The sequence below is a fragment of the Podarcis erhardii genome, assembly GCF_964252035.2.
Source record: "Podarcis erhardii genome assembly, chromosome: 6".
Taxonomy (NCBI): Eukaryota; Metazoa; Chordata; class Lepidosauria; order Squamata; family Lacertidae; genus Podarcis; species Podarcis erhardii.
Window position 1 is genome coordinate 14,732,827 of NC_138510.1, and position 72,089 is coordinate 14,804,915.

Below are 72,089 nucleotides of genomic sequence, written 5' to 3' on the forward strand. Positions count from 1 at the left end.
CTGCCACCTACAAATGGGGTGGTGAGATGTGGGAACCTGTGCCATGCCAGGGTGTGCAAGAGGTGTGTATGTACTGCGTGCTGCACCGAGGGGCCCCCATCTCAAAACCATGTAATCAAGGTGCTGGGCTTTGGTAAGGAGACATGAAGCTCTGATCAGGTCCTAGAGTCCTCCCAATACCTTTTAGAAGTGTAGGTGGGTTCCCACAAGGCAAGACACAGTGACAATAGCAAGAACTTTATTGAACTAACAGAACTGGGTAGCAGGGGCAAAGCAACTGCTTTTCTGAAGGCCTGGGCCACTCCCACTCCCAACATGATTGGCTGTCTAAACTTCCAAGCTGTGAATCATGACTCGGAGTTTAAGGGCCAATGGTAGAGGCCCAAATCCTGATATGTTCTGTGACTGGATATCATGTATTGAATCAGAACACAGGGGCTCAGAATCCTTGGTCCACACTCAAGCTCAGGCAAACACAGACCACTGAATACACAATACTTTCCCCAAGCCTGGCTAGTGCAGGGTTGCTATATTTCAAAAAATGAAAACCCGGACACAGAAGTTGTTGAGATTCTTTTTTAAAAAATAACAAGAGTTTTTGAGCTATTTTTCATTAAATACGGCAAAAACTACACTTCCAACATGGGCTGCTGTATGTCTGGATTTCCTTGTGCATTTCAGCGATTTCTGCCTGGATGCTGTTTATGAGGGCTGAATGCCGGACATATGGCAACCCTAGGCTAGTGCTTTCAAGCTTTGGGAAGGAGGTAGGAGGGCTCTAGGACCCTGCCAGAGCCCTTGCACCTCCTTCCTAAAACCAAGTGCCTCCTTACCCACCTTTGGGAAGGCAGCGCAAGGATTGGGGGGGGGGCACCAAATGTTGGCCTCGCACAGGGAACTATAGTACCCAAGTCCACCACTGGCTGGACTACAATTCTAATAAGATTTGCATTTCTCGTTTAGAAACTAGACTCTCATAAACATTTTGTTGAAAAATAAAATGAAATAATGACATTTGGATTTGAGGATTGAGGATAATGTTTGTTTATAGAAAGTGACTTTGTTGGATGTTATATTGGAGTGGATGAAGTGAATATTGTTTATAGATAGCGGAAGTCCCTTACCTTCTGAATTTTATCCCTCCCCCCTTTTAACCTCTTTTTAATTTCTATTTCTTTATTTCTCTCTGTCTCTTTCTTTATTCCTTTCTCCCCCCCCTCCCCTTTATGTTTTTATTGCATTTAGAACAAAGTCTTAGTTTGGACAAAAAAGGAGGGAAAGATATTTCATATTGAGTTTTGTATTTTTCTCTATAAACTCTAATAAAATTAATTCCCAAAAAAGAGAGAGATTTGCCTTTCTACAGTGGGCTTTGGGGAGGCGTTTTTCATGACCTTTACAGGCACGTTTGGTGAGGAAACAAGACAGCACCTTTTGGTGGCTGCTCTTGCCCTTTCTCTGTTTTCCTTTCGCTGGCAAGCAAAGGCTTGAGGGGCCACTAACTGGCTTTGCGGTATGGATGTTCTGTTGTGCTTGGTTTATACCTTGGTTGTGCTTGTCATACCTTGGTTTATAGACTCTTCAGGTTGCGTTTTTTTTTTGGGGTTACGGACGTGCCAAAACCCGGAAGTACCGGAATGGGTTACTTCCGAGTTTTGGCAGTTGTGCATGCGCAGAAGCACCAAATCACAACCCGTGTGTGTGCATGCGCGGCGCTGCGGGTTGCGAACACTGCGGGTTGCGAACGTGCTTCCTGCACGGATCACGTTCGCAACCCGAGCGTCCACTGTATAACATGCAAATGTCCCTTCTGTTGTTCAGCATTAAGTGACAGAAGGACGGCAGCACAGTGGCAGAGCATCTGCCTTGCAGGTAAAAGACCCCAGCTTCAATTCCTGGCATGTCCAGGTAAAAATGGGAGGGACCCCCTTCCTGAAGCCTTGGAGAGCAGCTAGCCAGTCAGTGAGATGGCACTGAGATGCATGGTATGGCTTGTGTTCCTCAGCACCTCACCTGGTGTAGTTTCTCAGTGGGAATTCATAATACATCTGTGCAAGGGATCTGGCAATTAGCCTGGCACAGGGTGTCGTGCCTTGTCCTTCCGAGGAGCTCTGCTATCGGTAGGTATGTGTCATATGGCTGTCGACATGGCTTAGGCGCGAGGGATGGAAGATGCCTGACTCTCTCAGACAAGCGTATGAAAAACATTTGACATTTCCCAACTCTCTTAAGGGGTAATAAACTGTGGCAGGCCATAATGTTAATGGCCACAGAGCGAGAGAGAGAGAGATGCAGTGGGGGTGTAGGAAAATTGCCTGGCACTTTGTTTTAGACTTTATAGTGTCTCTCATATTTCAAGCCATTTTTCTCCCACCGATAAATAAATAAATGAAAAATCTTTTTTGCTTTAATGTTAGAAAGGCAAGCCTATCGCTCCGAGCTGACTCTCCCGCCCTCCCCCTCAATGTTTCTCGGGGGGTTGTTTGGTACAAATGTCTTTTTTCTTACATCGGTTATGTCTGGGGGGTGGATAATGCAGAGGAGACCACGGCAAATTCTTCATTCGACGAGACACTGGCGAATAGAGGATGCTGTGAAGCAGCCTTTTGGAAAACATTCGATGCTGCTGTCTAGACAGGGGGAAGAAGATGCACTCTCTCCTTAATACCTCCCCTTCCCCATTAAGCCCCCTGGAGCGACTTCATAGAGCTGTGTCTGTCTGCTCATTAAACTGGAGGGCTTTTCTCTTTTTTTGGTACCTCACCCCCTAGGAGGGTCCCCCACCCCTCGGTCTCCTTTCAGCAGAAATGTAGGTCATTTGATTGACATGCATATTTCTCATCCTCTCTACCTAAAGTGAGAGAATGCAGGAAGGAAGCAGAACATACAAAAGAAGCAGCAGCTATATTTAAATGCAACGGGGTGGGGTGGAGTGGGGACCTTTGCAGCAGAATACAAATGGAATGGTTTCTTGCATAAAGGTTTTGGAAAGCCACTTTAAAAAGTGTGTGTGTAAAAATCCTGCAAGCATAAGCAGTTACAGTACAATGACACTGGGACAGGATGCACTGAGGCATAGCCAGGCAGCAGCGGCTAGGAGCAAAGACTGCATTTTGAACATTTGCTCTTGAAATGCATGTTGGGATTAAGCGTTTGTGACATAATGTTCAATATTCATATATGTGTGACTATGCTAATGGGAACGTTAATTCGGGCCTTGACATCCTTTGCTGCAGTGCTACGAAGACGCTTAAGAAATCTGCTGCTTTTCCTGGCAGTCAAAACGGAAACTTCCTTTCGGGCAAATGTATTTAGACCGGACTTCTTAATCTCTTAAGTGTGGAGTCCTCTGCACGTCTACTCAGAAGCAAATTCAATGGGACTTAGCTCCTGGTAAGTGTGGAGATGATAGACTAGATATAGCCAGCATGGAACCATCCAAATATTGTTGAACTGCAATTTCCTACCTCCCTAACCATTGGTCCTGCTGGCTATGCTCTGGAGGCATCAATGCTTCTGAATACTAGTTGCTGGAAACCACAGGTGGGGAGAATGCTCTGGTATTTGGCTCAAGACCCTCCAAGTGTCCCTATTTTCCAGGGACGTTCCAGATTTTGAGAAGCTGTCCCGGTTTCTGATTTGATCCTGGAATGTTCCACTTTTCATTAGGTAAAGTTAAAGGGACCCCTGACCATTAGGTCCAGTCGTGACCAACTCTGGGGTTGCAGCGCTCATCTTGCTTTATTGGCCGAGGGAGCTGGCATACAGCTTCCGGGTCATGTGGCCAGCATGACTAAGCCGCTTCTGGCGAACCAGAGCAGTGCACGGAAATGCTGTTTACCCTCCCGCCGGAGCAGTACCTATTTATCTACTTGAACTTTGACGTGCTTTTGAACTGCTAGGTTGGCAGGAGCTGGGACCGAGCAACGGGAGCTCACCCTGTCGCGGGGATTCAAACTGCCAACCAGCAAGCCCTAGGCTCAGTGGTTTAACCCACAGTGCCACCCGTGTCCCCAATTTCATTGGAGAAATATTTCATTAGGATGTCCCTATTTACATTGGAGAAATGTTGGAGGGTATAGAGCTGTCTGACCCCTGAGCCATCTGAAGGCAGTTTTTAAAAAAATGTTTAATGTTTTGTTATGGTTTTATATATGTTGGAAGCTGCCCAGAGCAGCTCTGGGCAATCCAGTCAGATGGGTTGGGTTTAAATACGATGATGATGATGATGATGATGATGATGATGATGATGATGATGAATAGAACAGCCCTATTTTCATTGGAGAAATGTTGGAGGGTATGAAGTTTCCCACAGACATCTGTTTGGCCACCGTGAGAACAGGATGTTTGCCTCGATGGACCATTAGCCTGATCTAGCAAGCTTTTCTTTTATAGTGGCTGGGGCTAAAGTGCACCATGTTGGCTACTCTAACTATAAAGACGCCAGGAAAAGTCTCATTAAACTTGCTTGGGCATATATAAGATAGCACTGCTAAAAGATTTAAGGAGACAAATCCAGATACATTGTTTGGGATCACAGCCTAGGGGAGGTATTCCATACTAGTTCTACTCAAAGTAGACCCAACGAAGTTAATAAATATAGCTAACAGGTATGTTGAGCTCAGCGGGCCTACTCTGAGTAGGACTTGGTTGACTATAACCCAAAGGGCCAGATTTAGCTAACCTGTTGTGCTAACAGAAACCAGCACAAGGAGTCCTGCAAGAGGACTTTCACTTCTCCCTTCCCCACATGACCGCTTTAAACAGTCATGGCTTCCCCAAGGAATTCTGGGGACTGTAGTTTGTTAAGTGTGCCCTCACACAGCTAAAACTCCTGGAGTTAGGGGTGCCAACTTGAATAAAATACTGCAGTTTCCCCCACTTTTGAGAACTATGGCATATATACAGCACATGTAGATTTCAATCCCCTGATGAGGTCTGAAAAGAAAGAATGCATGTACAGAATATCTCCAGAGAAAGTGTAGAATCCAATATGCCAGACGGATTCTCCATGGAAACACATGGATCTTGGCAAATGTGGTTTTATTTTGCGTGACCAGGCGGCGTCAGCCCCAGCCCCAGCCCCCAGGGATCGTAAGGAAGGAATAAAGACTCTGACAACATTATGTGGAATTAAAATTAGGCCACAACTTTATTAAACTTCCGAATGTAGGAAGACCTTGGCTTAGGCCTTGGGAGTGTACCCCCCCAGCCCACCAGCCGGGGGGAACTGGGGCTCATCAGGGTAAATGGGATATGGGGGTGCTCTGAGAGACGTAAGTGTAGCAGGCAGCCCAGGCCATATCCCCACACGCAGGGTAGTTCACTGACGACCTTCCAGTGCATGGCCAGTGACACCCAAAATATAACCCCTTTAAGAGGGGGACCCTGGAATCGCCGCTGCAGGGGGATGAGTCACCACTTCATGCCCCCCCCCCCATATAGGGAAGAAAAGACTAAAGGATTCCACCCAAGGCCAAAACCATCAAAGTTGTGACGAATTGATACGGGGAAGACAAAACCTTCCTATGCAGGAAAATTTCTTCCCCGTCCTTCAACAGCAACCAGTCAAAGACCGTTGCAGCACCCGCTAAACAGGAAGAAAAAGTTAACCTGTAAACAAGAAACATTAAACAAAGGGAGAGTAGGGAGGGTGAATCTCCAGAGCTGACTGCCTGGCTATTATCAGCTCCACCCCTTATTTATAAATGGGGCTGGCCCCACCTCCCAGCAAGAAACTTGATTACTGAAATATACTCGGAGTCGAGAGTGGATTTCATGCTCTTTATTCAGCTCATAGTAGTGAGGAGGAATGGAAGTTCCCCCAGAATGTCTGCTTTATATATGTTATTTATACAATGGACCCCATGTGATTGGCTAATTCCGAGATTCTCCTGTAGGCCAATCAGGTTGCAGATTCACTTCCACCTGGAGTTGGATTGGGTGGCTCCTGTGGACCAATCAGACTGCTGCATTCTGGATCCTGTTGTTCTAGGAACAATCAGACTGCTGCATTTTGGATCCTTTTAAACTCAATACAATTGCTGAGTCTGGGCATGAACCTCCAAAAATTAACACTGAGAGGCAAGCCAGCTCCTGTTTGCCAGTAAGCTCCCTGGGAACTGTAGTACTATGCCCGATCCCACAAAGGGCACTCACAATATGAAGTGTGAGTGCTCATTATTGTGAAGTTCTAGATGCAAATTCAAATGCACATATGCACTCCTATCAAAAATGAATCTGCATGAAAAATTTTCAGTTTTTCATAACCTGTAAGATGTGCCCCCCCATCCCTAAGATCTGACTGGGTTATTTTCATTTAAAACTACTACTACTACTACCACTTTCACTTGAGTGATTGAAGCAAAATGATAGTTAAGACATTAAGGAGAAATTCTGTAATTTATAAATCAGCAAAATCGTGCAATTCCAAATGTTCTGGAATGCTTTTGATTTTCTCCTTTAATACTAAATTCCCATAAGCCCGAGTTTCACAATAAAGGAGACACACCCTCCCCATTCACCGAAATTCGTGGGGTCTGTCACATTAACTCAAGCAGAAAAATGACAGAGAACTTTAAAAACTAAGCCAAGACATATGGGTGTTTGAAGCGCAGCAACAACTGAAGGCAAGCTGTGTGCCTCCAAAGAATTACCGTTAATCGTGGGCTGTGAAATACGATGACATGATGAAAGGCAGGATGAACAATTAAGGCTGATACATAACATATGACAATCATAAACTGCCCCACAATGTGGCTAATCTAATAGAGTAATGAAAGGGGATGTCACACAAGACGGACGGGGAAAGAGAGTAACACATGAAAACTATTAATGGGAGCTGGGCTGGCTTGATTTAGATCTCCATTTGGTTTGGTTCTAAGCCCACATTTGCGTGCAAGTGTGGTTCAGAAATTCTCCTCAGAATGGAGAAAGTAGGGCCAGAATAAGCAGAGGCCTGTGGATCGGCTGCCTGTCTGCTTGTTTGTTTTGTAAGACAGTGGTAGACAAGGGGAGAAGAGGGAGTTGGTTGTCCTCTCCAGTGGGTGACCTGGAACATGTTTACACTTTGGCTCTGTATGCATGTAATAATAATAATAATAATAATAATAATAATAATAATAATAATAATAATTTATTATTTATACCCCGTTCATCTGGCTGGGTTTCCCCAGCCACTCTGGGCAGCTTCCAACAAAGTATTAAAAATACATTAAAACACCAGTCATTAAAAGCTTCCCTAAACAGGGCTGCCTTCAGGTGTCTTCTAAAAGTCAGATAGTTGTTTATTTCCTTGACATCTGATGGAAGGGCATTCCAGAGGGTGGGCGCCACCACCGAGAAGGCCCTCTGCCTGGTTCCCTGTAACTTCGTAGTGAGGAAACCGCCAGAAGGCCCTCGGAGCTGGACCTCAGTGTCCGGGCTGAACAATGGAGGTGGAGACGCTCCTTCAGGTATACTGGGCCGAGGCCGTTTAGGGCTTTAAAGGTCAGCACCAACACCTTGAATTGTGCTTGGAAATGTACTGGGAGCCAATGTTGGTCTTTCAGGACCAGTGTTATATGGTCTTGGTGGCCACTCCCAGTCACCAGTCTAGCTGCCGCATTCCTGATTAATTGTAGTTTCTGGGTCACCTTCAAAGGTAGCCCCACATAGAACGCATTGCATTGTTCTACGTGTGGCAAGATGTTCACATGGCCAGGTGTCATACTTCACTAAGGTTAGTCCTCTGAAGGACTGTCTAGTCAAGGTTCTGTTTATAATAATGATAATAATTTTATTATTTGTACCCCACCCATCTGACAGGGTTGCCCCAGCCACTCTGGGTGGATTCCAACAAATATAAAAGCCTAATAAAGCATCAAACATTAAAAAATTTCCCTCTGTAGGGCTGCCTTCAGATGTTACTTATCTTCTTGACATCTGATGGGAGGGCGTTCCACGGGGGGGCACCACTACCAAGAAGGCCCTCTACCTGGTTCCTTCACTTCTTGCAGTGAGGGAACCTCCATTAGGCCCTTAGAAATGGACCTCAGTGTCTGGGCTGAACGATGAGGGTGGAGATGCTCATTCAGGTATGCATAAGAAGCATAAGAAGGGAGTGCATTAATAGATCATAATAATAATAATACCGTGGTGCCCCGCAAGACGAACGCCTCGCAAGACGAAAAACCCGCTAGACGAAAGGGTTTTCCGTTTTTCGAGGCGCTTCGCAAGACGAATTTCCCTATGGGCTTGCTTCGCAAGACGAAAACGTCTTCCGAGTCTTGCAAGTTTTTCCCCTTTCCCCCCCTTTTTCTAAGCCGCTAAGCCGCTAATAGCCGCTAATCCGCTAAGCCGCTAATAGGGATGCTTCGCAAGACGAAAAAAACCGCTAGACGAAGAGACTCGCGGAACGGATTATTTTTGTCTTGCGAGGCACCACTGTAATAATAATAATAATAATAATAATAATAATAATAATAATAATAATAGCGTAATCTACCCTACACCAGCAGGTCCCAGCGCAGGTCACAACAATTTAAAACACAACATTAAAACCAGTTCCAAGGAAGCTGCAGTCACAAAAGTAGGCTGGGTCCTACAAAGGAACATCTCATGGTCAAAGTCTAGGGTAAAGAGGAGAGTCTTTTGGCATCCACCAAAAGCTGTCTGGTGAAAGTGCACGAAGCATCTCTGTGGGGAGGGAGCTCCATAACTGCCACAGAGAACATGCTCTCCCAGGCCACCCTATTTTAATTTCTGAGAGCAACAGACAGAGGAGGTGTGTCCCATTTTACCACTTGAAGTGAAACGGGAAGTGCCACCCTGCCCTGCTGCTGCCACGTGCCCCACCTGCCTCACTGTTTCCACCACCAATGGAGAAGTGGAGCAGCATCAACACCTATTTCAGGCAAGATCTTGTGTGCTCCACAAGACCTTGTGCAATTTTGGCGAGATCTTGCCCCCAGTCAGCGTTGGTACTGATGCTGCTTCCCCAACAAAGGCGGATGTGGCAGGGCAAGCAAAGCCCCTTTCACTGTTGGAGGCGGCAGCCTCACCCCTTCTAATTTCTGCATTGGCCCTGGCAGCAGAACGACCACAAACGCCATCTTGGCTGAGAGATAGAGCTGATGGAGCATCCATTCAAAACAGTGGCTTCATATAGATGTTAAATAGCATGTGGGACAAGATGGGACCCTGCAGAACACCACAGGAAAGCTCCCATGCAGGGCTGTCTTACCCATAGGTGCTAGGGGTGCGGGGCACCTGGGCACCAGGCTCTCAGGGGCGCCAGGCCGAGAGTCCGGGGCCTGGGAGTTGAGTCCGGGGAAGAGTCCGTCCGTCGGTTGGAGCGCCACGACGGGCTCTTCTGCTTTGGGGGGCTCTGCGCCATGAGTTCTGGGGCCACCGAGCCAGCGAGATGCTGAGGCAGCTGGCTGGCTCTGCCCTCCTGCACACTTGGGACTGGGCAACCTGCAGGGGGGTGCTGGGTGGATCTTTGCACCCCAGCACAGCATATGCTTAAGACAGCCCGGGCCCCATGGCATCAAAAAGTGGGCTTTGGTAACTTGCTTTCTGGAAGTAAGAACAGAACCACTAAAGTGCAGTGCCCCCCAACCCCATGTGCCATTCCAGAACCAGTCTATGGCATCAAAAGCTGCCAAGAATTCAAGAAGAACGAGCTGGATCACACTCCCCTTTTCTCTCTGTCAACAAATGTCATCAATCCCTTGTGGCCAAGGCTGTTCCTGTGCCCGAAACCAGACTAAAACTGATCCTCTAAGTATTTGGCATGTGGCGGGGTGGGAGGAAGAAGCAGGAAGCAAAGGGGCTGGGGGAGTTTTAATATCCAACACATTTCAGACCTCTCAGGCAGCTGAACAAATAAAAATATTTTGTATAATATCAAAACTATGTATAGAATTTTTTCCTATACATTAGACGAAGCCGACAGGTGGCACTACACTTTACAGAAAACTGTGCTTTGCGGGAGATGAGAAAAGTGCATGCTGTAATATAAAAAATATTTTCAGTATCTCATAGGCAGCTCCCTCTCCCTCCCTCCCTCCGTCCCTCTCAAATATCATTAATCGAGCAGCATCAATCCATTTTTTTTAAACTACACAGACATTACTCAACTAGACACTAAATAAACAATAATGTATTAGATCAAGGGCCCTAAAGACTCATTAAGCTATCTAATTAGTTTCACCCTAAAGGCCATTTAAAAAGAATCTTTGGCATGATGTTTAGAGGCTGAGATATTCAGATTCCATCATCACCAGTGAGGTTAGCTGACACAGTGCAGCACATATTGTAGGCTGGGTGCGGTGATCAAAAGCAGGTGTGGTTTTTTTGGGTTGAATTCCAGCTGAGTCCCACTGATTGATGGTGGACTATCTTAGGGGCAAGAGTGGCCCGTGGGGAGGGGCAGGAGGGCCCTGCTATTGCTGTGGCTTACTGAGAAGGAGAGAGGGATGAGCAAGATGGTGTGGAGGTCAGCGCAGTGCAAACACCTGTGGGAGCATTGGATTGACTCTGCTGGTGCATCTGCACAGCACTGACCTCCTCACCCTCTCTTCCTCCTGTTGACTACTGCTGAGGGCTAGGTGTGCACTGCCCTCCTCCCTGCTGGTTGCTGTGGCTTAGGGGTCTTACTTTCAGCTAACAGCGGTTACAGATAAGCAAAGTTGCTATCACCTATTATTAAAAGGCTGGTTCACATCAAGGAGCTCAAGAGCCTATGTCCTCATGCAACTGAGGAGATAAGATTTCCGGTGGGCTTTTCTCATGCCTAATATGACATTAGGCATGAGAAAAGCCCACTGGAATTATGGTGCTGGAGGAGACTCTTGAGAGTCCCATGGACTGCAAGAAGATCAAACCTATCCATTCTTAAGGAGCCCTGAGTGCTCACTGGAAGGACAGATCCTGAAGCTGAGACTCCAAAACTTTGGCTACCTCATGAGAAGAGAAGACTCCCTGGAAAAGACCCTGATGTTGGGGAAAATGGAGGGCACAAGGAGAAGGGGACGACAGAGGACGAGATGGTTGGATAGTGTTCTCGAAGCTACCAGCATGAGTTTGACCAAACTGTGGGAGGCAGTGGAGGACAGGAGTGCCTGGTGTGCTCTGGTCCAGGGGGTCACGAAGAGTCAGACACGACTAAACGACTAAACAACAACAATATGACATTGACTTTACTCTAAATCCATAGTTTCCAACATGGGGCACACACCCCACTGGGGGGCAATTTGATTTTTAAGGGGGACAATTCGAGAATGAGCTATTAACAGTTAATGGTCTTTAAGCAATTTACTTATTGAATAAGAATTATATGTAATGGGGGGCACCGGGATTTTAGAGATGCTTAGGTGGGGTATGCCCCCCAAAAGGCTGGGAACCACTGCTCTAAATAAAGTGCATTGACCATTGTCCTTTGGATAAAGAGTGCATCCCACATGGCTATGGTCTTGCTGGTGAGTTTCCCATAGCATCTGGTTTGCTATTTTGAGAACTGGATGCTGAGTAAGATAGGTCTTTGGCTCAATCCAGCAAGGCTTACCTGGACAGGGATGGGCCAGGGTGGCGGTGAGATGAGGGTTGTATGGCTCCAGCAATGGAAGCATAAAATTGGCAGTGCTGGTCTCTCACTGCCATCTCATACCCTCCAACATTTCTCTGATGAAAATAGGGAGGTCCCATTCAGTGATGATGATGATGATGATAATACTCCACACATCTGACTGGCTTCCCCAAGCTACTCTGGGCTTCCAACATACAGTGGTACCTCTGGTTGCGAATGGGATCCGTTCCTGAAGCGAACACAACCCGCATCTGCGCGTCTGCGCATGGGCGGGTCGTGATTTGCCACCTCTGCACATGCACATGACGTCATTTTGCACGTCTGTGCATGCGTGAGTGGTGAAACACAGAAGTAAACCTTTCCGGTACTTCCGGGTCGCCGCGGGACACAACCTGAAAACGCGCAACCTGAAGCAAACGTAACATGAGGTATGACTGTATATTAAAATATAATAAAACATTAAACATTTTAAAATTTCCCTATACAGGGCTGCCTTCAGATGTCTTCTAAAGGTTGTATAGTTACTTATCTCCTTGGCTTGGGGGTACATAACTGCATACCCTCCAACATTTCTCCGATGAAAATAGGGATGTCCTAAGGGGAAGCGGGACATTCCTGGATCAAATAAGAAACCAGGATGGCTGCTGTAAATTCTGAACTGTCCCTTACCTGTATGACATCAAGTGTAGGTGTGTGTGACTTGCCCCATATGGCCTCGCAGTCAAAGTGGGGAAGTTTGGCAGGCCAAGATCAACTCACAGATTAGAAGTTCCTCACCCCTGACTTAGCTATTCCAACTGATAGATAGGAAGGATGTGAACCTTTGAAGATGAGTTGGGGTTGACAGGGGTAACATAGACTGGGTGGAGGTGGGGGACATTGTGACGGCTTTGCAGCAAGTCCCACCCACTTTTAGTGCCCCACATTTGGGTGGTACCAGCTATTGCTGAAAGCAGACAGTGGCAAAGGGTATCAAAATGATGCTGGAAAAAGCAATACGCTGACAGTTTTGAGCTCCCTTAATTTGCTGTTGAAATCTGGAATGCAGCTGCCCGTTCCTTATATTCTTATGCCACTTTGCGGTTGATTACTCCCTGTTTCTAATTAATCAGAGGAATGTAGACTACCAGTTCATGAGGGCACATGGCAGACCAGTCCTGTGGTAATCATGGATGGATAGCAGGGAGGCTAGTGGAGATATGCAATCTCCATCTTTCTTTCTTCTACATGGTTTCTGCGGTGCAAAAAGTCCCAGAGTAAATACTGATGGGAAACAAGATTAAGGAGAGAAATCAGGAAGACTCTGAGGAAGGGAAATGCACTAACTTTCTCACAGGCCAGAGCACATTATGAAAATTGTATGTAAGGTAAGAGAAGGTCTGGTGATGGAAAAGGGGACTAATGAACTCAGTAATGCAGCTATCTGTTTTTCTAGTCAGGGACAGGTCAATGTTTGGCTTTCATGGTGCCTTTTCCTTTCCTGCCCAAAGACAGTTGCAGGAGCCTTTGGTTCAGGAAGGAGTGCTGGGGGAGAGGGTTTTAACCAGGGGTAGGCAACCTAAGGCCTGTGGGCCAGATGCGGCCCAATCGCCTTCTCAATCCGGCCCATGGACGGTCCAGAAATCAGTGTGTTTTTACATGAGTAGAATGTGTGCTTTTACAGTGGTACCTCGTACTTAATTCGTTCCGGAGGTCTGTTCTTAACCTGAAACTGTTCTTAACCTGAAGCACCACTTTAGCTAATGGGGCCTCCTGCTGCTGCCGCGCAGCCGGAGCCCGATTTCTGTTCTTATCCTGAAGCAAAGTTCTTAACCTGAAGCACTATTTCTGGGTTAGCGGAGTCTGTAACCTGAAGCGTATGTAACCTGAAGCGTATGTAACCCGAGGTACCACTGTATTTAAAATGCATCTCTGGGTTATTTGTGGGGCATAGGAATTCGTTCATCCCCCCCCCCAAAAAAATATATAGTCCGGCCCACCACATGGTCTGAGGGACGGTGGACTGGCCCACGGCTGAAAAAGGTTGCTGGCCCCTGGTTTTAACCCATCCTCTGCACACTGTAGTTCCCTCAGTTACACTGCCCCCTAGAGGCTGCTATTGGCAGCTATTCATGCCTGCCCATGAATCTCCTTCATTGTGTACACTTAAGCATTAGCTATAGGAACTGCATCCAATGTCTTAGTACAGGTCATGCTCAAAGGCTATTTAACATAGGGGGCGTTGCCCCCAACACTGGAAAAAAAAAGTGATGGGGATGACATAAAATGTTGGTTTTAAAGCTGTATTGAATAACACCTCACTCATTACACCGTTAATGATTTCAACACTCATCCCCCAAGCTTTTCTGTTCCTGTACATGAATTTCAAACTTTTCAGTGAGTTCATAATCTTGGATTGCATGCGCAACCTTCTCCCCGCCATGTTCCAGATGTTGAGAGGAGATCTAAAGCTTGAAGAATTCCTAGGATATATTTTGCTGTTGCCCCATAAAGCACAACATCTCTCAAATCATCTTAACTGGTTCTCCCCCCTCCACATTTTTTTTTTTTTTTTGGCATAGCTTAAAAGCTCAGGATGTTTCTAATAGATGAAATGTGTTGTGTCTCTTATTTGTGTCAGCATTCCTCTGGGGGAACCGGATTGTTCTGAAATGTTTTTTGTTAGTTGCACTTATAGATGCAAATCCTTCAGACCTCAGTTGGAGGCAAGAGCGCTATCCAGGGAATAAGGCTAACAGGCTTTCATCAAGTAAGAAACTGAGGACTGCATTTCATAAAGTGTGATCTTCAATGATAGGCCGCATTAACAATTGTGTTCTGTTTGGCATTCCTGTGCATCTGATTAACTTCATCTCTAAATAGGCCAGGCTTAAAGCAGCAGCAAAAAAGTCCAAAATCTTTGGCTGCCCGACACTACAGGCTGAACAAAAGGGAAATCTGAATGGTAGTATATAGCTACAATTCTTTTCTTTTTCTTTTTCTTTTTTTCCTTTTTCTCTGTTTTTGTTTTTATTTAGATTAGTTTCTTTTATCTTAGTGTATTATGAAAAAAGCTTTAATAAAATCTTATTATTTTTTAAAAAATGAAATGAAATGAAATGGAGGACAGGCGATTGTCACTGATCCATCATGCCATCTGCTACTCTGAGAAAACTGTAAGTCATGCCAGATGCGGTTGGACTAAAACTCCCATCATCCCTCAGCACTGGTCCTGCTCGCTGGGGCTGATGGGAGTTGGGGTGCAGAGGTGTGCACCCAACAATGCCTGAATCATAGGGAGGAAATAGACTCCTAATGAAATTATCAAGCTCTTTGACCCCCTGCCCGTTTCAACCAAATTATGACCCCTCCTGTAGCCTGATAATAATAGTAGGTAAGGGGGCTGTCAGAACAGATAAGGGGGGCAGTACACCTCTGGCTCCCCATAATTTGAACACTGCCACCCTCCTCCAGTTTTGTCTAGACGTGCTCATTATGCTACCTGTTGTGATGAACAGTGCCGGAGTTATTTTTCCCAGGCGTTTGTGATTCAGAGACTATTCTTTCAGTTACTAAGCATGCCTCACTTATTGTAAGTTCATTCATAGTGATTCATGTAGCTTAACTGCTATTTTTAACTTATCTCTTGGCATGTACTAGAGGTGAGAAAGAGCTTCGTCTCTTACAATAAGGACCCCAATGTCTTTCTGTTGTTGTCATTTTAAAAGAGAGGGGCAACTACCGCAAGCATATAAAATACAATGAACTTAGAATTATCTTCGGTTTAAGAGAAGAGTTAAGGCACTTACGAATCCATTTGCAGGCCAAAATAAACTAAACTGGCAGGGTGTTTTTAAAAGCTGCTTCAGCTTCTTAGAAGCAAGACATGTTTCCTACAACAGCCTCCCTCAACCAATGCCATTCAGATGCTTTGGACTACAGTACCCATCATCCTCAGCCAGCTGCTTGGGAAAGGTGGTTTTGAAGTGTTTCGAGAAATAATTCTGAAATTATCTAACATGCTAAAAGAAGTGGTGGTGCTTAGTTGACCTCTGGCGGATCACATTCCTGCTTCAAACCAGGCGGTAGACTGGAAGGGCTGAAGTAGAGAAGTCATCACTGTGCAAACCTGCTGGCGGAAACACTGGATTGGCTCTGCTGGTGTGTTTGCACCGCATTGACCTTGCCGCCCATCCGTCCTCATCTATCTCCCAGTGAGCAGCAGTGATGCAACCAACTAGAGGTCTTGTGAGCTCTGACACCCCACCAGGCAATCTGCGATTGTGCCTAAATACAAAAGGATGGAGACTGACCTATAATTTTTTGATTCCAAAGGCTCCAGGAAGAAAGTTCCACCCAATGGTTGCTTGGCTGGATTTTTCTCCAGTCTCTCTCCAGCAGTCCTTGGATAAAAGTATCAGGAAGCCCCCTGGGCTCTATTCAGAAAGAGAGGAAGTACCGTATCTGTCAGAGCTGCCTCTAGGTCCCAGCTCACAGAGGACCAATGCTAGCCAGTAATAACGTATAAAAGTCTTTATTGAAGGTTAGTTTCCATTTCCAAACCGCAGCGTGCAACTCTACGTCTTAGAAGCTAGACCGGCGAAGCTCCATCTGAGTCTCCGCCTCCTAGACACCAGTTTAAGACTCTAGCTTTACTCCACCTCTTCCATTGTTCTTTCCTCCTCTGGGTCCTTCTGCCCCCTGGGGTTTCCTCCTTTCTGGACTCTTCTGACGCTGACCCCCCTGAGTCTTGCCCCTCCTTCCGGCGGGCTTTAGGACCTGGCTCCCTATCCGGGCTACCTGCTGTGCCGCTCGCCTGTACCTTTGAACTTGGCACGCGCGCCCAGCTGGTAACTTTCCTCTTGACCGTTTCCCCGCTCTCCGATGGAGGTGTGGTCAATCCTGACTCATCTCCTCTCGCTGGTGGTGAGAACACTGGTCCTGATGCCTGGGACTCCTCCCCCCCACTGCGCTCTGGTGGGGAAGCTGGTCCTGATTTCCAACTGCTGCTCTGGGAGTCCCCGCTGGCCCCTTCCTTCTGGGGTTTCCCCCTTGGCACCCCCCTTGCCCTGGCCATCGGCGCTCCCTTCTGTGAATCTTCCGATTCGCTGGAGAGGCTCATGGAATCCCTCGGACCACTTTCATCTCCTGTGCTTCCCTCGGATTCCTCCCCCTCGCTCTCCATTTCCTCCCTCTCCTGTGCCTCTGCTCCTGAGCCCCTGACAGTATCCTATGCAAGGCTCCCCCAGACATTCCGAAAACACGAGGGGTTTGGTATGGGAGGATATAGTCCTCCAGAACTCTTTGGAGAAGGCCATGTCATCCACTTTCAGTGTATGGTGTGTATGTAGCCACTTGATTTCCAGTGGCTTGCCAGAGGTTTCTGAATATCAGTTGTTTAACAACGGCAAGAACAAATATGCACATTTCTCCCTTAAATTAAGCTTCTTAAATGAAGAAAGCTGGGAGTAATCAGAAGTGAAATGTTGTGTGAAAGAACTGTGGCTGCTGTTCAGCCCTGGCCTGCCCCCTATGGCTTTATCACCAGTCAGATCTGCATACATCAGCCGGCAAAGCTTTTCACCACCCGGAAGTCAGCCTTTTAACCCACTAATTTCTGCAGTTCACTGTTAAAGGCATGGCTTAAGGAATTGGTTCAAAAGGTGGCAGCCTTCTCCGTGATGTTTAAAATTACAGCTCCCCTATTCAGCCAGCCCTTTTAGCTGTCTCTTCAGCTGCAGGAATTGCTAAGTGAAGCTTTTCACAGCACACAGATACACATGGTCACATGTCAAGTTCCACAGATCAAGCTGCTGTCTAATTCCTACAGATCAGGCTGCCACCAGCACTGGTTAAAATGTTGGAGAGAGAGGCCATACTTGTAAAATGCTAAGATTTTTTTGGGGGGGGGGCAGATTGTTACAAAAGTTGAGTGCCACCCCCACTCTCTGCCGAGCGATAGCAAGAGCCCAGGATGTTCCAGACACTCACCTAGGGTCTGTGTTCCTCTGGATAATTGAGACATAGCAGAGACTGTTGTAGCTTTAAGAAATATGGTTTATTCACCTTAAGTCTGCATGGAGGGAGTCCCGATCTTACAGCATGGTCATTTCAAGGGGGGCTTGTCCCCCACAGCCCTGAAATTCAAGGCATCCATCCCAGCCAGCCTTTAGCCAGCCTGCCCAAGATGGATCCAAGTCTTTTCTCTCTCCTCTTCTTCTTCCCAGAACACCTTGCTCAAAAACTCTCTTTCCCTGTCACCTCGGCAACATCTGTCTCCCCAAGACAAAGGATTCCTCTCAGATGGTCCATCAACATCTTTTGTCATGTTAACAGATTTGCTCTTCGCTAGGTCAGCCGGGTTGGTTTGCATAAGCCCAGGGATCCCTTGTCTGGCACAGCTCCACAGCTTGTACTTTAATTCATACCCTGATCAATCCAAATCCTACCATTTATTAATTTCTAGGGTATGGGGGGGGGTCCCCCCTAATCTATAACATCATTAAAGGAGTAACTAATCCATAGTAATTGATCTTGAGTGTGACCTCCATTATCTCCTAATGTTATATTTCTATCATAAACATATATAGATGTTGTCCCTGTCATGGCTTTCCTCCAAGAATCCTGCAGTTTATAGTTTGGTAGCTTTAGTTTAAGAGCTACATGCCCTCCCTACAGAGGAATTAAATTCTCAACATTTTCTGAGGGGGACGGAATGGCTATTAATCCAGTATAAATCTGAGGATATTCTCTTAGCAGTGTTGTATGTTACTCTAACTCTTGTGAACTTTCCCCACACCCAGGAAGATTTGTTTTCATCTTCCTTAATGGGTTCCTCATGTCTCCTCTCCTCATCTTCCCCTGCCCGATTTCCAGGATTCCTGCTTATTTTCCCAGCAGTTTTCCTTCGCTCCACCAGCATTTGCTGACATCTCCTTTTCTGACCTGCTTTGGAGCTGCCACGCAAGGTTCTGCTTTCCCTGCTTCTTCCTCGGTCTGCAGCAATCAAGGGCGTTGCTTGGTATTTATAGGACTCCAGGGAGGAATGGGCACAAGGCACAACTTTGCATAACATTTGCATACACTAACTTACATGTATAGTGGTTGGCACCCATCTGTCTTGAGTTGCCGATCTGATACCAGCAGATGAGAGGCAGAAAATAACATTTTGACTCAAGAGTAGGGATGGACTGATCTGTTGGTTTCTCCCTCATTGTCCAATATCTGCAGCCTGAGGGAACTGCCTCACTGGTAGGGCTGCCCTGATATGGAAGCCTAGTCTGTTAATTCCTACATAGACAGAATTAGGATTTGCCTGGAGTCTGCTGCTTTTGCGACCAACCCAAAGACAAAACACAATTATTCTGGACACTGAAGTCTGGGCAGCTTGTGATTAGACTTAGATCGGAAGAACAATGGTTATATTATCTGATGAAAAATGCCAATTTGAATGGTTTTTCTTCTTCTTAAAGTTACCAATTGCTAACATTAAAAATATTACCGAGTACTTAGTTAATAAGAGATGCTTCGTGTTTTTGAAATACTATCAGCACAAATATGTGTACTAGCCACAATTATGAATTTTGGGAAGAGCTGCCAGGCAATGAGAAAACTCTGTTTGCAAGAACTTGGCTTCCAATTTCAATTTGGCAAACTCCCTTAAAAAAAAAAAAGAAAGAAAGAAAGAAAGAAAGAAAGAAAGAAAGAAAGAAAGAAAGAACAGTTTGACAGTAGTTGGTCCTTTGATTCTGTAATTTCAAGGAACTGAAGTATATATAAGCTCTCAGAGGGAAGAACTTGCTCAGTTTCAAATGTACCGTAACATAGTTAAATGAGTTGCATAATCATGATTTCTATGTTTGTTTAGCAAGATATCATGGACTTTTGGAATGTCTTAAATAGCAGCTTTGGATTTGTTTCCCATTGTCTTTTTTAAAATGGAAAAGTTGCCTCCATCTTGGTGTTTGGTATTCTGGAATTGGATAGTTAAATAGTGGCTGCATCCCAACATCCACTCACCCCCCTCACTTAAGAAAGAATACTTGTAGACAACAGGATGAGAAGGGAATGTGCAACCCACATGGGATTCACAGTTTTAACACGCATAGTCTTCTGGTTAGGTAAAATAGCATTGGAAAGAGTTTCCAATCATTGAGAGTGCTTCCATACCAGGGTCTTCCACAAAGGCAGTGATGGCCACCAACTTGGATGGCTTTCAAGGGGGATTAGAAAAATCCCTGGAGGATACAGGTATCAATGGTTATGTTCTACCTCCACTATCAGAGACTGCATGCTGGGAACCACAGGAGGGAGAGTGCTGTTGGGCTCAGGTCCTGGTTTTGGGCTTCCCATAGGAATCTGGTAGGGATGTATGGAGTGTTAGGGGAGGGGTAGTCCCTCTGGTGGGAGACACACTACTTCTCGGGTTGTGTGCCCTCCTTTGGACACTGAGGTCCAGCGCCGAGGACCTTCTGGGGGTTCCCTCGCTGCGAGAAGCCAAGTTACAGGGAACCAGGCAGAGGGCCTTCTCGGTAGTGGCGCCCGCCCTGTGGAACACCCTCCCACCAGATGTCAAAGAGTAAAATAACTACAGTGGTACCTCGGGTTAAGTACTTAATTCGTTCCGGAGGTCTGTTCTTAACCTGAAACTGTTCTTAACCTGAAGCACAACTTTAGCTAATGGGGCCTCCTGCTGCCGCTGTGCTGCTGGAGCCCGATTTCTGTTCTTCTCCTGAAGCAAAGTTCTTAACCTGAAGCACTATTTCTGGGTTAGCAGAGTGTATAACTTGAAGTGTATGTAACCCAAGGTTCCACTGTACCAAACTTTTAGAAGACATCTGAAGGCAGCCCTGTTTAGGGAAGCTTTTAATGTTTAATAGGTTATTGTATTTTAGTGTTTTATTGGAAGCCTCTCAGAGTGCCTGGGGAAACCCAGCCAGATGGGTGGGGTATAAATAATAAATTATTGTTGTTATTGTTATTGTTATTGTTATTGTTGTTGTTGTTGTTGTTGTTATTATTATTATTATTATTATTATTATTATTATTATTATTTGGTCCCCACCCTGCACTCAGCTCTCACTTGAGGCTCCTAGATGTTGCCAGCATGTGACAGCAGCCACACCCTGGGAAACGGCCTCAACTGGCCAGCTAAACCAGGTGAGGGTAGCCTATGGGTCTCAAACCATTGGTGAGCTAGGGACTTCCCTTGTATGTGACTTGGTGAGTTGGGGACTTCCCTTGCTCTGGCAGATGGAGTGAACGAGACCAGTAGTGGGTCCAATGGTCAAGAAGGCAGCTTTTGCCCAAGCTGTAGAGGGAAATGAGGGCCAGATGGGGCTCGTCAACCTGGGAAGGCAACCCATTCAGGGCTGCCTTGCAGGATCACTTCAGGAGAAGAAAAGGCTAAGGAGTGATCCCTACACAAATCCATATAATGCAACATCTCTCATTTATTTGAAAATATAAAAAATACTAGAGGCTGCCATCCCTGCTCACATTTCTTGCTACCTTCACACTACCTCCTTGGCGAACCCTCATCTCCCCACAACTCCTTTAACAGCTCCCTTAAACCCCCACCCCTTTATAATCCCTCAAAACCCCCATCCCCTCAACTTTTCCTTCACCCTGTTGTACGGCAACTTTTTTTCTTCTAACAACAATATTGAACAGATAGACAACGGAAAACAGCAGCTACACAGAGTACTCTTGATTGCTCTTATTCAGAATACGCCATTCAATTTTCCCTCTCAGCTGTCAGTCTTTATTCTGTTGCCTCTGGGCAACCTCAGTCCTCATTGGGTTTTTTTGTTTTTTGTTTAAAGGGGGAGCTGTCCCTCTGTTGAGTTTTTCTCTACCAATTTCTTTTACACTTCTGCCGAACTCAGGGTCCCCCCCCCCCCGCAAAGCCCAATGCACAGGTAGAGCTGTTTTGTTTGCATAAGGAACGGCACTCACAGCCCGAACATTGGAAATAGAGGGAAGAATAAAATAAAGTTTCATTTTCAAAGTGCTTTGAGAAGTTTCCATTAGCCTCACATCTTGGAAATGTCATTCTGTGCCGTCTATCAAGGGCTGGCATGACAAGATTTGGGAATTGCTTGTTATGGGCAAGAGTGTCAGAATCAAAGCTTCCATTCACCCAAACTTTAAAGATGATTTTCTCGACAAATGGCTTCCATTTATTACCGGTGCAGGCAGAAGGAAAGAAATATCGAGGTGACCGGCGAAATTAAGGTTCATTTTTATTCTGTGATGCTAATAGAAGCTCACAATAACACAGGTGTCGTAATCAACTGATGCAAGCTGGATGGTCATTTGTAAGAGCCATGGCGGTTTGAGTGAGGTGATATCAATTGTCCTGGACTTGGATAAATTAAATTAGAGTTATTTGCTCTCGTCTCTGCTGGCCGGCCTGAGATACAGGCAAAGGTGGCAGCAACCCCCTCCACTGACCCACTGTAAAGAGTAGGGGCCTGAGAAGCAGGAGATAAGGGCGAGAATCCTACTCACCTTTAACAGAAGGGTCATAGCTCAATGACAGAGCATGCAAAAGACCCCAGATTTGGTCCTCAGCATCGCCAGGTAGGAAGAAGAAGAAGAAGAAGAAGAAGAAGAAGAAGAAGAAGAAGAAGAAGAGGAGTTTGGATTTGATATCCCGCCTTTCACTCCCTTTAAGGAGTCTCAAAGCGGCTAACATTCTCCTTTCCCTTCCTACCCCACAACAAACACTCTGTGGGGTGAGTGGGGCTGAGAGACTTCAAAGAAGTGTGACTGGCCCAAGGTCACCCAGCAGCTGCATGTGGAGGAGCGGAGACGGGAACCCGGTTCCCCAGATTACGAGACTACTGCTCTTAACCACTACACCATACTGGGCACGGCCCCTGTCTAAAACCTCTGACAGCTGCTTACAGTCAATAGGGAAGACAACAGTGAGCTACCGTATTGGTCCGAATATAAGCCACACCTGAACATAAGCAGCACCTTAAAAATTGGAAGGGGGGAAAGGAAAAAATACCTGAATATGAGCCACTCCATTCTTTGCTGCTCCTGGCTGCATACTGCATACTTCCTCGCTCTCTCCCTTCCTGGCCCTGAGGGAGGGAGAGGACGGGGGACTACTGTGTGGGGTGGGTGCCGCTTTGGTTCATTCCTGGAGCTGTTTACCCCCACACTCCTGGCTGCATACCATAAGGTCGCGAATATAAGCCACACTTTAACTTTTCACGGTCGGAATCTGGGGGGGGGGGGGAGAGTGAGGCTTATATTCAGGCCAATGCGGTATATAGACCAGCAATCCAACCAGGTGTAAGAAAGTACCTTATGTTCCTACATCCCTAGTATTATCTGGGTTGTTGCCTTGCTATTGTTATGGGGGAGGGAGGGAAAATGCTCAAAAGAAATTTAGGAAAGGAGAAGACTCAGTTTAGGCATTAGACTCAGCCCCTTCCCATCTGCAGCGGGGGAATGGCAACAGTGGTTGACTTTGCCATGATGGCAAATGGACCATTGAGAAAAGGGGTCAGCACACTTTGAGCAGTTACTTATTTACTCGTTGGTTATTTTGTAAAATTTATACAGCGCTTGGTTGCATGAAAACTCAGCTCCGTGTGAAGTGCCGGCTCTGAGGGCAGGGCAGCCCTGGGCAGGAAGAAAGGAGGAGCGGAGAGCAAGGAGTCTCAATCTTTTTAAAAAACACTTTGTGTATCCGTGTCTAATCTTGGGGTTTTCTCAGCATGGTGGAGGGCTGTGTCTTGTTGGTGTCTTGTTTCTGATAGGAAATGCTCTGTTTTGGTGGTGGTGGGACAAAAATTGGGGGGGGGTGTCAAGGAGGGTCAGCTGTGGGGCAGTGAGAAATGTCCCTATTTTCATCTGAGGAATGCTGGAGGGTTCGATAAACACGTCTCTCCTGCATCGGTTTCTACAGCCACAGCAGGTGCTGTAATTCTCCAATGGTTTGACATCATCTGAAAGGCGCACTCTTCCGTGGCCTCCCGAGACAGATGGATCCAAACCAGTATTTGACAAATACAGTTAGCTGACTGAGATTTATTTAATTCAGTGACATCACGCGGAGAAAGAGAGTAGATGTGTCTGTGCGCGCCTGTGATTATAAGCACAATATATTCCCAAGACTGTTTAATCTGTCTGCGGAGCAGTCTGGGAGAGTGGCAGCCAAGGAGAGCTCTTGCGCAGCAGGGAATATACTCAGTTCTATCCAGCGGGGGACACATCTTTTGCACATTGTTCTTTCTGCCAGTTTGTTTTCATTAAGGGGAAAGAGAACAGGGAAAGTTCTAGAGGAAAGGCCTGGCCTTGTTATTTCAGCTGGTGGAAGGAGCTCCTAATAAAAATCCTCTGGAAATAAAAGTCCTGAGAAATACGCATTGCAATCACGTTAAGCATGTGAAATATTTTTACTAGAACAGGTTTGTTTTTACTCTCTGCTTCAGATGTTTAGATTTGGAAGAGGATGGCTGGACCAAATACAATGTGGAGAGACCCAAAAGGTAAACACTCAGACAACGGTCACTGCCACATACTCTGCTTGTTTAAAATATCGCAGGGGCAAAAGAAAGGCTTTCTGTGTCCTGATCAAAAACAAAATTGAACCTGAAGAGCAGGAAGAAGCATGACTTGTGACATGCATTTTCTCTTTCTTTTCACAAGCCCAGGAAAAGTGGAGGACTCGGCACCTGAATGTTCAGTTTTCAGCATGTCGCTGGTCCTCATGGCCGCAAACTTTGGACATTTTACTCAGTCGGCCCATTGAAATGAGTGGATCATGTTCATTAATTTCAATGGGTGGCATTCAACTAAGTTTTACTCACAATCAGGGCCGGATTTAGCTTTGATGAGGCCCTAAGCTACTGAAGGTAATGGGGCCCTTTATATGTCCAGCTGTCCTTTGTCAACAACAAATTGTCACTTTTTTGTGTGTTGAAAAAGCAGAGACATCACCTTGCCAACAAAGGTCCGTATAGTAAAAGCTATGGTTTTCCCAGTAGTGATGTATGGAAGTGAGAGCTGGACCATAAAGAAGGCTGATCGCCGAAGAATTGATGCTTTTGAATTATGGTGCTGGAGGAGACTCTTGAGAGTCCCATGGACTGCAAGAAGAACAAACCTATCCATTCTGAAGGAAATCAGCCCTGAGTGCTCACTGGAAGGACAGATCGTGAAGCTGAGGCTCCAATACTTTGGCCACCTCATGAGAAGAGAAGACTCCCTGGAAAAGTCCCTGATGTTGGGAAAGATGGAGGGCACAAGGAGAAGGGGACGACAGAGGAAGAGATGGTTGGACGGTGTTCTTGAGGCTACCAGCATGAGTTTGACCAAACTGTGGGAGGCAGTGGAAGACAGGAGTGCCTGGCGTGCTCTGGTCCATGGGGTGACAAAGAGTCGGACACGACTAAACAACAACACATATGCTATATGGTAATTTATGGACCTAATAGGTATCTAAAGCCATTTGCTGTATGTAGGTTTTATTTAATTTGTTTTTTATCTTATATTTTGGAAATGTACATCCAGTTTTTTTCCTTTAATTTTTTGGGGGGCCCCCAAAGCTATAGCTTGTTTAGCTTATACGTAAATCCGGCACTGCTCACAGTAGACCCAACTGAACCCATTTCAACATGTTTGTTAACATGTTTGTTAATTTCAGTGAGTCTCTACTCTGAGTAAAACTTCACTGAATACCCCGCAGTGGGCCTCCTCTAGCTTTGGATGCAACCCACTGTATGAGAAACATCTGGTAAAATCTCTGACGCGAGGTAAAACCCAACCAGATTTCTAGCAGGCAAGGTTGAAGTTTGAACTATGGTTTGCCCAAAGCTTTGCGAGTAGATTGCCCAGATGGAATCCAGTGGATTTTAAAATTTGGGCAGGCTGTCTCCACATGAATGTTTGCTGTGGGGCCAGTATGCTAGCTCCATGTGTAGGGCTGGATCAGACCCCTGAAATATTGTCTGAGCCTTAGGTGGGGGTGGGGGTGGGGGGACGACTCAGATTTATACCTGGCAAATATTTGGTCTGAGTCTTTCCCTGGGAATTTGATGACATGATTATGTTACTTCCAACTCCTGGATAATTTCAGTGTTTTGGAAAATGCCCCCAAATAGTAGTAGATGCACAGTGTTATACATAACCCAGTCATTTCATGGAAGATCTATTTTATGTTCGGTGAAATGCTTTCATTGTTGTTAGGGTTTGTATGAATCGTTTTATTGTTTTAGAGTTTGATGAATTGGTTCTGTTGTACTTAGAGCTTGTGTTTATGCTTTTTTATATTATGTACCCTGCTTTGAGGGCTTTATGCCATGAAGCAGTCTATAAATTTGCTTAATAAATAAGCATAGTTGTGTGGGGTGAAAAGTTGGGATGTCACACTGCTTGGAGATAAAATCCCATCAGGAATTTGCATATGCAATGAGCAGTGCAAACAGGTGGTGAATACCTAAGGGCCAAATGGCATATTGCATGGGAGTTCCATGATTTCATGTCATTATTTTTTTTTTTAACTTTAAAGTATGAAATAGATTAGAGCACAGCTGCTGAGGAAAGGGAATGTTTAACCCTCCCTGCACCATCCTTCTCCTTATGTAAACCACCCCAAGCTGCTGATTGCCTGTCGGAAAGCAGAAGGTGGGTACCGCGTGGTTTCGATTGTGGATAAACTTGGGGTGTATGGTACAGTCTGTTCTGGTCTGTGTCTCATTTGCAGGTGTTTACTCATAAGTCCATCTTGTCCCCTTTTTTTTGCATTAATCTGCTAAATTGGTTTTGAAAATACACACGGCAATTTGCATTTAAATATGGGTTGGGAAACATATTTTCTCTGCTTATTTTTAATGGATTTTGATTTTTTTTAAATAAATTGAGCCAATAAGCATGTTGCAATATTTGGGGAAAGACGAAACACAGTGAATAGCTATCATATGCATAACATGAATGTTTTTTTGGGGGTGTGTGCATTAGAACAGCTCATTTTGAAATTGAATTCCTAGGCTAAACTGTCAACCCCCTCTGGGTCTGTTGAGGTTAATAGGTACACCAGATAAATGGAACATCCAAATTCAAAATCTCAGTTCCTGATGAACAAACAAAGCAGGGCCATTAAGTCTACCTCATGTGCTTTTGGTGGGGTTCAGCTCAAAGACCTTCAAGAATCCTTATCTCGTCTCCAAATATCAGGGCTCTGGGATCTGTGGGTTTCTAGAAGTTGTTGTTGTTTAGTCGTGTCCAACTCTTTGTGACCCCATGGACCAGAGCATGCCAGGCACTCCTTGGGCCCTGGCGCCCTAAGCCACTAGTCTCTATGGGTAAGACACCCCTAAACACACACCTCATACATGCCAGGGCAGGACAAACACTTGTTGTTGTTGTTTAGTTGTTTAGTCGTGTCTGACTCTTCGTGACCCCATAGACCAGAGAACACCAGGCACTTCTGTCTTCTACTGCCTCCCGCAGTTTGGTCAAACTCATGTTGGCAGCCTCGAGAACACTGTCCAACCATCTCGTCCTCTGTCGTCCCCTTCTTCTTGTGCCCTCAATCTTTCCCAATATCAGGGTCTTTCCCAGGGAGTCTTCTCTTCTCATGAGGTGGCCAAAGTATTGGAGCCTCAGCTTCATGATCTGTCCTTCCAGTGAGCACTCAGGGCTGATTTCCTTCAGAATGGATGGGTTTGATCTTCTTGCAGTCCATGGGACTCTCAAGAGTCTCCTCCAGCACCATAATTCAAAAGCATCAATTCTTCGGCGATCAGCCTTCCTTATGGTCCAGCTCTCACTTTCATACATTGCTACTGGGAAAACCATAGATTTAACTATACACAGACTTTGTTGGCAAGGTGATGTCTCTGCTTTTCAAGATGCTGTCTAGGTTTTGTTGTCTTTGTCCATGGAGTTTTCTTGGCAGGGATACTGGAGTGGCTTGCCGGTTCCTGCACCAGGTGGATCATGTTTGGTCAAAACACTCCACTATGACCTATCCGTCTTGGGTGGCCCTGAACGGCATAGCTCATAGCTTCTCTGAGTTATCCAAGTCCCTTCACCATGGCAAGGCAGTCAACTTCCACCCAGCATGTCCAAAGGTGAGGGATGATAGCCTCTGGAGTCCAACAGCATCTGGAGTGCCACAGGTTCTCCATCCTTGCCCTAGACACAAGTGGTATAGAATCATGGAATCATAGAATTGAAGCGTTGAGAAGGGACCCCATGGCTCATCTAGTCCAAACCCCCCAAGCAGGCATCTGTTTCCGCTGAGTGTAAAACTCCATTAAAAATATTCAAAACCACCTGCAAGGTGTTAAGCATTCTCAGTGCAGGCACACCTGCCTGGGACAGTCTGGACACTATTTGCACCATCTATGTACAGAAGAAAACTTTGGCAAACATTTAAGAAATTGCCATTTTTTAATTTGGCTTCAAATGGCATGGTGAGACCCAAGTTGTGGAGGCCTGCTTCACACAAGAGGGAAGAACAGAACTCAGAGGTGGAGCATGTGCTGTGGATGCAGAAAGTCCTGGGTTCAAGTCCTGACATTTTTATTTTCTGTTGAGTGCTTTTCCAGGGTCGTCCTGACAAAATTAGGACAGTTGACAAGGTGGCATGCTGTGCTTCATCCCTTCTAAGAAGACCATTGCTTGCTAGGAAATAACAACATTGCTTGCGGTTCAAGCACTTCTTTGCAAAAAGCGCTTCCTTGGAAATGTGACCAAGCCACCAACCTCAGTGCTCCTATAAAGTCAACTTCAATTACGTTTCTTTTATTGTGCAGATATTAGGCTTCTATTGCACGTGGGACAGCTCAAGCAAGGAAACGGTGGGCCCATTTAGTTTATTTCAAAGGCTTTTAAATTCATCTCCTTTAAGCTCGAAACAAATCTCTCATTCGGGCATTCCATGTTGCTGAAACCCCTGTGCCCGTAATTCTTAATGACGTGTGCGTCTAGCCAGAGTAATTCTCTTCATTCAATTTGCAAGTTTTCCAAGTCAATCCTTTCAGCATTCAGACCAAAGCAGTTTGTTTATTTTTCCATTTGGAGACACACAAGCTTGCTCATACTAAATGATCCCGAATCTGCAGAAGAAGCAATGCATGCTAATTGCACCTAGGTTATTCTTTGGGGCTGGCAAAAGTAGATGGGTAATGGGGGCAGATAATGGGGGGGGGTATCTCCCCCTCCTCATTTAATCCCACAATAACCCTGTGAGGTAGGTTATGCTGAGAGGCAGTGACCGGCCCAAGGTCACCCAGTGAGCTTCATGGCAGAGTAGATTCAAACTCTGGTCTCTCAGGTCATAGTCTAACACTCTAACCACTGCCCCACACTGCCTCCATATGTTTTGGGGCCATCCAAGGCAAGCTCCCTATCTCGAGGTCCTCTGTCCCACACTATATGTTCAACTCTAGCTTGCTGTTTCTCTGCAGATGATTGAGTTGGCCACCTGACATTACCAGATGTGAATCACTGCTCTGCAATGCAATGCAAAATGTCTTTTGCAAGTGCCATTATCCAGGAAATAACATTGGTGCAAGTGGCTGAATACTTTGCAAGGAAGCTGGCAAGAAGGCGGCAGCCAATGTGATGACTGAGAATGAGATGGCTGCCTTTGTGGTTAGACACATCCAAGTGATCAAAGGCAAAATAATAAGAATAATTCTTTAGAGATTCATAAGCAGCAAGAGGAGACTCAGAGATGATGCGCTACACCCTGAGCTCTCCTGATTCATACAATGAGTTTCACAAGCACATTTCAGCCAAGCACATTATGGAGGTGAATCAACTTAATCTCAGTCACCATCACTCACCCGGCCCAAATTACATTATTTCTTTTCTTGGTTGCTCTGAAGCAAAACAAAAAAGATTTGCGGCAACGCGGAATAATAGCCTGGTAATGCATTTATGAAATAAAAAAGCTGCAGCAAAAATATGTGGCATTGAAGACCAGATTATTTGAGGGTTGCTGTATCATTCGTCTCCATTGCAAAATCTGGACAAGAACGAATAAAAATGTACAGGCATGATCCATCCTAGATCATCCTATAGGCCCATTGCCATCAAACAGTGGGATTGACCGGAGAGTGTAAATTAGTGGTGGTGTTCATGCTTTTCCTGTAGAGAGTTCCTGGTTCAACCATGGCAAAAGCATCCAGTGGCAGGTGATAGAAAAGGCCTCTACTGGCTGGTATCCTGGAGAGCTGCCACCATTTGGAGCAGACAGTTCTGAGCTAGATGTACAGATTACCTGCCCTGGTATAGGACAGCTTCATATGATCCTTAAGGCCCATAGAGTTCTCTTGTTCCCATTGACACAACCCCATATATGTGCATGCTGGAAGAGCAACAGCAGGGATCATTCAGTTTGTAGCTTCAGTCAACAAGCCAAGTGGAGGATGTGCAGTGGTGTTGCTTAGCAACCAGGCAGAATGGCATGACCTTCACTAACGTAGCATGGTGACATACATTCTGGCCCCAAACCGGAACACCATCTTCTGGGGCTGCACTCCTGTGCCAGTCACGTGACCCAGGCATATTTTTGGGCACAGTGCCCCCCAAAAGTGTTTTGGGGTGCCACACAAAATTGCTGCCCCCCAAAGTGCTTTATCAGGGCAGCGATCTTCCCAGCACCCCAAACTGCTTGTTTTTGGATGCCACTCCCCCCCCCAAGTGCAGCTCGAAATCACACAAGATCATGGCAGCCATATTCTGTCCTCTCAGAAGCAAAAACGGGATGCCCTGTTTTTTCTGGGGCAGTTGATGGGTATGTGGCCATCTGATTTAAGGTTACCAGATTTTTTTCAATGAATCCGGGGACACTTTAAATAAATAAATACTACAGGTTTGGGACGTTGATGCTGCAGCGATGGCGGGGGCAGAGGGGTGGCCGCCGCCTTGACCTCAAACGCCACGTTTTCCCTTCCCCCGATGCTTCTATCTCCTTTCTCCATGAGCCTGGGCAGCCCCTGAGTTGTTGGTTCTTCGGTGGTGGTGGTGAAGCAGTGTACAGTGGGTCAGGCATGGAAGGCAGAGAAGGAGGGCCAAGAGCAGTGGTGGCGGCGAGTCTCAGGCAGTGCGATGCTTCCCTTCCCATTGGAGCAGCCCCCATCCCATTCCTCCCTGCATGCAAGCAGGAGGGGGCGGGGGTCCCTCAGCTGGGAAGGGAGGCTTCACACTGCCTTTTGGAGCAGCCCCATCCCAACTCCTACTTGCGTGTAAGCAGGAGGGGGCAAGGATCTCTCAGGCAGCACAATGCCTCCCTTTCCATTGGAGCAGCCCTAATCCCATTCCTACTTGCATGCAAGCAGGAGGGGGCAGGGATCCCCCAGCTGGGAAGGGAGGCTTTCCGTTGCCTAACTGAGAGATCCCTGCCCCCTCCTGCTTGCACGCAAGCTCTGATAGGCAGTGTGAAGCCTCCCTTCATACCTTAGTTGCTGGGGTCAGGGAAGGTGGAGGCAGCCCGGAAGCTGCATCTTAGAGCCCCCGCACCACCATCACATGGGGACTTCCGAGCAGCTCCTGAAGCCAGCCAGAGCCAACTGCTCCGGGCTGCTGAGACTGCTGCTGCTGTGTTTCCCGGGGACATTAGATGAAATCTGGGGACATTCCTGGGATGGAATTTGTCCGGGGATTTATTCGCAAATCCGGGGATGGTCCCCAGGAAATGGGGACGTCTGGTAACCCTAATCTGTTTGGCTGTGTAGTTCTGAGGGAGTTTTCCCTCCATATGTTTGATTGAAGTGCTAACTGGGGCTGTAGTCCAAAACATCCGGAGGTCACCTGGTTGACGAAGGCTGCTCTGAAGAACTCAGAGTAGCTTTTTCAGCTCACAACAACCCTGAGTGGTAGTTTTTGACGGAGACAAAGTGCATTTCATTTGGCCTGTTCATTGCTGTCTACGGTGTCTGTACATACTTAACATAACACAATTGTGTGTTTTTTCTTCTGACAACTGTAGGGGTGGTGGCATTCCTTTATTAAACACCTTCTCCTCCACTCTGGCCCTGAACAGAGAAGAGAGCATAATTTTCTAAGGCCTCCTGAGAGCAAACTCATTCTTTTAGTGCAGTTCTCGCTATGCAAATCACTCTTGTGGGCTTTCTCCAGATTCATAATGGCTGTCATTATTATTGTTATTATTATTATTCCCAAAGATTAATTAGTCGCCACAACAAAATTACCTTTTGCAATTAAAAGCATAATTTGCTCGGAATGATTGAGTCGATGGCACAGATTCATCATTAAGCTGCTCCTAAACTCCTAACTCCGAGCTCCTCTTTCTCCCCCTCTTCCCCCCTTCCGCCTGCCTTTATTGCTAGCATTGGAGTGTCAGGAAAACAACAGTGATTAAAAGAAACAACCCAAAGTTAATTTGTTGTTTAGAGTGACTCACACTTGTCCTTTGGCATTTGGGGGGTGATGGGTAGGGATTGTTATCTACATTATTAATAAAGATCATTTGGTCGTTGGGAGCTGCTGAAAGGGACTCTTTTGATACACAATCATAAAGGCCAGTAGACAAAATGGCATGTTATTCAGACTCTCACCTCTCTCCCTCTGTCACTCTCTTGCTCTGTCTCTCCCTCCCTCCCTCTCTCCCTCCTTAAAGAAAGTACCTTGAAAGTTGTTGCTTTAGTGAAAAGGCCATATGATTCAGCTCTTGCTAGTATAATTGTTTAGTTATCCATCAAATTACTCTCGACTGGATGTGTGTAAATTTCAGAGCGCTGCAGAGCAGACAGATCCAGACCTTTGCTGTGGAGCAACCCAACGATCTGCACCCCTCCGGGAATCGTGGGGCTCGCTGGAGTCCACTTAGTGACACTGATGGGTCAATTCTCTGGCAGAGCAAACAACTCATCTTCATCATCTTCTTTTGCAACTTCACATCTACTAACGATCAGTCCTGGTAATGAAGGCATTTTTCACCGTCAGGAGTCACAAGGAGAAAAATTGATTGACAGAGTTATCTGGATTGTAGTAATTAAATCAGGGCAGACAAATCCCAACTCTCATTATATTTCAGACATGTCTGCACCAGGAAAAACAGAGGTGAAAAATGAGGGGCTCCTTCTTGCAGATTGAAAGGCACCATGAATGCACATGACACACACAGATTCTGAAGCAAACGCCCAGCATTTGGTAAACGCTGAAAATCCCAGTGGGATTTAGTGAATGCTCCCGTCTTTCCCCCACCTTTTGGGCGCATACAATGGAATGTTGATAAGCCCTTTTAGGGGACTGTCAATATTCTCTGGTGTATCTTTCAGTTTCCAGGCACACGTAAAATTTGTCTTGGTTTGTCAGTTTTAACTTGTAAATACGTTGCCTTCCACTGCATGTTTGAATGCTTTCCTTCAGGGCTAGCAAACCTGCTAGTGTTGAACAGGCAAGATTGCTTATGTGTTTAGACTGGGGAGCTTTCAAATATGTGATTTCCCACACCTGTAGTTTGAAGCTACGCTAAGAAAAAGCTTCACCGATTGATTTTGCTGAATTTGGGGCCCTCAATGGCTGACCTTGGCAAATCATTCTCCCTGAATGGAGTGCATAAGGGTGCAAACAACACTACCAAATATTCTGTTGTGAGGACAACCCGATATAAATGTTTCAATACACAATCAGAAAGGGCCATAGCTCGGGGGTAGAGCATCTCCTGTACATGCAGAAGTTTCCAGGTTTAATCCCAGGTATTGTTGGGTTCCATGATCACTGCAGATGGTGACAGCAGTCACAAAATTAAAAGACGCCTGCTTCTTGGGAGAAAAGCAATTACAAACCTAGATAGCATCTTAAAAAGCAGAGACAAAGGTCCGCTTAGTTAAAGACATGGTTTTCCCAGTAGTGATGTATGGAAGTGAGAGCTGGACCATAAAGAAGGCTGCTTGCCGAAGAATTGATGCTTTTGAATTGTGGTGCTGGAGGAGACTCTTGAGAGTCCCATGGACTGCAAGAAGATCAAACCTATTCATTCTTAGGGAAATCAGCCTTGAGTGCTCAATGGAAGGACAGATCCTGAAGCTGAGGCTCCTAAACTTTGGCCACCTCATGAGAAGAGAAGACTCCCTGGAAAAGACCCTGATGTTGGGAAAGATTGAGGGCACAAGGAGAAGGTGACGACAGAGGACGAGATGGTTGGATAGTGTTCTCGAAGCTACCAGCATGAGTTTGACCAAACTGTGGGAGGCAGTGGAAGATAGGAGTGCCTGGCGTGCTCTGGTCCATGGGGTCACAAAGAGTTGGACACGACTAAACAACAATAACAACAAGTGCTGGGAATGTCCTCTGTGTGCAACCCCAGAGAACTACTGCCAGTTATTTTAGGCAATACTGAACTGGATGGGCCAGTGGTCTGAGTCCTCATAAGGAAGATTCCTATGCACAGGTACTGACTGACCTGGTGTGTGAATTGCTTAACTTCACTGGAGGTATTGAAGTGGTGAGTGGTTGAATGGACCACTAACAGTTGCATTCTGCATAGTAGATCCTTCCATGAGGCAGAACCATACAGCAGATGGCGGAGGGTGGCAAGCAATAGTGAGGGATTGGACGGCAAAACTGTCTGTATGTCATATGCTGTGCCTAAACTAGTCTACTGCAGTGGGGAAATGTCCAGTCACCAAGTCCTCAGGGACAATGGATGGCTCATCTGGTTAGAGCATGGTGCTGATGAACCCAAGGTTGTAGGTTCGATCCCTATATGGGACAACTGCATATTCCTGCATTGCAGGGGGTTGGACTTGATGATCCTCAGGGTCCCTTCCAACTCTACAATTCTACGAGTCTATGATTCAGCTGCCATTCTGGTTGGCTTCTGCTTGAGGAATGGGTACAGTTCATGTTGTCCTTTGCCCCAGACAGCAAAGCATCATTGGCCAGCCCTGCATCGAGTAGATGGGTTGAGCCATATGACATCCAAGGTCTCTTCGAATTAGATTTTCATGGTTTTATGTATTGGGCATCTTGTCTTGGAGTGACAGCTGATGACAATTTCATTTGATTAGTTCCTATTTCTAAATCCTCGCTAGACAATCCACTCAGATGCATGATTGACATGGGCGAAGCTGTGATTCACTCTGGCATGAATGTGAAATACCTGCGCTTGGAAAGAGATGAAATACTGCAGCTGACATCGACCTGCCACTGTCTGTACACAGCACACGACTGGCATCAGGCAGCCTTCTTTGACATGCTCATTCTTCCTAACAGTTGTAGGCTCTCCTCATGGAGATGGCACTAGATGCCCTTAAATAATTTTGCACAGCGGAGCCCATAAACTGACTCATCACTTCCTTTTGCCTAGAGCCTCCTTGTAATAATATCCTTCTGTCCTGGAAGCTTCCTTTAACCCCAGTCTCAGATGATCTGGGGCTGGTTTATCATGAACTGCTGGGTGCTGTCCAGCTGGCAACAACAACAACAACAACAACAACAATAATAACAACAACAACTTTTATTTATATCCCGGCTGAAGTCGGGCTCAGGGCGGCTAACATCAGATATATAGCATTGGTATAAAATCAAACAATAATTAAATTACCTCCTAAAACAGGTCAAAATCAAATTAAAGTCTAATTAGATGGCTTTCCTCAGGGTTAGGGTTGGGAACAGTAAGTGCTCATCGGCCCAACTGTTTACGCTGATCTTATATGGGCCTGTGAGAATGCTGGGAGGCCTCTTTCATATTAGTTCTTATACAAAAAGAAAAGGGGAGTCAGGCTGGGCCCTGACCACAGGCCTGCCATTGACCCATGACAGGGCCTTCTTGGTGGCGGCTCGCCATTTGTGAAATTCCTCCGTGGTGAGATATGTCTTTCTCCCTCATTGTAGCTTAAAGACCATTTCTGCGTCCCTAGGCATTTGATGACTAAGATACTGTTCATGGCAACCCTGAAATCATTAGCGGCGAGGGTTTCTTAATTTTTTTAAATTTTATTCTTTAATTGTATCTTTTTACTGTTTGCTGTTCTGGACTCCTCTGGGAGAAAGGGCAAGATAGAATGTTATTTACAAAAATGATAAATAAATTGAGACCTTTTTGATACATGATCAGAAGCCCTGTTTTCTTACCTGTTAACCCTGTTTTCCTGGGTTGAATGCTCGGACTCAAAATCCTGGTGACCCACGAATCCTATATAGTTCCAGAATCAGAAGCATTGTGATGAACTGGTTTGAGTTTAAGCACAATAAAATCAACTCCATCTTGAGCAAAGGATCTCCTTTGCAGAATAGAAGCATATTCCTAGGCATTTAACTTGACTGGTAATAATTTCCATCACATTTTTGAGGTGCCAGGGCCTGTTGCGGCAACATGTGACTTAGGCGGCCAATCGCATCGTAAACAAAAAATGTCAGTTCCAACTGGGGAAAGCCGCACTGTAAATCAGAAATCGCAAACATACAGCTTCATGGAAACATTTGCAGTGGTAGATACATTGATTAAGATTGCCAAGTTGTCTGTTTGTTCTGTCAAAAGAAAGAGAAGGGGAAGCCACAGGATAAATGGCTCGCTGCAAATATTTACTCAGCTGTAATGCCCAACAGAAGAGCTGAACAAGGTTCTATTAGAAATAGGAGAGACAAGTGGAAATCTGTTATGAATCACGTTGGGCTGATTTGGGGGTAGTGGTGGAGGAATGTAGACTGGTACATTAGTGTGATCGCTTTAAATTTGTGGATACCTTTTTCACTCCTTGGGAGAGCTTTGTGAGAAAGCATGTTCTCCTTCATGGAGAGAACGTGTTGCAGTGGGGTCTAACAAGACATTCCACTGTTGCTGGGCACGTAAAAGTAGTTGACCACCTTTGCGATTGGGCTCCTCTTGTCACTGGGGAGAATTTGAAGTTGCCATTTTGTGACTGATACCCACAAAGGCTTTTATTCCCTGTGCACAGAGTTGAGCTTCCTCTTTTGCTGCATACACTGGATCACCCACCCACCCTCCCTATATTTAGGGTTGCATAGACCTTGCTATGCCTGTCATGGGGTCGTCTGTTTTGGGAGCAGAGGCCTGGTAGGAATTTTGTCCATTTGGCTGATTGGCTGGTGCCATTTGGTTTTTGCCTACTGTGTAGCAAATTGTCACAAGTTGTAAGGTTGCAGTTAGGCATTGGTCTTTTGAATTGGTTGGTAGAGGGGCATGGATTGGCTGTGCCTGCCCCTCCAATGCTGCTGCTGCAAGGGTATTCCATTAAAGGAATCCAGGGGCTCACCATGCTTTTGTCCGAACCCCTGTCAAGGGGCTAGGGCCATGCAAGAGCCCCTGGGAGCATTTGGGGAGAGGTGAGGGCATGGTACCCAGCTCCATCTTTCTCCCCAAAATGTTTTCCCTTTCTGACTTTCACGGGCGTGTGAATGTCAGTCTGTCCCCGTGCGGGGTCAGATAGTCGCAACCAATGCCTAAGCAACCACTCACATATTTTGTATTTTAATAAAGTTGTGGCCAAAATTATGCCAAAAACCTTAAACAAAAATTCTGTGCGAATTGTGTTTTATTGGGGTGGCTTGGGGACCTCGACACTCAATAGAGAGGAAAGGCTCCTTTAGAGACTCAGGCTTCATCTGCCCACACGGGAAAAATTTTAATGGTAGAATCCAAAAGGTGATAGAGTGGACTGCGCCACTTCAGTTGCTAGATGGGGGCTGCCGTGTTGTTGGTGCAAATAAAAAAATCCCTATAAGTAAAAAAAAAAAACCAGCATGCTAAATGCTCAACAATCGCAACCATCCATTATCCAACAACACATGAACTTCACAGTTACCGTACTTATCTTTAAAAACAACAACTAAGCATGGATACATGGTATATTTTGAGGGATATGAGCCCCGTGATTTACAATTCTATGATTCTCAGAGCCTTTGTATATTATTTTGGCTATCCCATTTTAATTTTCAACACATATAGTAATCTGGTTTTAATCTGCTTTATGTATATAACTTTAAAAAATGATTTTCTATATGCAATTGTTTTAACTGTTTTCATAGATGTGCAGATACTTATATATGTTTTTGTTATATTGTAAATTGCTTTGGGATGCCTCTGGGTAAGTAATTCACATTTGAAATTAAATTATAAATAAAAAAACAATATCTTCACTTTTATTCACACTATACATAGCTCAGTTGGTAGAGCATGAGACTCTTAATCTCAGGGTACAGTGGTGCCCCGCAAGACGAATGCCTCGCAAGACGAAAGAGTTTTCCGTTTTGGAGGTGCTTCGCAAAACGAATTTCCTATGGGCTTGCTTTGCAAGACGAAAATGTCTTGCGAGTTCCTGCGGGGTTTTTCCCCTCCCCCCTTTTTCTAAGCCGCTAAGCCACTTATCCACTAAGCCGATAAGCCGCTAAAAGCCGCTAAAAGCCGCTAAAAGCCGCTAAACCGCTAATAGCGCTAATCCGCTAAGCCGTCAATGGGCTTGCTTCGCAAGACGAAAAAACCGCTAGACGAAGAGACTTTCGGAACGGATTCTTTTCGTCTTGCGAGGCACCACTGTAGTGGGTTAGAGCCCCACATTGGGTGAAAGTTTCCTGTATTGCAGAGAGTTGGACTGGATGACCATGCTGGAGGAGACTCTTGAGAGTCTCATGGACTGCAAGAAGATCAAACCTATCCATTCTTAAGGAATTCAGCCCTGAGTGCTCACTGGAAGGACAGATCCTGAAGCTGAGGCTCCAATACTTTGGCCACCTCATGAGAAGAGAAGACTCCCTGGAAAAGACCCTGATGTTGGCACAAGGAGAAGGGGACGACAGAGGATGAGATGGTTAGACAGTGTTCTCGAAGCTACCAGCATGAGTTTGACCAAATTGCGGGAGGCAGTGGAAGACAGGAGTGCCTGGCGTGCTCTGGTCCATCGGGTCATGAAGAGTTGGACATGACTAAACGGCTAAACAACAACAGCAACAACAACAACAACAACAACAACAACAACAACAACAACAACAAAGCATCATCTAGCCCAACTCCCTTCAATACAGGAGTCTCAGCTAAAGCATCCATGATGGAGGGCCATCCATCCTCTGCTTAAAAACCTCCAATGAAGGAGAGTCCACAACCTCCCAAGGGAGACCGTTCCAGTGTCAAACAGCTCTTGTGTTCCCTTCCAACTCTATGATTCCATGATTCTAAGACTCACAGAGGCATACCAACAAACGGACGTGTTTGCCTTAGGGGATGTCCTGAAGTAGAGGACCTTATGCATTATATCTTGCACTGCCCCTTATATAATAGAGCAAGAGAAAGATTTTTAGCACCTATAATGACAAGGTCCCCTGGCCAGAACCCCTCTAACATTATTTTATATCTCCTCGTGGACACAGATAAGTATGTGACCTAGCATGTAGCACCCTTTGCAACTGCTGCTAGGAAAATTAGAGCAAATTATATAGCCAAGGTTGCCAGCAACTGTAAAGGAGATGAATTTATTTGACCCTATCTACATCAAGCTATATTCTATCTTTATCACCAAACTCTGAATATAATTGCACATTATATTAACATTATTTTTTAATATATTAGTGGCCATGTGATAATTTTAGCTTATAAAATTTATTGTTTAATGTCTTAACTTGTATATTAAGGTACTTTTATAGCTCTGTTTAGAGTAGGTAATGTCTTGATAATATAAATGTTTTAAGTTTTTTGTATCAATCCAGTATATTTTCTTTTAATTGTTGAATGATTCTGTGTACATTGCAGCAGCCTTTGGCTATGTGCAATAAAACTGACTGACTGACTGACTGATTCTAAGACATTCGCTAATACATGCATTTTGTGCAGGAGTCACAGTTCAGGAGTTCAATATCAGGCAAGACGTTCAGGATTGAGTGGAAGCAACGAAGATGCCTCAACAGTTTCCACTACTCACCTACCCAGATTTTATTTATTTATTTATTTATTTATTATTTATTTATTCAAAATTATAACAAGACATATTATCCAAAAACATATCATCCTTGTCCCCCCCCATGTTTCCTCCCTCCCCCACCCCACAAAACCCACCCACCCCCACCCCACCCCCCGACTTCCCTCAGTTCCAGTCTTTGGTTTCTCTAAGAATCCTGTTTTCTACATGTGAGAAAGTTATATAGATCCTCAAACTATTTAGCTGATTATTATCAATAAAAAGTTTGTGAATGTTTATTCAAAACCAGCCAAGGAATCCAGTTCACTTTGTTGCATCTTCAGATACCGTATTTTTCGCCCTATAGGACGCACCGGCCCATAGGACGCACCTAGTTTTTTTTTGGGGGGGGGGAAATCAAGGGAAAAATTTTATTTCCCCCCCAGGTTTGCGCAGCCATCCCCAAGCTAGAAGAGGGAGACGGAGCGCTCCGTCTCCCTCTTCTGCCTTCAGGGACAGCCTCTCTAGCCTCCGTGGGGCAGCGGCTTGCCCCGCTGTCCCCCGAGATTGTGGGGCTGGCGGGGAGGAGAAGCAAGCTTGCTTCTCCCCCCCTGCCAGCCTCCAGACCAGGTCCGGGAATAGCGGGGTGGCGGCGCTCCGCCTCCCCGCTATCCCCCGAGCTTGTGGGCTGCAGGCTGCTGCCCGCAAGCCTTGCGAGCCCGCGGGACCTTCCGCCGGGCTTGCAAGACTTGCGGATAGCTTCCTGAAGCCTGGAGAGCAAGAGGGGTCGGTGCGCACCGACCCCTCTCGCTCTCCAGGCTTCAGCGAAAGCCTGCATTCGCCCCATAGGACGCACACACATTTCCCTTTCATTTTTGGAGGGGGAAAAGTGCGTCCTATAGGGCGAAAAATACGGTACTTTGTAAAGGGTTCCCATTCATCCTTAAAGTCACAGTTATCCTTGTCCCGTAGCTTATATGTCAGTTTTGCCAGTTCTGCATAGTCCATCAATTTTTCTTGCCATGATTCTTTAGTTGGGGTTTCTTCAGTCTTCCATCCTTGTGCTACCAGAACTCTTGCGGCCGTTGTCGCATACATGAAGATGTTTTTCAACTTTTTTGCCAGATTTTAAAGATTCATGAGACTCCCCTGCTTTGTGGGAATGTTGGGATCGCAAATGTGCACTCTTTGGGCAGGGTATCTACAGAGGTGACACCTGATTCCAGGCAGCAGGGCCTTCTCAGTGGCTGCTCCAAATTTGGAACTGCCTCCTTGCTATCCTTCCACTGCCAGGTGAAGACCTTCTTGTTCCAACAGGCTTTTGGGATCAGACTGTGCTGATATCCTGAGATCAAGAGTCTCATGCTCTACTGACTGAGCTACCTTGGCTACTGAGGCAGTTATGTATATTCACTCACAGATGTCTCTACAGCATATGCTTTGTATTCCATGGCCTAGCTGCACTTGATGTTAATCAAAGTGTCATTAGCGGCTGTGCCTGTTTTAAATAAATTAATAGCAGGTGCCTAAGGGGCTGGTTTTCAACAGGACCGCAACATACAGGGAAGAATCTGAAGATACAGGGAAGTATCTGAAGAAGTGTGCATGCACACGAAAGCTCATACCTAGAACTAACTCAGTTGGTCTTTAAGGTGCTACTGGAAGGAATTTTTTTATTTTGTTTTGAACATACAGGGAAGGTTTAACTTTTCTCTCCCCAGCTGTAGTCCCAGCAGAAATGACACACCCTCCGCTGCTTTTAGAAACAAAGTTCCTGTTGTTGCACTGTGTGGTAGTTGTGCCGGGTTTTTTTAAAGAACTTTTATTAAGGACATTTCTAATGCCATGTTTAGCATCTTGTGTAACTAGGCTCTATATCTTCAGTTTAAAAAATGTATTTGAAGGAGGACTGGGAAATCGTAGAATTGGAAGGGACCATGTTCAGGGTTCCCAAACAGAGGTCTCCACCTGTTTTTGAACTCCAACTCCAACCATCCCTAGCTAGAAGGACCAGTAATCAGGGATAATGTGAACTGCAGTACAAAAACAGCTGGAGACCCAAGTTTAGGGAACCCTGATCTAGTTCAATCCCCTGCAATGTAGGACACTTTCACCCAACATGGGGCTCAAACCCCAACCTGAGATTAAGAGTCTCATGCACCACCGAATGAACTATCCATCAGCTTCCTTCTGCCTGTGACCTGGGAGAGCTGTTGGAGCTTCCGGCTCTCCAGATGTTGATGGACTACAACTCCCTTCATCCCTTGACCACCTGCCCTGCTGGCTGGGACTGATGGGAGGTGGAGTCCAGGTACACCAGGAGGTCCACGGTCTCCCCATCGCTGGAGTAGACTGCACTAGTGGACTAAATTGGCCAGCAGTGTACGACAGCTTCTTGGATGAAACCAAATGTTAGAGGAATTTTTACAAATAATGACAAATCCACATGGAACAAGCACTTGAGTAGAACTGGAGCAATGTCCTGGATGAAGAAATATCTCCAGTTTTGGAGCAGGAAGGAAGGCAAATAAGAGTCAGAGACAACTTCAGCAGTTAACCTCGAAACAGACTGTGCAAGCTGATTCTCTCTCCCCCTCTCCCCCTCTCTCTCTCATTCTCTCTCTTGTAAGATATCCACAATCATTTGCTCTCTAGTTTGAACAGGAGAAAGAAGGGCAAGCATCCAGAACAGCAAGATGAAAAATGACATGTGGCTTACTCACAGCCTTCTCCATTTCACAGAGCTTTCGGAGAGGGCTCGCTTATTTGATGAAGTCGGGATTTTATTTTTTCTATTTAGTCATAAACAGATGAATCCTATAATAGCCTTTGTTTCCTCTGCTACAGGAGGTCTGTATGATTAATCAAATCTCCTGCAGTCAATGCCAACCCAAACAGATGAATGCAAGGCGCATCTGCTGTAGATTAAACATTTGGAAAAACCATTTTATAAATATTTTTTTTCCAAAACAACACATCCATATGGCAAGTTAACTGGGGTATATATTTAAAACCTTCTGTGTACACTCTGTAGCCTTACACATGTATTTATTAACATACAGTGTCTAATTGGTACACTCGTCATTCAACAGATAATGCCCGGGTCCCATTTTTCAAGTGTGTACAAAGGTGCACAATTTGAGCGGTGAAACGGCTGTGGAAGCACACTCCCTGCATTTTAGGGAAATGTACAATCTTCCTTCTGGATTGAGTTCAAGGTAGAAATTGGCCTGTGCGCAGTGGCGATTGGCTGGGAACAAGTGATGTCATTCACCACCTCTCCGTAGCAATTTTTCAGGGTTATAAAAGAATGCTGTATCTGCTTATTATAAATAAAAGGTACATATGCATATTTAATTGAATAGATGGACATGTGATACTTCAAAAAAAATTTTTTTTAAGGATGGGAAGTACCCAGAAGCATACAGGTCATGATTTGAATGTTTCCATGCATCCTTATTTTTCTCCATGATGACATCTTTGCGAAGGACTGATTCCCCAACTTTGCTTGGTGTGCCCATTGCAGCATTCCTTAGAAAAGATCTGATAATGAAATATTTCCTGGATTAATGCACTCCACATGGGGTTGCGTTTGAAGAGTATTCAGCAACTATAGCTGGTCTAGAAGGCACCGGCTGTTGATTAACTAAAAACCAATCCTTAAAGCTCTGAGGGCTCGGATCCAAGCCCAGTTGAAGGTGCTGTTTTTCAACCTTTGAAGCCCCCAAGGCATGAATCCTGCACCCACTTACTTGGGAGTGAGCCACATTTAACCCAATGTGAATTACTTCTGAGTAGGCATGCCTATGATTGCAATGCAAATTACAAATGGCATTTGAAACACAATTCCTCCTCCAAAGGTTGTCGGACTCCAACTCCCATCAGCCCCAGCAAGCGTGATCATTGACCAATCCAGAATGGCGACTGGGAGTGGCTGCTGAGACCATATAACACTAGTCCTGAAAGACCTACATCGACTCCCAGTATGTTTCCGAGCACAATTCAAAGTGTTGGTGCTGACCTTTAAAGCCTTAAACGGCCTTGGCCTAGTATACCTAAAGGAGCGTCTCCACCCACATCGTTCAGCCTGGACACTGAGGTCCAGCTCCGAGGGCCTTCTGGTGGTTCCCTCATTGCAAGAAGTGAGGTTACAGGGAACCAGGCAGTGGTGCCCGCCCTGTGGAACACCCCCCCCCCCAATCAGATATCACGGAAATAAACCACTATGACTTTTAGAAGACATCTGAAAGCAGCCCTGTTTAGGGAAGTTTGAAGCTTTATTCTGTTTAATATTCAGTTGGGAACCGCCCAGAGTGGCTGGGGAAACCCAGCCAGATGGGTGGGGTATAAATTATTATTATTATTATTATTATTATTATTATTATTATTATTATTATTAATATCCCAACTTTGCTGCATGGAACTCGAGGTGGCACATATGGTTCTCTTTCTCCCCATTTTATCCTCTCAGCCACCCTGTGAGGTAGGTTAGGCTGACTGATTTGAGGTCACCCAAGTGAGTTTCATGGCTGAGCAGCGACTTGAGCCAGCCCCTACTCCATCACTCTAACCACTACACCACGCAGCCTCTGTAGACCTGTAGAAGCTGCCCCTGGATCTTCCCATTCCTTAAGGTAGCAAGGAGCTGGGCATCCAAGACATCCTAAACTGGTTCTCTTTTTGTCTCATCCTTATGGACCAAAAGGTCTTTGCTTCCCCTCCAGGGAGCAGCAGTTGGCTTACAGCTCTGAAAATCTCCTGCCTCCCCAGATGGAGCAAACACTATTTCTCGTGGGATGGAGAGTGGATGGGGGTGTGGAGGCCCATGCCAAGCTCGGTCATCCTTAGTGACAGCTTGAACTCGGAAACAAGGTTTTTTTAAAAAAAACAAACCCTCACCACCCAAACAGTACAAGCAGTTGGGCTCTGAGAAAGGAAGTTTGTGTTTCCATTAGAACCAAGATAAAATGTCAACTTTGTGCAACTAGAGCTCAGATCTGTTTGGATCCAAATGTAAATATTAGCATTCCCTCCCCCGCCCCACATTGAATGTCAAATAAGAAGGGGTGTGTGGAGCTGCTTACCTCTTTCCCCTCCTCCCTGGAAAAGACAGTAACGTCATTTTGAGTTTCGTCTCCAAAGATATGGGACATCTATTATAAATACCAAATGAAACTACAGAAAGTCTGGAGGTACATCATGGTTTTTAGGCCATTGTGAGGGTTTTTAAAAACCAGTGGGTTATGGGTTTGAATGTCTCAAGTTGTCACTCTGTTTGATGGGATGGAGGGAGGCGGCTACTTGCGGCCCTAGCATGGTTAGGTCCCAGGGCACAGTCTGAGGGCACAGGGTGTGGCCTTCTTGTTCACAGGTAACTAAGATTTGGCCTGGTGCCCAACAGCCTCTTCTCCCTGGGATATCTAAGTTGACTGGTGTAGGGAAAGTGGTTGAGGTAAAGACCACCAAGGAACCAGGGGTGTTGTTTAGTCGTTTAGTCATGTCCGACTCTTCGTGACCCCATGGACCAGAGCACGCCAGGCACTCCTGTCTTCCACTGCCTCCCGCAGTTTGGTCAGACTCATGTTTGTAGCTTTGAGAACACTGTCTAACCATCTCGTCCTCTGTTGTCCCCTTCTCCTTGTGCCCTCCATCTTTCCCAACATCAGGGTCTTTTCCAGGGAGTCTTCTCTTCTCATGAGGTGGCCAAAGTATTGGAGCCTCAGCTTCACGATCTGTCCTTCCAGTGAGCACTCAGGGCTGATTTCCTTAAGAATGGATACGTTTGATCTTCTTGCAGTCCATGGGACTCTCAAGAGTCTTCTCCAGCACCACAATTCAAAAGCATCAATTCTTTGGTGATCAGCCTTCTTTATGGTCCAGCTCTTACTTCCATGGAACCAGGGTTAGGAAATGTCAATTCCAGCAAGGACCCTGCTATCCCAAGGGCCATTGGTGTGGGGTTGACTTCTGCTCACCCAGTGGAGTTTGGGGGATGTGATCTCTTTTCTGACAGACTGATATCTACCCAATGACTTGCAAAGGGGAAGTGGGGTGGGAGTGGGTGGGTGGGAAAATAGCATAAATCTCCAGGAAAGCCAGGGACTACATTCTCCCTGGGATTGCCAGTGGAGATGGACTTCTTCTGCTCCCTACTCAAGGATTTTTGGAGACACAGTGGAGGTTCTTCATTGACCCGCATAGGGGAACACACAATCTGCATGCCACCACTGAAAAGGCCCTGTAGCCGCTTGCCGCACCTCACTGGGGAAGGGCCCCCAAAGAAGGTATAGGTACATATGGAGAGAGGTGGTTCTTTAGGCAAACAGTCATATGATTGCGCAGCATAAAAACATTGGAAGCTGCCTTATACAGAATCAAACCGCTGGCGCTTCTAGTTCAGTAATGTCAACACTGGCACTGACTGGCACTAGCTCTCCAGGGTTTCAGACAGGGGGCAAACCCAGACACCCCATTTGAAAACCACCGCTCTAAATGCTAAGTTTATCAAAAGCTGTTGTGCGGCAGACTTCCGCTTAGGCTTCCCCTCTTCTCCCCTGCAACACCCCACGGTGCCCCCTTAAAATCTACTCCAAAGGATTGAAGAACCCCCAGAGCAGATGGGGAACAGGGGACAACAGTCCTTGAAATTGTAACTCATTTTGTTCCTTCTACTCTTGCACTCTTCATGATCTTGTCTCTGTGCACAGAGAATACGAGCATGATTGCTTTTATATATGATTACTGTATATAATAAGTGCCCTATGAACAGATGCCGTATACGATATTATGTTGATTTTTCATTAGCACAATGTATTAGCATGCGCGAGGATATAATTCTCTTGCTTGAACTAAGTATTTCCTTTTATTTTATTAGTAATTTTCATTTGGACTTACAGGCTATTAAGGAATCAATAAAATGTCTAGTGCCAAATGGCTGGAGAACTGCGGTTTTGACATTCATCATCTTGATACGCTTCTCGTCTCGGTGTGATTACTGAAGACCTTACGTGATATTTAGAAGACTTAATTATGTAGCTGTTTACATGCTTGCAACATTCTTCCTGGCAAACTTCTGGATGCATATTCTTCTGTTTAAGATGCCCCTTGACATCCAGGCTCAGAGCATACTAGGAACAGCGCAATACCCTCCAACATTTCTCTGATGAAAATAGGGACATCCTGTTTTATCGTCATATCATCATCATCATCATCATCATCATCATACCTCGCCCATCTGACTGGGTTGCCCCAACCACTCTTGGGCAGCTTCCAACATTTAAAAATGTTTAATGTTTAATTATGTTTTTGAATAAAACATTAAACATAAAAAACTTCCCTGTACAGGGATGCCTTCAGATGTCTTCTAAAGGTTGTATAGTCACTTATCTCCTTGGCTTGGGGGTACATACCTGCATACCCTCCAACAGTTCTCCGATGAAAATACAGACGTCCTAAGGAAAAGTGGGTGGCGCTGTGGTCTAAACCACTGAGCCTAGGGCTTGCCGATCGGAAGGTCAGTGGTTCAAATCCCTGCGACAGGGTGAGCGCCCGTTGCTCGATCCCTGCTCCTGCCAACCTAGCAGTTTGAAAGCACGTCAAAGTGCAAGTAGATAAATAGGTCCTGCTCTGGCGGGAAGGTAAACGGCGTTTCTGTACGCTGCTCTGGTTTCGGTGTTCCGTTGCACCAGAAGCGGCTTAGTCATGCTGGCCACATGACCTGGAAAAACTGTTTGCGGACAAACGCCGGCTCCCTCGGCTTGTAAAGCGAGATGAGCGCCGCAACCCCGGAGTCATTCGCAACTGGACTTAACTGTCAGAGGTCCTTTACCTTTTTAAGGAAAAGCGAGACATTTCAGGATCAAATCAGACACCAGGATGGTTTCTGTAAATCTGGGACTATCCCTGGAAAAGAGGGACACTTGGAGGGTCTTTAGCATTATTATCAGAGCCAGATTTGACCAGACCCAGGCCATAGCACGCACCCGTCCCCAGCCCACTCTTACCCTGAAAGCTTAGACAGAATGTTGGAAATTTCAGAACAGATAAGAAAAATAATTTATTGTGCAGCGCTTAGTTAAAACTATGGAACTTGCCACCACAGGAGACAATGATGGCCACGAGCTTGGGTGGCTTTGAAAGGGGATTAAACGAATTCATGGAGAATAGAGCTATCAATGGCTACTAGCTACAGTCAGAGGCACCATCTTCTGAAGCACATTAAGGGGGTTGGCGTGACGTTCTGTCGTTGCAAGACATCCTAAAGTTGGTGGAAACCACAGGCGGTGAAGGAGTTTCTGTGCTCAGGTCCTGCTTGTCAGCTTCCCAGAAGCATTTGATTGGCCGCTGTGAGAACAAGATGCTGGCCTAGATGGGCCACCGGCTTGTTCCATTAGGGCTGTTTTTATGTTCATGTATAATGTGCAATAGGGACGCGGGTGGTGCTGTGGGTTAAACCACAGAGCCTAGGGCTTGCCGATCAGAACGGAGGTTCGAATCCCCGCAACGGGTTGAGCTCCCATTGCTCGGTCCCTGCTCCTGCCCACCTAGCAGTTCGAAAGCACATCAAAGTACAAGTAGATAAATAGGTACCGCTCCGGCGGGAAGGTAAACGGCGTTTCCGTGCGCTGCTTTGGTTCACCAGAAGCGGCTTAGTCATGCTGGCCACATGACCCGGAAGCTGTACGCCGGCTCCCTCGGCCAATAAAGTGAGATGAGTGCCGCAACCCCAGAGTCGCCCGCAACTAGACCTAATGGTCAGGGGTCCCTTTACCTTTATAATGTGCAATGGCAACAGGCCTTGAGGAATAGTAACAGGAAATGGCAAGGAAGGCGTCCCTCCACCCCATTGCCCTTCTTTCACCTTCTGAAGAAACGACTCTGGAAAAGTGGGAAGTTAACCTTAATATGTATCCCCAACAAATTAATAAAAATAGCAGACTATATTAATTGACCTTCTTGGCGGAGGGCGGTGGGAGCTTGTTGCCCTGGATGAGATGAAATCTCATTACGAGATTTTAATTACAGAAAAGGCTAAAGATGACTCCTCATTCTCCCTTTGAGCTCTTAATCACAAGGAAGATCCCCCCCCCTTTCTTGTACTAGGGTAAACTTCTCAACATCTCTAGCCCGACAAATCTTTACCACAGAATGTGTCACCATTGCCAGGATCCACACGATTTGCATTTTTGCCCTTTTCTTTATTAATAGTAGTAATAATGGTTTGCCATTTATAGCTGTACGATAGTGTTTGACAATCGTCAAATGACACCCCTCCCCTGCCCTGCATAGAAAGGAGATTTGCAGAGGTTGAAGGTGCTATCCTCATCCCATTTTAAAGGTGAAAAGGTCATGTGATTCCCCCTTTTGTGTGTCTCAGCCACAATAACTTACTTTAGAAAGCACTTACTGCTCTAGGACTTTCAGTTGCCCCTACATCTAACTCAGATCTAAGAAAACATCTAGGGGACATATGAAAAGGACATGAGTCAATACTGTGATGCAGCAGCAAAAAAAGCTAATGCTATTCTAGGCTGCAACAACAGAAGTATGGTGTCCTGATCAAGGGAAGTAATAGTACCACTCTATTCTGCTTTGATCAGATAACACCTGGAGTGCTTTGTCCAGTTCTGGGCACCACAATTTAAGAAGGATATTGACAAGGTGGAACGTGTGCAAAGGAGAGAGGCCAAGATGATCAAGAGTCTGGAAACCAAGCCTTATGAGGGAATATTTGGTCTTGTAAAGAGGAGACTAAGAGGAGGAATAATAGCCAGCCTCAAATATCTCAAGGGCTGTCACATGCAGGGTGGAGCAAGCTCATTTTCTTCTGCTCCAGAGGGTAGGACCCACACCAATGGCTGAGGGGCGTGAGCTTGAATAAAATATAGGGGGGGTAAGCCTTGCCCCACACAATCAATCACATGATGCAGTGCACACATGACACAGTGTGCGGGCACACACACACACACACACACACACACACACACACACTATTTGGATGGCAATGCCCATCAACTTGGGCGGGGGCTCAAATATTTTATTGAGGAAGACCCCTCCACTCCAAGAAGAAGAAGAAGAGTTTGGATTTGATATCCCGCTTTATCACTACCCGAAGGAGTCTCAAAGCAGCTAACATTCTCCTTTCCCTTCCTCCCCCACAACAAACACTCTGTGAGGTGAGTGGGGCTGAGAGACTTCAGAGAAGTGTGACTGGCCCAAGGTCACCCAGCAGCTGCATGTGGAGGAGCGGGGAAGCAAACACAGTCCACCAGATTACGAGTCCACCGCTCTTAACCACTACACCACACTGGTGCCCTAGGAGCTGGCTCCTGTGCAATGGCTTCAAGTTACAAGAAAGGAAACTCTAACTAAGCATCAGGAAGAACTTTCTGGCAGTAAGAGCTGTTTGACAGTGGAACAGTCTCCCTCAGGAGGTTGTGGACTCTCCCTCACTGGAGGTTTTTAAGCAGAGGTTGGATGGCCATCTGTCCTGTGTGATCTAGCTGAGATTCCTGCATTGCAGGGGGTTGGACTAGTCCCTTTCAACTCTACAGTTCTATGATTCTAAAACATTCTGTGATCTATACATGATGCAAAGATGCATAATGATTTGGATCTCCGGACTGCAGCATTTCATGCTTCAGGTGGAGGGGTCATATCTTCAAATGGTCCCCCACCTTAAAAAAAAACCCCACACAACAGCAACCCTCCCTGTATGCAAGGAACTATGTAAAAACCATCAGGGCAGAAGTCTAGGGTCCCAGTCAACAGAAAGAAGCAGACCCACAACTTCAAGAAAATGAAGTACCAAATATTGCATGCTGAATCATAGAATCAAAGAAGAGTTGGAAGAGACCACAAGGGCCATCGAGTCCAACCCCCTGCCAAGCAGGAAACACCATCAGAGCACTCCTGACATATGGTTGTCAAGCCTCTGCTTAAAGACCTCCAAAGAAGGAGACTCCACCACACTCCTTGGCAGCAAATTCCACTGTCAAACAGCTCTTACTGTCAGGAAGTTCTTCCTAATGTTTAGGTGGAATCTTCTTTCTTGTAGTTTGGAACCATTGCTCCGTGTCCGCTTCTCTGGAGCAGCAGAAAACAACCTTTCTCCTTCCTCTATGTGACATCCTTTTATATATTTGAACATGGCTATCATATCACCCCTTAATCTCCTCTTCTCCATGCTAAACATGCCCAGCTCCCTTCGCCGTTCCTCATAAGGCATCTTTCCAGGCCTTTGACCATTTTGGTTGCCCTCCTCTGGACACGTTCCAGTTTGTCAGTGTCCTTCTTGAACTGTGGTGCCCAGAACTGGACACAGTACTCCAGGTGAGGTCTGACCAGAGCAGAATACAGTGGCACTATTACTTCCCTTGATCTAGATGCTATACTCCTATTGATGCAGCCCAGAATTGCATTGGCTTTTTTAGCTGCCGCGTCACACTGTTGGCTCATGTCAAGTTTGTGGTCAACCAAGACTCCTAGATCCTTTTCACATGTACTGCTCTCAAGCCAGGTGTCACCCATCTTGTATTTGTGCCTCTCATTTTTTTTGCCCAAGTGCAATACTTTACATTTCTCCCTGTTAAAATTCATCTTGTTTGTTTTGGCCCAGTTCTCTAATCTGTCAAGGTCGTTTTGAACTGTGATCCTGTCCTCTGGGGTGTTAGCCACCCCTCCCAGTTTGGTGTCATCTGCAAATTTGATCAGGATGCCCTTGAGTCCATCATCCAAGTCATTGATAAAGATGTTGAATAAGACCGGGCCCAAGACAGAACCCTGTGGCACTCCACTAGTCACTCTTCTCCAGGACGAAGAGGAACCATTGATGAGCACCCTTTGGGTTCGGTCAGTCAGCCAGTTACCAATCCACTGAGTGGTAGCATAGTCAAGACCACATTTTACCAGCTTCTTTACAAGAATATCATGGGGCACCTTGTCAAATGCCTTGCTGAAATCAAGGTAGGCTACATCCACTGCGTTCCCTTCATCTACCAGGCTTGTAATATTTCAAAAAACGAGATCAGGTTAGTCTGACATGACTTATTTTTCAGAAATCCATGCTGACTATTGGTGATCACAGCATTCTTTTCTAGGTGCTCACAGACTGTTTGCTTTATGATCTGCTGCAGAATCTTCCCTGGTATTGTTGTCAGACTGACTGGGCGGTAATTATTTGGGTCCTCTCTTTTCCCTTTTTTGAAAAGAGGGACAACATTTGCCCTCCTCCAGTCTGCCGGGACTTTGCCTGTTCTCCAGGAATTCTCAAAGATGACTGCCTGTGGTTCTGAGATCACATCTGCCAGTTCTTTTAATACTCTTGGATGCAGTTCATCTGGCCCTGGGTAGAGTCCAAAATGATCTAGTTGCACCACTGAGGTTGACCCTTGTGTCAGAAGCCTTGATGGTGAGGAGCTCATCTTACCAGGCTTGTCCTGGTCTGAGGTCTCCCCCCAGCCGCTTATGGGCACATCAGAGCACACACGGGGCTCTGGAACAGGGTGCTTGTCTGTCACCTGACACCCTTGATGAAAAGCACAGTCTCGTGTCGCATTGCACCTCTGGATTTTTCTAATGCCTCATGCATAATTCAAGCTGTATTTACTGCATTAGCACAAATATATTCGAATTACACAATCTCCCCCCCCCCCCCAAAAAAAAGTCATGTATGACATGGTGATGAAACGAAGCAAAAGTGAAAAATCTCATTTAATATAACCCATACAATCAAACACATCGGTCTGGGCATCAGTGGATTAATGTGCCAACCAGATGACTTCAGGCTAGAAAGTGTAACATCACTCAGTAAATTAACATCAATAATTATAAGCTGTAAACAGTAGCAGATATAATTAAGATCTGAAGCCCAAGGGTTGTGTACGCCTAGCTGCTGTTGACATTCTTCAGCACGCAGTTCTTAATGTCTGAGCCCCCTCAGGAGACAGCAAATGTACCAATCTTGCACTTGGTTGATATAATGTGCCAATGTGCTAAAAGAATTGGCAACTGGTGTTTTTCTTCTTCCCTTTTAGACAGGCAAAAACCTTCCATTTCAAAAGATACAGGAGTTGGGGTGGGAATAGTTCTCCATTATTAGGCCTCCATTAGCTTTTCTTGTGTTGCCCAGGGTCACTCAACAGTCAAGTATGTGTCAGCACATCCTGGGGGGGGGGGGGAATCACTATTACATTTCTCTCTCACACACACAGTTTAAATTAAACAGATCTGTGTGCAGAAAGTACTTAAGTGGAAATATTTAAACTAGTTGGAGACAGACAGAAGCTTCTGTGGTGGAGGGAGGTGATAATTCTCACACCACCTATACCATATTGTGTCCTCCCTAAAAGAGGGCACGTGTTGCGGTGAGACCTGGAGACTGACCTCCTGGTTGTGGGTGGGTCTATTGGATAACCACAACACCTGATTGGTAGGTCCCTCGTTGCTGGGTTTCTGAAAAATAAGTCATGTCAGACTAACCTGATCTTGTTTTTTGACAGAATTACAACCCTGGTAGATGAAGGGAATGCAGTGGATGTAGCCTACCTTGATTTCAGCAAGGCATTTGACAAGGTGCCCCATGATATTCTTGTAAAGAAGCTGGTAAAATGCGGTCTTGACTATGCTACCACTCAGTGGATTTGTAACTGGCTGACTGACCGAACCCAAAGGGTGCTCATCAATGGTTCCTCTTCATTGGCTAAAAAAGCCAATGCAATTCTGGGCTGCATCAATAGGAGTATAGCATCTAGATCAAGGGAAGTAATAGTGCCACTGTATTCTGCTCTGGTCAGACATCACCTGGACTACTGTCTCCAGTTCTGGGCACCACAGTTCAAGAAGGACACTGACAAACTGGAACGTGTCCAGAGGAGGGCAACCAAAATGGTCAAAGGCCTGGAAACGATGCCTTATGAGGAACGGCTAAGGGAGCTGGGCATGTTTAGCCTGGAGAAGAGGAGGTTAAGGGGTGATATGATAGCCATGTTCAAATATATAAAAGGATGTCACATAGAGGAGGGAGAAAGGTTGTTTTCTGCTGCTCCAGAGAAGCGGACACGGAGCAATGGTTCCAAACTACAAGAAAGAAGATTCCACCTAAACATTAGGAAGAACTTCCTGACAGTAAGAGCTGTTTGACAGTGGAATTTGCTGCCAAGGAGTGTGGTGGAGTCTCCTTCTTTGGAGGTCTTTAAGCAGAGGCTTGACAACCATATGTCAGGAGTGCTCTGATGGTGTTTCCTGCTTGGCAGGGGGTTGAACTCGATGGCCCTTGTGGTCTCTTCCAACTCTATGATTCTATGATTCTATGATATTTCAAGTGAAGAACGGGAGTTAAAACTGCTAATGGAAGTGACCTCTGTGAAGTGGAGCGACGGGTTGGATTCAACAGGATAATATAACAAGAAGAAGACACATCAAAGGGTCAGTATGTCGGAACGGGATGGAATGGGGGGGGGACTTTTCTTTTTTTTATCTTATGTGATTACCTAACAATCCTCCCCCCAAAAAGAATCATTGCAATTACTGATTATAAGCGGGATGGTTAAGAACTGTGTGAAAATGAATTACTAAGGAGGAGACCATTATATCGGACAGTGAGTTTGACCTGGCAGAACCCCCTAAGAAGATTGAGGAGAGACTGACAGGCCTGTGAAGATCAACGGGCAGACCTTAAGAATGTTTTGTACGGAAGTGTTGAAATGGCGTCTGCCTGTCTGAATATGGCTCTTGGAGGAATGGAAAATTCACACAGGATATAACAACGTTTGTTTTTAACCTGCTTGTGGATACTATCAGAAGTCACAGAGAAAGGAATATATGATAACAACAAGAAGCTGAGGAAAATAATAAAGTGAAGATTGGACAGAACTGTGAATATTATTTGGACAGAACTGTGAATATTAAAGCAGCAGCAAGAGAGATGTTTGGATCCCTTTCGGAGCTCGAAGCATGGGTACCCCCAACAAAAAATTAAAAATTTGGCTTTGTAATTTGGAATTAATGTGATTTGATTGGTTTGTTAATAAAAATTATATTTTAAAAATGTGTCTTTATTTATTTAGGGGGGAGGTCTCTGGGTCTGAACATGCAACTGTCCTGGAAGTGTTTGAAACTAAACTCCTAGCACAGTTATTCTAAGGGGCTCAGATTTGGACAGGCACTCGCCTTGGATCTACAGAATCTGTACAATCAAAGTTCTTAAGGCAAATTTTCTCTGTACCACCCTGTGTCCCAAATGCATCACTGCTCCTAGAGGCTAATCTTCCCTCAGTAGAATTACGGATCTGGCGCAGGACACTTAACTATTGGCTTCACCTAAACTCAAATCCCCCCGGTCTAATATCCCTAGTGCTGCAAGATTGTCACAAGAGCTCCTGGACTAAAATTGTCTATCAAAAACTTCACTCTTGTAGTTTATCACCACAACAGCTACTCACTTTGGGTTTTAGTAAAGCAAACAGTCAGCGCCTAAATGATATTGAGCGTCAGAACAACTTGGCCACAATAAGGAAATTTTGCCCATGGTATGACTATTTTCCACCTTCCCATTTCGACTCTCTGGCACCCTATCTGCATAACCTAGCAATTCTAAAATATAAACACACTTTTACTCTCACAAGATTGAATGTATTGCCCTCGGCTGTACTTGAGGGACGATTCCAACAGATTCCGCTCAAAAAACACTTATGTTCCTATGGAGATGGCAGTACCGAATTGATGGCGCATGCCCTTCTGACTTGCACTCTTTATAAAGACTTGAGGAATGAGATTATCACCCCTCTTTTATTGTCCATTCAGGGTCGCCCAACCACTGCTACTGTGTCCTTTCTCTTGGCAGATCAAGATGAGCAGGTGACAGCAAAGATTGCAAGGTTTTTAGCCAGGGCAATCAGAATAAGATCCACTATTTGACTATTGATTCAAACCCCTAAAATGTATTTAATATAATTTACTTTGTATTTCTATTCTTTGTATATTGTATTGTTGTTTTAATGCTATGGCCAATGGCTGATGCAAATAAAGATTCATTCATTCATTGCTTGTGAAGACCCCCCAAACCACTCCCAAATGAAGACACAATAGACACAGATTTTAGTTCAAGGTTTTTGGCATTAAATTTAGGCCACAACTTTATTGATTACAGCATGTGAGTGGTTGCTTGGGCATTGGTTCCAGGCTACCTGAACCTCCACGGTGGCAGGAACAGGACTGACACTGGGCACCACCATATATCAGTAAGGGAAAGCATCCTGGGGGAGTGAGAACTCCTTCGATCTCACAGCTCACTCCAGATGCTCCCAGGGGCGCTGGCGTGGCCCTAGCCCCTTGACAGGGTTTTGACAAAAGCAAGGCAACCTTTGACAAAAGCAAGGCAAGCTAGATTCCTTTGACAGAATTCCCTAGCAGCAGCAATGGAGGGGCAGGCACAGCCAACCACGTCCCATCCCAAAACATTGAACCAAATGCCTAACTGCCAACCTTACAAAGTTGTGACGATTTGCTACATGGTAGGCAAAAACCAAGTGGCACCAGCCAATCAGCCAAATGGCAAAATTCCTACCGGGCCCCTGCTCCAAAACAGATGACCCCTTGAGAGGCATAGCAAAGCCATAAGAACAACCCTAAATATAGGGAGAGGAGGGAGGGTGATCTGCTGCATGCAGAAAGAAAGTGAAACTCTCCAGCGATGTGCAGCAGCTTAAGTAGCCCCTCAGCAACCAATAGCCAACCCAAATGACCAAATTTCTGCCGCAGCAACAGAGGGACAACCAATGGGGCATTGTGGCCATCCAAACGGTCCCGCCCCACAACAGGGAGGCAGTTTCTGGTGCTCTCACCGCAACACATGCCCTCCATGATGGAGGACCCGACTTCTCACACCACCATGTTGCTATCAGATTCCACCTGAAATGGAATTCAGCATAAAAAAATAGGATTTTGCCAAGGAGCAATAGAGTCCCTTTACTGGAAGAAGCCTAATAAGAATCCACATTGTGCTATCCCAAGAAGTACATAAATGCGCAAGAACTATGGTTATGCAGAACTGAGGCACTAGTCCTACACACAGTTACTTTCTTTTTCTTTTTGTAAAGTATAACATAGTTTTAGTGATTTCCAGTGTACAGTGGTACCTCGGGTTACAGAAGCTTCAGATTACAGACGCTTCAGGTTACAGACTCTGCCAACCCAAAAATATTACCTCAGGTTAAGAACTTTGCTTCAGGGTGAGAATAGAAATCGTGCTGTGGCGGTGCAGCGGCAGCAGCGGGAGGCTCCATTAGCTAAAGTGGTACCTCAGGTTAAGAACTGTTTTAGGTTAAGAACAGACCTCCAGAACGAATTAAGTTCTTAACCCGAGGTACCACTGTATAAAGGTAAAGGGACCCCTGACCATTAGGTCTAGTTGTGACTGACTCTGGGGTTGCGGCGCTCATCTCGCTTTATTGGCCGAGGGAGCCAGCGCACAGCTTCCAGGTCATGTGGCCAGCATGACTAAGCCGCTTCTGGCAAACCAGAGCAGCGCACGGAAACACCTAGAGGAAGGCATATTCTATGACTCTCATCTCACCCTAATAAATTGAGCATTATGCCACACAGTTCTGCTCTTTAGTAGTACGAACATATGTCTCTCTGTGTGTGCGTATGCAAAGAACAGATATACTTCACTTAGGTTTTGGAACAAAAGTGAAAGTAAGGAGATGTATATCATCCTTTTGTCTCTAAAATATTGAGCCTTTTGGGTTTAGGGGGGGAAATAGCATGGATACATTGGTGTATTAGAGAGGATTATCAAATTAAGAATGGCGCAGAGAAACTCAATGAAATTGAGCTGCAGCAGTTTTCAGTATGGACAAAGGAAAATGTGTAACTAAGCTTAAAAGAACCCACTCATTGTGAAGGCCACTCATTCAGACAGCTTTTTAAGTGGATTAAGTAGAGAGGATAGGTCTACCAATGATTATTGGTCATGGCATCTCAATGGTAGCTCCTTGTCTCTGGATACCAAATGACAGCAACATAAAACAGGTAAACTGGGCCCAGACATCTACAGTAGCTGGCCACTGTCTGAAATGGAATTCTAGAATAGGTGGACTTTTGGTCTAATTCTGCAAGATAGCTCTTACATGCTTATGTTTGTATGTGTTCTTATGGAAGAAATTAACTGCATGCTATATGTTTGCATTCGTCCCAAGCATTTCACAAGTGTCCACCATGCAAAAAAACCAAAACACAATTCTCTGTCTACATCTACTATTTCAGCACAACATTTCATAAGACCAAGCCCCTGATAAATAGCAAGATTACCTTAGACCAGCGGTCAGCAACCTTTTTCAGCTGTGTCCACCGTCCCTCAGACCTTGTTGGGGGCCGGACTATATTTTGGAGGGGGGGGGGAATGAATGAATTCCTGTGCCCCACAAATAACCCAGAGATGCATTTTAAATAAAAGCACACATTCTACTCAGGTAAAAACACGCTGATTCCCAGACCGTCCGCGGGCCGTATTGAGAAGGCGATTGGGCCGCATTTGGCCCCTGGCCTTAGGTTACCTACCCCTGCCTTAGACAACTCCCAGTTCCCTTCTCCTAGGCTGAATGCTTAACATGTCCCAGACTCTAGCCATCACATCCCTTGATTCCTTTGCAATGAAGTGGTCACAATGCAAATAATTTTCCACCCCACACATCTGGAGACAGAGACTTTCCAAACTATCCTGCAAGAGAGAGGTGCAGGTCCCTGCATAAAATAAATTTAACTTGCTCGAGCATACCAGCAAAATAATTACAGAAGCTATTGTAGTCATTAAAGTCAAAGGAACTGCAAGTTGAATTATTGTCAATTACTGCCGAAGGTTACAAAACTGATTAGCATGTGTGGTATTTGGAGGAAAGAATTATGCACACTTTGACAGTTAACAAATTCCCCCATCTCCATAAAACACACACATTCCTGTTGACTAAGGAAGGACACAAACAAGATCCATGCTTGATGAGTTTGTCTGGCTCTTCGTGCCAGGGGAAGTGACGGCTGAAGTTGCAAGCGATGGCAGAACAGTTGTCAGGTGAAGCAGAGTTAAAGGTTGGTATTCATCTTTTCATGGGGCCTAAAGCCTGACTGTCTTTGCTTCCCCAAGAATGCTGCGTATTTCACTTCAGCGACAAGTTGGCATTTTTCAAGTGTTTGCTGATAGATTTTGTTTACAGAGAGTTTAAGTTGAGAGTGTGTGTGTGTGCGCAAAGCTGTTTGCAAGGTGACAGATGCAGAGGAAAAGAGGGGTTCTGCCCCTGTTGCTGGGGCAACTGGGATGATGCTTCTGCACCCTTCAGCTAGGCCATGTTCAGATCATACATTGAAATCACTCTGATAGGCATGACATCCCTCAAAGAATCCTGGGAGCTGTAGTTTGTTAAGGGTGCTGAGAGTCATTGTTGTTGTTGTTTAGCCATTTAGTTGTGTCCGACTCTTCCTGACCCCATGGACCAGAGCACGCCAGGCACTCCTGTCCTCCACTGCCTCCCGCAGTTTGGTCAAACTCAGGCTGGTAGCTTCGAGAACACTGTCCAACCATCTCGTCCTCTGTCGTCCCCTTCTCCTTGTGCCCTCCATCTTTCCCAACATCAGGGTCTTTTCCAGGGAGTCTTCTCTACTCATGAGGTGGCCAAAGTATTGGAGCCTCAGCTTCAGGATCTGTCCTTCCAGTGAGCACTCAGGGCTGATTTCCTTCAGAATGGAGAGGTTTGAACTTCTTGCAGTCCATGGGATTCTCAAGAGTCTCCTCCAGCACCATAATTCAAAAGCATCAATTCTGCGGCGAACAGCCTTCTTGATGGTCCAGCTCTCACTTCCATACATCACTAGCTGAGAGTCATTAAGACACCCTTATTTCCTGGTCAGGGGTCCCTTTACCTTTTATTTCCCTCCCAGAGCAACAATTCTCAGAGCAGTTTAACATCCAATCCCTCTACAGAGGGAATCTCTGCAGCTCTGCAAGGAGAATGGGGTCTCCTAACAACTCTCAACACCCTAAACAATTTCCCCGTGTATCTTCTGAGTCCTCAGGACACTTCCTGCCCACCAGTTCCTCTCTCCTTTGCATGCAACCCCACCATTGGGTCATAACAAAGGTGAAGAGGGCTTATGATGGACTTGCCCAAAAGTCCTGCTAAGATAACAGAATCATAGAATTGTAGAGTTGGATGGGACCAGGTGACTCATCTAGACCAGCCCCTTGCAATGCGGGAACCTTTTGCCCAACGTGGGGCTCCAAGCCACAAATCAGAGATTAAGAGTCTCCCAGAGGAGAAAACGACAGATCCCACAATCAGGGGAATAAATTATGTTTTTAATGTTTGATGTTTTATTGTGGTTTTATAATTTGTGTCAGAAGTGTGTGCAGGAGCCAGGCAGAGGCCCGGGCCAGGTAGATAATGCGCCCTCCCCTTTTTTACCCTGGGGGTAACTGAAGTCTTATAAATAAGTAAGTATATAAATAATTTTCACAAAAGTTATGCTGACAAATAATTTTATTTCAAGGCTTGAACCGTATCTGCATATAAAGACAAAATGGAAAATATAGATATACAATAATGTTTTTAAAAATACATAGGGAATGTATGCTGACTGGAGGCCCGGGCCAAGTGGCCCATATGCCCCCCCCCCCCCGCCTGGGCCTGCCTGTGACTGGGGCTTTCCTAAGTTTGTTCTGGAGAGGCAAGGTGTGGCCGCACAGGTGAGGCCAATTGGTAACTCACAGCACCTGGTGGCAAGAGCCAGGAAGGGATCTAAAGACAGCATTTGCCTTTGGCTCTTTGCCACAGCAACATGTTTCCTGCCTTGCTGTGTTTGGCTTCTTGACTCCTGGCTTCCTGATCCTCGGATCCTTGGCTTCCTGACTCCTGGCTTCCGGACTCTCGTTCCTGCTCCCACCCTGCTTTCTTGCCCCCACTCCTGACATCCTCCACCAGGACTTCGACCGCCTGTAAACTGGACTGTGACAATTTGTTGGAAGCTGCCCAGAGTGGCTGGGGCAACCCAGTCAGATGGGTGGCATATAAATAATAAATTATTATTATTATTATTTCAAGCTCAAGAGAGTCAGAAGGGCTTGTTGTAAGCTCTCTCAAATGCTGGCCAACTTCCGCTCGAGGCAAATGGGGCACCGGCCTACCAAGCTCATTCTGTCCTCAGCCAGCTCCAACCTCCTTTGTTCCTTACTTACAACCAGTCTGCAGTCTTAGTGTTGCCCTTACTGAATACACCTGGGATGGGGACAAACCAAAATTAGTTGTCTCTGCTTCTCATTTGCTCCAGTACCACCAGAAATTTGCTCTATTGTCCCCTACTGTTGGCCTCCCCTTCATCCACCCTACCAGTTGCAACGGGCACCAGTCTTCACTGCCCTACTCCCTTGCAATAGTGCCAGTAGAGTTGGCTTTTGTTTTTCACCTGCAGAGATGTGGGTGTGGAGCTGGCAAGAAAGGCTTGGGGCAGGGCCTGATCCATTTCAAACTGGCCACAGATGTGAATGGGTCCAACACAAAATGGAGTGTTCCTTTTTTGAGGGAGAAGGAACACGCATTTTGAGCACCCTCTTGTTTGTTCTACCTCCTCTGATGGAGCCATTATGCCTCTGAGCTACTGGGAACCGCAGGTGGGCAGAGTGCTGTTGCCCAGTTTGCAGTTTCTTACAGACATCTGGTCAACCACTGTGAAAACAGGATGCTGGAAGAGATGCCTTTATTCATTGGTATCACTTCATTTGGAAAGCAAACTGAATTGGCCTAGACACATTTTTTAAAAAACAAGAGATTACTGCTGGGTGTATGGGTAACAAGGATGGTGAATTAGTCAGACTTGGTTGATAAGAGTAAAGGGATTCCTCTGTCTTGGCTAATGATTAGTCCACCCTACGTGAACTGGCTTTCCTCCTGCCTCTAACATACTAAACTGAGATGCTTGATGGCAGGACCTGTAATAGAATAAAAGTATTTGACAATGTAGTAGTAAGTAAATGCTCTGCGGATTGATGAAAGCTGCAGTTATGCCAGAACTGTTCTATTATTAAACAGGACTATATGTATTTATAGGCAGGGAATAAACTGAATGCAGCTGAGTTTGTGCCAACCCAAGTTGGAAGGGAGCTGTTGAGGAGACAAGGGTTTGATGTGCAAGTAGCTATGGTCTTTTCCATCCCTTGCCAACCTGGTGCCCTCCAAATGCTTTGGACTACAACTCCCATCAGCCCCATACAGTGCTGGCTGGGAGTTGCAGTCTAAAAGACCTGGAGGGCACCAGGTTGGGAAAGGCTGGTGTATCTTTGCAATGAATGAAATTATTCTTTGCTACCTGAGTAGAAGGATTGGGGGTAAACAAGTTCTGTATAGTGTGTGTGTTTTCATATTTTTCTAAATATAAGTTGTTAAAGTAACTCTTAAAGAGAGATGTCTCTTTATATAGGTATTTCCAAGATGCCAGCAATCTACTGTCCTGCAACATGTACTCTTTTAGTGGGCTGTGCAATTACGAAGCTATTTTTCAAGATAGATGCAGCAGAAAGATACTGAAAGTGTCCAATTTGTCGAAACGTATCTGGCGATTTCACTTTTAATTTGAGATTTTGCCACTATATATATTTGTAGTGATTTCAACATCACATGCATGGTTCTCACCAGAGGATTCTAGAGGAAAGAGTTTCATATGCATTATGAACTCAAACTCTTATGTGTGTGTCTGAATATGCAACTCTTTGGGCTAGATGAATGTAGTGCTTTCTGTAGCTGAGGTGCTGTGACTGTGAAGACTGTTTCAGGTGTGGCCACCTGCCCAACCTCAGATGATCGTGGGACAGAGAGCTGTGTCTCTTATGCTGAGTGAAGAGAAGGAGGTAGGTACTTAGAGGAAGAGACTGGTCCTTAAGGTGTTCCTGGTTCCACACCATTTACAGCTTTGCAGGTAAGAAGTTTTACTTTTGAATTTGGGTTGAAAACAGATCAACCATCAGCATAGATGGGGGGAAATATCAGTTTCACAAAAAGAGTTAAACAAACAGAGCCTGCAGCAAAATGTTGCAGCATGGAGTGCTTCTTTATGGAATGTTCCCTTCCTTCTAGTTGTCCATTCCCCACACCCAGCAGTCAACATTCTGTACCTACTGAGTATGATCAGTCCTTACTGGGCATTTTTGTAGTTCTCCCAACTTAGCTTTATTCTAAATATTTTTGTTGTTATTCTGCAAACCCTTGGCTTTCCACAAGCCTGCCGTTACTTCCTCCTTGTGTGCTGATGGTGCTGTTTTTGCTACCCGCACCCATGGAGTCAAGTTCACTATTACTATAAGGTGTTCCCATACCAGGCTCTACTGGGCAATCACCCTGATGTTTATGCAGAACCTCTGCAGGCAGTTTATGGTTTTTACTTAGGCCTTAATGGCTGAGGTCAGGTCTGTCCAACCTTGGACGGGTCAAACTTGTGCAGGTGGACATATATCTGAAGGCTGCAGAATCTCTTAGACCTGCTATGATTGCTATCTCTTCTCACCTTTGTTCTTCTGAGGTGGTGATAATGCATTTTTGCAACTTGTGCCTTCTGTTTCTGTTTGGCTGACCAGAAAAATGTCTGATTGACTGATCTATACAAAGCTGCAGATATACATCTGCCCAGGAAAATTCTATGAAAATTTGTGAGAGTCAGAACCGCTCTTTGTCTGTCTCTCTGTCTCTCTCGCACCTTTGCCTTGGCTGGTGGCAAATAAGCAACGTAAACAGAAACGAAAGTGCAACGGACAGCACGTCTCTCCCGAACTGAGTGATGGAAGCAGAAGGTGCCGCGTTAAACAAACATCTGCCCTGGCAGAGAGTAAACAAATGTGTTTGCCTTGAAAACTCAGCAAACAGGACAAGGAAGACATAAAAATGAAATAGGACCAAGGAAGCCCAGAAAGGCCATTTCCCCAAATTACTTCCCCCTCCCTTGCTTTAGCAACCACTGAGGTAATTGGGGGATCTCTAGAGAGACCCAAGGATGGTCTATTCTGTCTTCAGGGCAAGGCCAGTAGAAATGGAAAATGGTCAGGAGACTGAGCATCACTGGAGTTCGACTGTCTATTTCCACCAACCCAAACAAATCTATGCAAAAAAATAAACACCTGGTACTGTTTATTTTGTTCAGCTGGATGCAGGACTTATTAAAAGGACTAGTTCAGAAGAGGAGACGTTTGGATCAGTTGCCTACAGAATAGTCGATAGCAGCTTCTCCTGCTATGTGGAACCCCCAGTTTCCACCCTTGATTCTTTGCATGCAGACAGATGAACCTCAAAAACAGAATACAGATAACACCCACCTCCACCATCTTCTAGTCCATGGGAAATTGTGCTTCTCAGGCAACTTAACAATACATATCTTTAAGATCTTGTCTGCTCAGAGGAGGAACAGGGGAAACAAATTGTCAATTTCAAGGAACTGCCTTTCAGACTTCTATTATGTAATGCATCATGCATACCTAGGGGTGTAGACAAAATACTAAGGACAAAAATGCATTGATTTAACTTGTGAACTCCTAACAGACCTTATTCCACAAGTTTGCACAAAGTTTCCCAATCGTTCGGCCTGGACACTGAGATTTTGCTTTGAGGTCTTTCTGGTGCTTCCCTCACTGAGAGAAGTTAAAGGTAGGTAGCCGTGTTGGTCTGCCATAGTCAAAACAAAATAAAAAAATTCCTTCCTTATACCGTAAACCAACTGACCGACAAACATATCTACATGCCTCTAGCTACCATCCCAAACATACTAAACAGTCCATTGTATATAGCCAGGCACTACGTTACAGCCGCATCTGTTCCAATTCTACAGACAGAGACTCTCACCTAAGAGATCTACAGCAAACCTTTTTAGAACTAAAATACCCAGCAGATGAAGTTAGACAACAGATCAACAGAGCCAGACTGATACCCAGAGAGAACTTGCTGCAAGACAGACCCAAAAAAGAAAATAACAGAACACCTCTAGTCATCACATACAGCTCCCAAGTTAAAACAGTACAACGCATCATCAGAGATCTACAACCTCTCCTGGACAATGACAGTTCTCTTTCTCAAGCTCTGGGAGGAAGACCTTTCATTGCCTACAGACAGCCACCCAATCTTAAACAACTCCTAACCCACAATAATACTACAACCAGACTTAACACGGACACTGGCACCAGAGCCTGCAATAAACCCAGATGCCAACTTTGCTGCCACATACACCCGGACAACACCATTACTGGCCCCAACAACATCACACATACCATCTCGGGACTATTTAATTGCTCATCGTCTAACATTGTGTATGCCATCAAATGCCAACAGTGTCCTTCAGCTCTCTATATTGGACAAACAGGCCAAACCTTATGCCAAAGAATAAACGGACATAAATCGGACATCAGGAATCACAAGACAGAGAAACCAGTAGGAGAACACTTCAATCTCCCAGGACATTCTATACAAGATCTCAAAGTTCAAAGGAATTTCAGAAATAGACTGGAAAGAGAAGCTGCTGAATTGCAACTTATTACCAAACTTAAAACCATGGAGAGACCTGGTCTGAACAAAGACATTGGATTCTTATCTCATTATACATGACAAAGCCATTTTTCACCTTTTCACCCCTTGCTTTTTCCTGTAAGACCTATTGCAGTAGTTAAGAGTCGTCAACAGGCTCATCACAGCCATCTGCCAATCACCCATTCCCACCACCCTTCTGAGTAATACCCCTCCCCACCTTCTCACTATATAGAAGGGTCTGGTGACTTCTGTTTCAGTGTATCTGAAGAAGTGTGCATGCACATGAAAGCTCATACCAAGAACTAACTTAGTTGGTCTTTAAGGTGCTACTGGAAGGAATTTTTTTATTTTGTTTTGAGAGAAGTTAAGTTACAGGGAATCAGGGAGAGGGCCTTCTCAGCAGTGGCCTTCCTAGTTGAACACCCTCCCATCAGATGTCAAGAAAATAAGCAACCATTTGACTTTTAGAAGGCATCTGAAGGCAGCCCTGTATAGGGAAGTTTTTGGTGTTTTTAATGGCCAGAGTGGCTGGAGCAATCCAATCAGATGAGAGGCATATTATTATTATTATTATTATTATTATTATTATTATTACCACCACTTTTCTTTACTGTCCCCCTGAATTTACTGCAGGCATAAACTGAGCTGGTGTTTTCAGAGAGAGAGAGAGAGAGAGAGGGAGGGAGGGAGGGAGGGAGGGAGGGAGGGAGAGATATTTCTGCTCACTTTGAACATTGCAGGGCAAACCTATTTGAGTTGCAGTGTCTCTTGCAATTCCCTGCTCTGAGACTTATTATAAATAGCACCTTTCATTTTCTTCCTCATTCCACTAAAGGATCCAAATTACAAAGTCTGTATTGCTTCCCATTTCGAACCATCAGGCTGGGTAGCTTGCTCAAATCAGACACAGACACTTTTATAAACTGCCCAATAGCCCTCACAAATAATTTTAAAAAACCCATTCCCTCCCGATTTTGTTGTTGCCCTTGACACTTCTTAATTCAACACATGGCAAATTTTCAGAATGACATCAAACACCATAATATATAACTGTACTTTACTTAAATGGGAAAGACAGGGAAATGAAAGTGCAACCCATTTTTGGGGGGGGGGGCGCGTTATTATTTCTTGATTTCTAAATGTCAATATATGGCTTGGAGGAAACAGTAGACTAGTCAATTCTGGTTTCTTTTCAGATGATTAAATTGTTTCCCCATCTATCCCCCAAATTAACAAGATGGATATTTAAATATATTTGAAATCCCCTTATTCTTGTTCTTCATACCTTTGATGAACATGGAATAAAATTAAGAGAGGCTTACACCAGGATAGATCTTTTGTAATATGGCGAGGCCAAAATTTGGTGCCCCAAAATGGATCTTTTCGCTTAGGGGGTCTTCTCAATTTTGGGGCCCCTCGGCTTGGCACCCTGTGCAGGGGAACTGCCCATACCACCTTAAATCTGGCGCTGCTTACACTCTACATTAGCCTTCCCCAGCTGGAGCCTTCCAGATGTTGTTGTACTACAACTCCTATCATCCTTGACCTTTGGCCTTGGGGACTGAGGCTAATGGTAGTTGAAGTCCAACAACAACAACATCTGGAGTGCAGCAGGCTGGGGAGACGGTTGCTCCACGTTTTTACTGCAGTGGGAACAACAGAGAGCTGGGAGGGAGCAGACAGACAAGCAACGAGGAGTGGATCTGAGCAACTGCAACTGCAGTTGTCTTTAAAGGGGAGCCGAAAGACAACTGGGATTTGACAACCGGGAACTGGTCAGGAACTCCAAGACCTCTTGAAGACATAGCAGGCAGCAAGGGAGAATCAGAATGCAGGGAGTTGCGGGGGCAGCTGAGGTAATAGAGTGTTCAAGACACATTAATACTTATGATAAGCAGGATATAGATAGGTAAGAGTCCAGAAAGCAAAGGCCATGGGCAAGGACACAATGGAACGTCAGGGCAGAAAGGCAGGGTGGCGCGACGTCATTTACAGTTTCAGGGAACAGGGATTTTTGAAATTTAATGTATTGATTAATTACATTTATATACCTTTCATCAAAAGGCCAAAGGACAGTTCACACCATGGAACATAACAAACATTATATGTTAGGATTACCATACGTCCGGGATTCCAATGGCAGAATTAGCCTCCGGGGGGAATTTTGGAAAATCGGCCAAGTCAAGAACTTTCCCCCCAAAAGCTCAGGAACTTTCTTTTAGTGTCCGGATTTTTACTTCTTTAAATATGGCAACCCTATTATATGTCAATACATAACACAATATCTACATAATAATAATAATAATAATAATAAATAAACTTATAATAATAAATGCCTACAAAAATACATTCCCCACCCCTGTTTTATGGCATTATGTGTTGAGTTTCCTATGAGTAATAAATGGGGGAAAGAGTTTATACACACACACACACACACACACACACACACACACATACACACACGCTGCAGAGCATCAGGGACATAGTCATTTCCACGCATATCTGCATCACCCCAAACCCCCTTGTAAAACTAATAATTTAAGCATGGACTCAGGAAGGGGGGGGGGGAGAATGATATTTCCCATTCAAGACGTAAGGTCTGTTATTCTTCACTTGAATCAGTCACCCAGAGGAAGGGGAAATGTCTATGCATCTGCACATCCTATTATAACCTAACTTCCAAATTGAGGAGTGTCATCCGAGTAGTAAAAAAGCTGTAAAAGTCATTCATGAAGTCTGCCATGACTTATTATGGATTCTACCTGCCTACCCATTTTAGCATTTTATGTATCCCCCATGAGCAGTCTTTTGGAAGGATGATCTGCAGCAAGCAACGGTTATGTCTATAGGAGGAAGCAAAATAATTTCCTATTCTAGACACACATCTTTCTTAGCTTCAGTTTCTTTGGAAGGGGCCATCAATGTACAAGCCAGTGCACGCAGTTCCCTAGGAACCAGAGGGAAATTAAAAGCTCCCATATTATCATGTTTTCAAATATTGTTTCGAAGCCTGATGTATATTCATATCTACTCAGAAATAAATCCCTCTGAATTCAACAGTAATTACTCCCCTGTAAGTGGGTGTGGGGTGTCTGTAAGATTGCTGTCCCAAGAGTTGACAGGCCAGTGACTCATTGGTAGGGATGCGCGATGAATAAGGTCCTTTTCGAAAGACACACAAAGGCACAGCGTAGAAGATACAGTCATCATGTTCCATCATAATGGCAGTTTCCAGGGATGCCATATGCGAATGATGGAGAAAGGCAGCAGTCTCCCTTTCTTGTGTTTCAGAACACAGCTCATCATCTTTGTCACTCTGCTGAGGCAGCTGCCACTAAAGAACTCCCTCGCCTTTGTCAAAACTGCAAGGCCGCTATCAGATCCCAAAGCACCTAGACAGAAAAGGGTCTCTGATTCCAACAGAATAATAAAAATTGATCATAAGAACTAGACAATACAGTGGTAGAGAATATTGCATTGTGGGTTGCTGGCGTTAATGATTCCAACCATTCCATTCCATTTCCTCCTTCCTCCCTGTTTTCTGTTTCACCACCGCCAACAAATCAGCCAGCATTTCCATGCTCAATCCTCACTGCGTCATAGCTGTCAACTTACAGATTTGAAAATAAGGGACCAGCAGCCTCGAAAATAAGGGATCAGCAGCCAAAATAAGGGATTTTCCAAGCACAGGTATGTTCAGCTTCTGAGCCCCTCCAAGCCAAAGGCAGAAAGCCCAGCCAGCAGCCAAAGGAAAGGGGATGCAGCAAGGAAAACCACCGTCACCTCTCCACTGGGAAGCGCTGAGCAAAGGCGAGTCCCCAGGCAACACAGCCGATTTGATCGGCACAAGGCATGCAAGCTCCACCCCCCAGTTGTTCTTAGACTCCTTATTGGGTGAGCAACGCAGCCAAGCAACACAGTTGGAGCCTCCCTCCTCCCTGGCCGGCAGGGAGGGAAGGAGAGGAGCTGCTTCCTTTGAAACCCGGGAAATTTAAGGGACATCATCAATAAGGGACAGCAGCGGGACACAGCACTGGGATAAGGGACTTTTCCGCCAAATAAGGGACAGTTGACAGCTACGCACTGCATTCTTCTGGAGTCCTCCCACCCTTTTGCACTCCTGTAAACTTTGAGGCTTCCCCTCTCTCATGTTGTGTGTGGATGGCGCAAGAAATCAACTCCTCATCTCTGAACGCTGAAAACCAAGGGAGTGTTAGAACCCCAAAGTGGCAAGAAATTGTTGTTCTCAATGATTTCCTCCAGACTACAAGCATGTGATTAAACGATTCATCACCTTGACCCATGTCAGTTTCATGTGAGTTACAGGGGTGGTCTGTGGTCTTTGCTTTCCTTTGCATCAACAAGACCAACAACAGAAGGGAGGTCTCCTGCATCATCTACCAGCTTTTTTGAAGGTAGGTTTTGGAGACACAACTGTCACGGGAAATTCTACCTTTGGCACAACCGCTACCAGCATTGAGCATTGTCCCTTTATTTGTTCCGCCACTCCAGGTACCATATTTATGGAAATACATTGTCTCGGGATTCTCATCCCTAAAGCACATTGCCTTGTCCCCCAAGGCTGATGTTAACCATTAGTTCAGTATCTTTTTATACACTGCAATCCCCCAGCTTGTTTCACTTGTCACCTCAAATTTCACACAGCGCTTTGCCCTTTGGCTTCTTTCAACAGAAGCTGTGCGGTGTCATTACAGTGGTGCTGTCTGCAGAAGAAAGGAGCACGTTCCAGCATTTCCGGTTGCCTTTGCATTCTGCAGCTGCTTGGGCAACAGTTGATTTGACACCACTAACTGTACACAAACATCTTCTGCTCAGTGTTTAGTGTCTCCAGGCTGAACTGTCAGAACAGCAGTTGATTTTGCATGGGAACCTTTTTCTTGTGGTTGCCTGGTATATGATCTTGGAGCACTGCTGTGCCAAAAGTTTCTTCAGTGTTCCCCGCACCACCACCCAGCCATTCGTCACCAGTTCATGAGAAAAGAAACTGAATTTGAAAAGAATCAAGGGGAGAAAGAAAAAATAAGGTGCAATTATCATGGACGGGAGCGAAATTTGATTCAGTTCACATTTAAAGGTGAATCTACTTAAATCACACTTTCCAAATTAATATGTTGTTGTTGTCGTCGTCATTATTATGTGAACACAGCCTTCTTTCAAAATTTACACTTCTCTGAATTTTGCAATGCAGTTCCCCAGCCAAGAAATGTGTACAGAAATGCCTTTGCTACATTAAAAGTGAAAATAAAAGCTAATAATAATAATAATAATTTTATTATTTAGACCCCGCCCATCTGGCGGGTTTCCCCAGCCACTCTGGGCGGCTTCCAACAAAATATTAAAATACAATAGTCTATTAAACATTAAAAGCTTCCCTAAACAGGGCTGCCTTCAGATGTCTTCTAAAAGTCTGGTAGTTGTTTTTCTCTTTGACATCTGGTGGGAGGGTGTTCCACAGGACAGGTGCCACTACTGAGAAGGTGGGGGTGGAGACACTCTTTCAGGTATACTGGACCGAGGCCGTTTAGGGCTTTAAAGGTCAACAGTGAAAACAACATCCAAAAAACCCATCTCTGAGGGGGAAATGGTTTGCAAAAATGTGCTTCATTTGGGGGATTTTGCACATATCTCTCATCAGTGGTGGTTAGTGAGGGACTGGGGTTGTGTACTATTTTATCAGCTGAATATGCTGTTGGCCAGCCTTTGAATATGTCTCCAACATGCACCTCCAACTTCAGGTCAGTCAAGAAAAGCAACACTTTGAATGAATGGGTTAGGATGAACATTCTAAGCCTTCCATCTATTACGCTCTCTAAAATGGGTCCACCCAATGTTGGCACACAATTCAACTTCTTGATGTCAGTTACTCTTTTTTCTTTTGAAAGAAAAACCTTCTATACAACCCTGGAGGAAACCAATTGATATCCCTTTGCTTATAAGCTATAAGTAGCAGCACATGTGGAAGGACTCACAATTCATGCCAATTAGTTTTCGGGCCTAATCCCAAGTGCTGGTTTTGACCTATAAAGCCTTAAATGGCTCAGGACTGCAATACCTCCAGGACCTCCTCTTTCCATATGAACCTACACAGATCCTGAGATCATCTTCTGAGGCCCTTCTTCATGTGCCACCTCCTCAAGAGGTCTGGAGGGTGGCAACATGAGAACAGGGCCTTCTCTGCAGTGGCTCCCCATCTGTGGAATGCTCTCCACAGGGACGTTCACCTGGCACCTTCATTATACACTTTTAGGCACTAGGCAAAAACATTCCTTTTTAACCAGGCCTTTGATTGACCTGATCAATATCCCATGCCCTTTTAAAATAGCATGGGATCAATATCCCATGCCCTTTTTTGGTGGCGGGACTCTAGTTGTTGTTTTTATTCTTATTATGTATTTTGTGGTTTCATATCTTGATTTTATTCTGTGAACCGCCCTGAGACCCCCGGGTATTGGACAGTACAGTGGTACCTTGTGTTGCGTAACCTCCAGGTTACGGAATATTTGGGTTACGGCTGCGGCAAACCCAGAAGTGTATACTTCCGGGTTTCACCGTGTGCGCATACGCAGAAGCACTCTGCACATCGTGCGCATGCGCAGAAGTGCTCAATCGCGCCACGTGCGCGCGCAGAAGGGTATCTCTGGTTATGAAGTTTTCGGGATATGGCTGGACCTCCGGAACAGATCCCATTCGTAACCGAAGGTTGCCACTGTGTATAAATTATAATAATAATAATGTCGGATTTTGGCGTCACACAGCTGCCACTGAAATTTAAGACTCCAAAGTCCTCCACTGCTCTACTACAACTATTTGCCATTTTAATTTTTTTAAGTTCTGTTTTGGATATTTACCATTCTGAGAGTTAAGCCTGCATAAATACGGTTGTCATTTACACTCCGAATGGCTTGCCCACCCATTGGGCAAATGGAATGTTGGTTCTGCACATGATACTAAGCACTAAACAGATACTAAAGGTAAAGGGACCCTGATCATTAGGTCCAGTCGTGACCGACTCTGGGGTTGTCGTGCTCATCTCGCTTTATTGGCCAAGGGAGCTGGCGTACAGCTTCCAGGTCGTGTGGCCAGCATAACTAAGCTGCTTCTGGCAAACCAGAGCAGCACACAGAAACA